Genomic DNA, 72089 nt, shown 5'->3' with positions numbered 1-72089 from the left:
GAGATGATTCTACTATCTCGAACGGAGATAACAGATATTGGAACGTCGAGTAGTCTAACTAATCTCTCGGAAACACACTCTAGTTAGCTTTTCTATCTTGCCTATTTCCTTCACTTTGCAGTAAGTGTGCGGACTTGGTTAATCTGTCGACAATCACCCAAAATGGTATCAAGTCCACATGTTGCCTTGGATACCTTGATTATGAAGCCCGTTGGAATCCGCTACCACTTTCACTCATGTATCTTTGGTTTTTGTAGTAAGCCTGCGGGCTTATTCTCTGAAGTTCACGATAAGACTCATACTTGGCTCATCCACCATCATCTCGTGTATGAAAGTCGTATATAATTTAGATTGACAAAACGTTCGGATGGGTGGCTTTGCCCCAAGTCCAAAACTAGACAAGGAACTGGAGATAGGGAGGAATCACACATCCTAAATCTTGTTGAGTCTAAATTATATACCACTCTTGAGTATACACTTAGCAGCAATAGATTAACCTCATGAGTTCTTAGTCTCTATTCTCGAACTCGACTTACGATATAAGTGGTCTTCCTATGGGATCTATTGGGTATTCTATGGGTGGTTACTGACTTCTGAGGCTTCTTTGGTGCTTTTCGCTTCGAGTTTCCTATTTACTAAGTAGGCTAGAAGGGCGTGGTACCCCTCGCATGGGTACTTCCGAAGTTTTGAAGTGAGAGATGATATAAGGGGTCGTATTACATTTGTTGTTATAGATTGAAAGAATTTCGTTTTGATTTAGGGAAAAGTTCTTTTATACATCATAAGAATTTTGCATGGTGAGGAACAAGCCAAACCATGTCGGATGACGATGTCGAAATTCCTCGACATAATACATATTAAGTCGATTTGGAAGAAAAAATTACTAGCATGATGAACTATCCTACATACATATGTTTTCGACACTTTTGGTTTCATTCAGTTATCATTAATGTGAACCCTTTTTGTACCGAAACTAACAAGTACTAATTATACGAGGGTCCTGATAAATTGAAATAATGAAATTTCATAATGTAATCCCTATTAGGCGTATCACCCTAAAATTTCAAGACGAATTTGAGCTTATAAAACACTTCAAACCATTAAAATCATTACAACTTTGTTTTCAAAATGTATATTATCAGAGTTTCCCCAGATACATAAACAAATCATGAGGAGCTGTACGATCATGCGTTCACTTTGCTGTGATCCCATGATGTACCTGAAATAATAAACTGAAACTGTAAGCAGGAAAGCTTAGTGAGTTCCCCCAAAATACCAACCTCATATAACCATAATCATATCACATCCACACATACAAATCAACATGCACAATGGGCCTTCAGCCTGACTGGGCCGCCTCGCAAGGCCTACTACATATCTGGACCTCTCCTGAGCGTTCGACATGATTGGACTACCTCCTAAGGCCTACAGGCTATCCGGACCACTCACTGTGTATGTTGGCCTTCAGCACAAAGTAGACCCACCTCAACCCAACCCCAATCAAACAAACATGTGCACATAAATATCATATGCTAGGTCATATCATATATCAGTCAAAGCAATCTAACAGATCACTAATCATAATAATATCCCAATAATCGGGATACAGACCTAATCGGTCACTAACATAGCATTATCCTATAATTAGGACACCGACCTAACCAGGCCGCTAGAGATAAGCATATCACCACCATAACTACTAGGATGAAATCAATAAACATATCATGCCATAACCGAATACAATATATAAAAGGGTCAGCCTTGGTGCCTTAGACCCTGTTGATATAGTGAGGATAACTCACCTAGCAACTAGTGCTAAAGTACTGCAAATCTGTAACAATGTGAATTTTTAAAACAATTTTTTTTCATTTCTTAAAACATGTTTTCAACCAAATCAAGCCATAAAAATCCAATGTATCATATCATAGTACAAAACATATCAAATCCCATGATCATAAAATAAATCCTCCGTCAGTGTGTACAGATCACGCTGGTGCCTTCCCACGGTCCTTGCTAGTACCTGAAACACATAACACAACAACTGTAAGCATAAATGCTTAGTGAGTTCCCCCAAAATACTACTTATGCACATACTCCTTTCCAGTCCATGACCTTCCGGTCCATGTGTCAGGGGACTTCCGTCCCGACCTGGTAAACCTTCCGGTCCTACCCGCATCGACCTTCCGGTCCACATCACAATGCCTTCCGGCTCATGACATAAATGCCTTCCGACCCATAACATAATGCCTTCTGGCCCATATCAAGCATAGCATACATATCACATACAAACGGTTAACTTAATTATATATAATGCATACAACTCATAACATATCCGACCTTCCAGTCACACACATATACCCTTCCGCGTACAGTATAGTGAGATGACTCACCTCGTAGGAAGTCTAGAATCTCACGTGCTCGCTATCTCCGAATCTCGAAACGAAGACCCAACCTCGCCTAATCATAACGAAATATCATTCTAATTAATATAGTCTTCCAAGACTAGGCTACACCCTTTTCATTATCCCACAAAGGGGTAAAAGACCATTTCACCCCTCCTTGACTCAAAGTCCACATGTTGACCAAAACCTTAAAAGTCAACAGACCACAGTACGCGGGGCGTACAAGCTTCTGTACGCGGGGCGTACATCGATGAACCACAATCAGGGGTCTCAACCCCTTACGCTGCGCGTACTGGAAGTTACGCCCAGCGTAAGTCCCAGATTCATCCATACCATATTTTCTTGTCTTAAATGGTTAAGACATTCCTTCAACTTCTAGATCTGGCTCTCTTTAAGTCTCCTAACCCATAAAGTCGGAACCTTTAAGCCTTGGCATGGCTGTAAAGGCTCCTACACCCTCTAATACCTTTCTTTTCACCTCCAAAGTTCTAGATCTCATGCATGGCTAAATATTTACGTCCAAGATTACATTTTTATGAACATACAACTCAAATAGACCTGGAATATGATAGATCTAAGCCAATGGAGACTCTACTTGGTCATAAAGTCCCCATCTTTAGGACCAAAACCCCCAGAAATTGGTCCAAGAAGCATACCATAAGAACTACTAGGAAAGATCTGAACTTTTTACCTCAGGAAGAAGCTCCAACCTTTGTTATCCACGGATCTACACTTGTCCACTCACTTCTAGCCTCCACAATGGACTCCTTTTCTCTTTTGCTAGATTGAAATAACACCTTGAATCTTAGAACACTCACACCCAAGCTATAAACGAAGGAACAACTCTCTTAGGGTTTCTTTCTGAAGGATGGTGGCTGAGGGACAAGGTCATCTCTTTCCTTTTATAGCCATCAAGCCAAATTAGGGTTTTGGGTCTGGACCGGTTACGCCCGACGTAACCTTAGGTACGCCCAACGTACCCGGGTGATAACGCGTTCAATTAGGCGTGCGAGTACGCGCAGCGTACTCTTTGTACGCCCAGCGTACTAGACCAACACAAAGGCCAAAAATGACAATTATTAAAAGATGTAGGGAAAAATGGTTGAACCTGAATTTTGGGAAGTTACAATTCTCCCCCACTTGAACCAGACTTCGCCCCCGAAGTCTTATACTGAAAACAATTCTGGATGCTGCTCCCGCATTTCCGACTCGGACTCCCATGTCAGCTCGGACCCCTTCTGATGCTGCCACTACACTTGCACCAAGGGCACTTCCTTGTTCCTCAGAACATTAATCTTTCGATCTCTAATAGCCACCAGTCTCTCAACATAGTTCAGGCCCACATCCACCTGAATATCCTCTAATGGTACCACTGCCGACTCGTCGGCAATATACTTCCTCAACTGCGACACATGAAAGGTGTCGTGAATCTGACCCAGCTCCGCAGGTAGATCTAAACGGTAAGCTACCCTGCCTACCCTCGCGATTACCCTGAAAGGTCCAATATATCGAGGCCCCAACTTGCCCCTTTTCCTGAATCAAATCACTCCTTTCCAAGGAGAGACCTTTAAGAGTACAAGGTCACCAACCTGAAACTCGAGCTCGGACCGATGCCTGTCCGCATAACTCTTATGGCGACTTTGAGCGGTCAACAATCTCTGCCTAACCTCTTGTATCTGCTCTGTCGTCTGAAGCACAATCTCTGTACTACCCATTACCCGTTTCCCTACCTCTCCCCAGCAGATGGGGGTCTGACACCTCCTCCCATACAACAGCTCAAAGGGTGGCATACCAATGCTCGAATGATGGCTGTTGTTCTACGAAAACTCTACTAAGGGTAAATAGGTGTCCCAACTCACTCGAAAATCCAAAACACACGCTCGGAGCATAGCCTCGAGCGCCTGAATCGTCCGCTCACTCTGTCCGTCCGTCTGTGGGTGGTATGCAGTACTGAAATGCAGCCTCGTACCCAACTCCTCATGAAACTTCTTCCAAAAGCTGGAAGTAAATCGTACGTGTTGATCTGAAATAATCGACATCAGAACCCCATGCCGAGATGCTGGTGCTCGGCCTTAACCTGGCGACAAGTTAGGCACCTCTCGACGAACCATGCAACATCCCTCTTCATACAGGGCTACCAATACTCCTTCTTTAGGTCCAAATACATCTTAGTAGCCCCGGGATGGATCGAGAACTTCGATCGATGTGCCTCTTCCATCAAAATGGTACGCGTCCTACCCACAAACGGTACCCAAATCCCACCCTGAAATGTCATAAGTCCCCGACTATCGGTAAAGAACTCCGATACCTGCTCGACAAACCGCTCATGTTTTCGGTTTTCTGGTCTCGCAGCCTCAGCCTGGGCCCCTCAGATGGTGTCCAATACCGGAGTCATCACCGTCAACCTCATACAAACGTCTCGGATCGCGGCGCTCTCCGTCCTACGGCTCAAAGCATCGGCTACGACATTAGCCTTGCCCGGGTGGTATAGGATCTCACAATCATCATCCTTCACCACATCCAACCATCTCCTCTGGCACATATTCAGGTTTGGATGATCCATCAAGTACTTCAGACTCTTGTGGTCCGTGTATATGGTACATCGAACCCCATATAGATAGTGCCACTAGATCTTGAGGGAAAACACCACAACCCCCAGCTCTAGATCGTGGGTGGGATATCTCGACTCGTGAGGCTTCAGCTGCCTCGATGCATACGCTATAACATGCCCCCTCTGCATAACCACTGCCCCTAACCCAGATATTGATGCATCACAATATACCATGAAATCCTCCATCCCTTCCAGGAGTGCGAGCACCGGGGCTTCACACAACTTCTGGCGAAGTGTCTCAAATGAGGACTGCTGCTCCGGACCCCATGAAAATGCAACACCCTTCTGGGTCATCGTGGTAAGTGGCACGACGATCTTGGAGAAATCCCTAATAAACCACCGATAATAGCTGGCCAATCCCAGAAAGCTCCTAATCTTAGTGGGTGATCTCGGCACCTCCCATCTCATCACCGCCTCAATCTTGGCCGGATCGACCAATATCCCTTTCTGCTTAACAAGATGCCCTAGGAATTGGACCTCTCGTAACCAGAAATCACACTTGGAGAATTTGGCATACAGCCTCTCCAATCTCAGAACTCCAAGGATCTCCCTCAAATGTTCCTGATGCTGCTCTCTAAACCTCGAATATACCAAAATATCATCAATGAATACGATCACCGACCAATCCATCATCGGCCTGCACACCCTGTTCATGATATACATGAACGCAGCTGGGGCATTGGTGAGCCCAAAAGGCATCACCAAAAACTCGTAATGTCCATAACGAGTTTTGAATGCAATCTTCTAGATATCTTCATCCCGAACCCTCATCTGATGATAACCCGACCTCAAGTCTATCTTGGAGAACCAAGATACCCCCTACAACTGATCGAACAGATCATTGATCCTAGGTAACAGATACCGGTTCTTGACCGTCAACTTGTTGAACTCCCAGTAATCAATACACATCCGGTGTGTACCATCCTTCTTGTTGACAAAAAGGATCGACACTCCCCAAGGTGAGCTACTCGGTCGAATAAACCCCTTTCCCAACAGCTCCTAAAGCTGCGAGGATAACTCCTACAGCTCTGGTGGAGCAAGGTGATAAGGCGCCATGGCGATAGGTGCTGCTCCCGGAAGCAAATCGATACGGAACTCTACTTGTCTTTCCGGAGGCACGCCCGGCAGTTCCTCGGGAAAAACATCCGGAAACTCGCACACTACCGGAACCTCTTCAACCGAACTTGGCCTCCCCGCAGCCACTCGTGTGTCCATCACATAGGCTATGAATCCACTACAGCCCTGTTGCAAACTCTGTCTCGCCCTGGCAGCCGAACAAAGCAATGACCCACAACGTGTCCCCTCTCCATACACATTAAGCACTTCCCCACTAGGGTCTCATATGGTCACCAGCTGTCTCTCGTAGTCAATGACCGCTCCAAACTTACTCAACCAGTCCATGCCCACGATGACACAGACATCTCCCATCGCGATAGGAACTAGATCTATACGGAACTTGATGCCAAAAATCTCGAGCACACATCCTCGAATCACGTCGGTGGCATATACCACTTTCTCATCAACTATGGAAAGCCTCAGGGGTCAACTCATCACCTCCCGATCAATACCGATGTGCTGACTAAAAGCCAAAGATACAAAATACCGACTCGCACCCGAGTCAAATAATACCAAGGCAGGTACAGAATGCACAAGAAAAGTACCTACGCATATCATAATATAAGCACAATATCTCAGCATAAAAGTAAATACACGAAAGAATACATACCAGCCACGACAACGGGCGCCGCGTGGACCTCCACCGCAGTCAACAGAAAAGCTCTCCCACAAGCCTTTGGAGACTGGCCTTCGCCGGTCGAGTCTCGGTAACCCTAGCAGCAGGCACAGATCCCTGTGATGATCCCTGGTGAAGCTGAGGACACTCGGCCTTCCGATGGCTGGTCTGGTTGCAATGGAAGAAAACCATAAATCCCTTGGGGCAATCCCTGGCGATGTGCCCCTCCTTGCCACATTTGTAGCAAGCACCTGATCGACAGGCCCACTCATGACCCTTGTCGTACTTTTCGCAAGTGCAGCCCTTCTGGCCTCCCATCCTCGAATCGGCGTACTTGGTCCGCTAGGCTTCCGGCTGAGACTGATCCAGCCACCGATCCATCCTTTGAGACCCGGGCTCCTCCCTGGCCTGAGTCTCCAACTCAATCTCCCTCTTCCGGGCATTTTCCTGGAGCTAAGCAAATGTCCGGTACATCGAGTTCGATACGAACTCCCGAATGTCCCTCCTCAGAATACCCAAATATCCACTCATCCGTGCCTGCTCAGAAGACACCTGCTCAGGGCAGAACATCGCCCTCTCTTGAAACTTCCGGGTGACCACAGCAACTGAATCACTACCCTGCATGAGGGTCAAGAACTCCTGAATCAACCGTTCCTTCTCCACCGGGGGAACATAATCGTCTTTGAACATGGTGGTAAATCTCTCCAAACACACTGCTGAAATCAGTGCAAGAGTGAAGTTCACCGTCACGAACTTCCACCAATCCTTCGCTCCTAGGCGGAGCTGGTTCAAAGCGAACCGTACCCTCAGATGCTCCGGACATGAACACGTATAGAAGCATCCCTCAATGTCAGCAATCCATCTCATCGCAGCGATCGGATCCTGAGTCCCATCAAACTCGGGTGGCTTCGTGTTGCTGAACTCCCGGAACAACAACGAGTCACCTGAGGTCTGGCAGTAGCCACAACTGCTGTAGCTGCAGCGGCTGCGGCCTCAGTCACCGCGACGTACCGCTCATCAAAAGTCTCCAACAGTGTGGTCTTGATGGACCCAAACATCTATGGAATCTCGGCCCGGATTGTCGCAGCCACCTCATCGTGGATCATCTGACGAAGCTCCTCGTCACTCACACCGCTCGTCCCAGGTCTGTGGCGTGTCCCAACCATAATGCCTCTGAAATACAACATAAAAATATCAGAGACTCGATCAATCATACTCACACTCGATAACACAACCCTACTTGGGCTCCGATACCCCAAGGATTCTTAATTGGGTTGCCCACTGATCCGGTGTCTTCAGTAGTACGGGCCCTATACTACTGATTACTACACATCAGTATTCACCCCAAGTCCTCCTCCTTGGACCCCGGAACACGAGTACCGTATTCTTGTTATGCATAGGCTACCTACTCGCTCTCAAAGCATCTCATAGCAGCATGATTCCCCTAGACTAAGGCATCACAAATCATGCCACTCTAGTCCTAATATGAATACGTAGTCTACTCTAGCATGCATAACATATCATAACCTATCTCATAACACATATTGTAAGGGTATTTTGGGGATTTTACCGTTCGGGCGCTGGCTGACCATACACACTGCTCCTTCTTTGGTTATCACAAAATCTCTTATAAAATTTTATGCTTTTATGATTGAAATTATTTTCTCAAATCCACGGTTTGAGTTCAGTTACGCCTGAAGGTGCATCCGAATCCCTCAAACCAAGGTTCTGATACCACCTTGTAACAACGTGAATTTTCAAAACAAATTTTTTTCATTTTTTAAAACATGTTTTCAACCAAATCAAGCCATAAAAATCCAACGTATCATATCATAATACAAAACATATCAAATCCCAAGATCATAAAATAAATCCTCCGTCAGTGTGTACAGATCACGCTGGCGCCTTCCCATGGTCCTCGCTAGTACCTGAAACACATAACACAACAACTGTAAGCATAAATGCTTAGTGAGATCCCCAAAATACTACTTACGCACATACGCCTTTCCAGACCATGACCTTCCGGTCCATGTGTCTCAGGGGACTTCCCTCCCGACCCGGTAAACCTTCTGGTCCTACCCGCGTCGACCTTCCGGTCCACATCACAATGCCTTCCGGCCCATGACATAAATGCCTTCCGGCCCATAAAATAATGCCTTCCGGCCCATATCAAGCATAGCATACATAGAACATACAAACGGTTAACTTAATTATATATAATGCCTACAACTCATAACATATTCGACCTTCTGGTCACACATAGATACCCTTCCGGGTACAGTATAGTGAGAAGACTCACCTCGTAGGAAGTCTAGAATCTCACGTGCTCGCTATCTCCGAATCCTGAAACGAAGACCCAACCCTGCCTAATCATAACGAAATATCATTCTAATTAATATAGGCTTCCAAGACTAGGCTACACCCTTTTCATTGTCCCACAGAGGCATAAAAGACCATTTCACCCCTCCTTGACTCAAAGTCCACATCTTGACCAAAACCCTAAAAGTCAACAGACCACAGTACGCGGGGCGTACCAGCTTCTGTACGCGGGGCGTACATCGATGAACCACAATCGGGGGTCTTAACCCCTTACGCTTCGTGTACTAGAAGTAACGCCCAACGTAAGTCCCAGATTCATCCTTACCATATTTTTTTATCTTAAATGGTTAATACACTCCTTCAACTTCTAGATCTGGCTCTCTTTAAGTCTCCTAACCCATAAAGTCGGAACCTTTAAGCCTTGGCATGGCTGTAAAGGCTCCTACACCCTCTAATACCTTTCTTTTCACCTTCAATGATCTAGATCTCATGCATGGCTAAATATTTACGTCCAAGATTACAGTTTTATGAATATACAACTCAAATAGACCTGGAATATGATAGATCTTAGCCAATGGAGACTACTTGCTCATAAAATCTCCATCTTTGGGACCAAAACCCCTAGAAATTGATCCAAGAAGCATACCATAAGAACTACAAGGCAAGATCTGAACTTTTTACCTCAGGAAGAAGCTCCAACCTTTGTTATCCACGGATCTACACTTGTCCACCAACTTCTAGCCTCCACAATGGACTCGTCTTTTCTTTTGCTACATTGAAATAACACCTTGAAGCTTAGAACACTCACACCCAAGCTATAAACGAAGGAACAACTCTCTTAGGGTTTCTTTCTGAAGGATGGTGGCTGAGGGACAAGGCCATCTCATTCCTTTTATAGCCATTAAGCCTAATTAGGGTTTTGGGTCTGGACCGGTTATGCCCGGCGTAACCTTAGGTACGCCTAGCGTACCCGGGTGATAACGCGTTCAATTAGGCGCGCAAGTACGCGCAGCGTACTCGCCCAACACAAAGGCCAAAAATGACAATTATTAAAAGATGGAGGGCTAAATGGTTGAACCTGAATTTCGGACTGTTTCAAAATCTCTGACTGATGTCTCCCCAGAATCCCACACTATGACACAATAAATGATAAGTTAACACCCATCATGACCTTCTTGACTAAATGTCCCTATCATGCTCATACTTTCCCAAAATACCCTAGAAGTCCAATAGTCAACCCTTGGTCAAAGTCAAAGTCAACTATCAAGGTCAACAGTCCAAGTTGACCTCAACTCGTTGAGTACCCTCTGCTACTCACTGAAATCCTAGCATGACTCGCCAACTCGCCGAGTCACTTGATAGACCCGTTGAGTTCCTAGTGTCAGTGGCCATAACTCCTTAGCCAACTCGCTGAGCTATCCCCTTACAACTCGTCATGTTCATACGTGTGTAAAGGTTAGGAAAACCCTAGTCGACTTGCCGAGTCACTCAACTGACTCCCTGAGTCCCTTCAGTCCTTCATCCATACAGAGGCTTTTTAAGCCATGCTAAGGCTCCAAATTGTAGATTCAGCTTCCCAAGGCTTGTTTATCACGTAAAGTTGCAAACTTTATGTGTATGCAAAGCTCTAAAGTGTTAAAATGACAACACCAAGTTTGTAAGGAAGTACCACACTTGAGGGAAGGCTCACACTTAACAAAGCTGATAACTTTATGGATCTAGTGGCCAAAGGGAGCCCATATCTAAGGTTGCAACTTCAGATCTTGGCTCAAACACAAGAAACCTTTTCTAAAACCCACCTAAAAGAGATTAAAGATGAAATGAGCCAAGGAAATAGCCTAATACCTTCAAGAGAGTGCCAACTGAAGTAGATCTTTGCTTCCCACGAGTTCCTTGCTTCAATTTACTTGTTTTCCCCAAGTGTTCCTGCACCAAGATCCCTCTTCCAAGCTTTAACACACCAAAGAACACGCACACGTGATTTAGGGTTTAAGAGTGTCAAGGAGCTGTAAACGGGAGGCTGGGGGAGGCCAATGATCCTGTATATAGGGTGCAATAACCCAGAATTTAGGGTTTCATCTGCCAGCTCCTACTCGTCGAGTCCCTTCTTCGACTTAGCGAGTAGGTCGCTAAAACATGTGGACCAACCTGCTGCTACTCGACGAGTAGACCTTGAAATCAAGAAAATTCTTATATAAAATCGATACCTGAGAATCGGGGCGTTACATTATGTCTCACTATAACCGCTTGGTTTATACAAGTCATATATAATTAAGATTGGAAAGACAGTTGACTGAGTGACCTTTCCCTAAGTCCACAACCAAACACGGAACATGAAATAAGGCAGGATCACTCACTCTATGTCTACTAATCTTAATTATAAATTACCATAATGTATGCACTAAGCCATTATAGCTTACCTGCTAGGGTTCTCATTTTTATATGAGTGTTGTGATTTGGTTCGAACGAGCGAATAGTTATTATTATGATTAATTATCGAGGTTTGAAAGCGTACCAAAATTATAGCAGTGTTCTTTGATGCTTCCCCATGTTGTGGGGTCAAACTCCTCCTGCTCCCCCATTATTCCTCTCAGTTGGACAGTCCCTCTTGAAATGTCCTATTTCACCAAATAGATGGCATATTGGACTAACCCCGATATTAGTGATTGAAGTGATGAACTCCATAAGATTCCTACATATGCGGGCAATGTGTCCCTTCATGTTGCATCTATTGCAATGCAACACTCGACAAACTCCATAATGATGGTAGTTATACTTGCTGCAGTGTGGGAGGTTTTCTAAGTACGGTGCAGTTGGTGTTGGGATAGCAAGGCTAATAGGGGTATTGGCAGCTCCAGTTCGTTGCCATTTGGTAGGTCCTTGAGTAGAACTACTTTCGTTCTCGTTCTCGAAATTTCATTTAAGGATATTAGGTTTTGTAACAATGTGAATTTTCAAAAAAAAAAAAAATCATTTCTCAAACAATATAAACCATCATATTATATTTTTAAGTCTCATGTTTAGCAAATGTCATCATGATAAAATACATCCCAAGATTTTAAAATAAATCTTCCGTCAGTGTGTACAGATCATGTCGGCACCTTCCCACGGTCCTCGCTCGTACCTGAAACACGTAACACAACAACTGTAAGCATAAATGCTTAGTGAGTTCCCCAAAATACCACCTACACACGTACGCCCTTCCGGACCGTGTGTCACAGGGGACTTTCGTCCCGACCCGGTAAACCTTCTGGTCCTACCTGCATCGACCTTCCGGTCCACATCCCAATGCCTTCCGGCCCATAACATAATGCCTTTCAGCCCATAAGATAATGCCTTCCGGCCTATATTTAAGCATAGCATACATAGCACATACAAAACGGGTAACTAATCACATACAATGCATATATCATTTAGCATATCCGACCTTCCGGTCACACATAGGTACCCTTCCAGGTACAGTATAGTGAGAAGACTCACCTCTAATATCTCGGTAAATCACTGACTCAGTAGAAATATGATCTAGCCTCCGCCTAAACACATAAAACACATACTCCCATAAATATAACTATACTCCCACCTTTCCTCAGAAGGGTAAAAGACCATTTTACCCCTTTTCTGGCTCAAAAGGCCTTACTACCAACCAAACCCTAAAAGTCAACCAAAGTCAACGGTCAAACTTTGACTCGACTCGGCGAGTGCACTTGGGCAACTCGGTGAGTCCACCTGTGTCCACTTAACTCCTTAGTCCCATTTAACACGTCGAGTCCCTCCCTTTACTCGACGAGTCCCCAGGCAAGAATCACGGGGCTACCCTGACTCAACTCGCCGAGTCCCAAGAACAACTCAGCGAGTACCTGCCATGCATAGTTTCTATTGACCTCCTGAGGTCAAATCCATTCCTCAAATCCATAGATCTGTCCTTCCCAAGCAATATAATCATGTAAAGCTCGAATCTTGAAGCTTATAAATATACATAATGGCATCAAATGGTGATTTACTCCCAAACAACCCACAAGGACTCATAAAAGCTTACTGGATTGAAGTCTCTGGACCTCTTTGAGTCCAAATCCAAAGCATAGACTCGATAAGGAACCAATTGCTCCACATAAACATCCTCACAAGAGGTTAGAAAACCCTAATCTCTAAGTTCAATACCAAAACTGAAGAAGGTCCGAATGAATACGTCAAGTTGAAGTCTCTGTACTTTGAAACCACTTGAATCACACCTCCTTCAGCCTCCTCTTGCTCTTGATCACCTTCTTTTTGCCAAACCAAGGATAGAAAGATCAATTATGGCTTCTCCTTCCTCCCAAACGATATAGATCACTAAGGGTGCTCTCAAGGGACCGGTAGCTGCAATGGGAGGCTAAGAGTACCCTTAAATAGGCTCCAACCCTGGAGGTTTAGGGTTTCATTAAACAGCGTGGACTCGCCAAGTCCAATGCAAACCCGGATGAACAACCACGACCCTACTCGGCGATTCTACGCATTAACTTGCCGAGTTCCTTCACATAATTCAAAAGAAATAAATAGTAAATAATATACCTGGTATTCCGGATGTTACAGGTTTGAGGTCCGGAGTGTCTTTACAAGAAGACACTCGTTGTTGTACTTGGTTATCACCATGATCAGGATTGCCGATGACATTTCCACTAACATTTGTGTTGTTAGCATTAATATGGGCCATGACAGCTACTACAGCTACTAAGAATACAGCTCAAAACGTAGTAGCATCTATCTAAAGGAGTGGTGTTTTGTTGGTTGGTTGGTTACATTTCTTCGGAGGCATGATTTTGTTACACGATGTGAAACGAGCTCGTGAGCAACGATGGTTGTCTCTTGAATCATTCTAATTATTATGTATACACATAAATTTGTTGTTTTGTTATTCGGTTCTCAATGTTTTGAACTACATCCCTAAGATGTATTCCTTGTAAAAGGCAGAGGTAAGTTTTTAGAAATGGTTATAAACCGAGTGTCATCCAAACTAATTTATCTTTAACTGGTGGATACCATGTTCCAACTTTCGAAAAGATTTGAAAACAATTCGTAATAGAGTCTACATATACTAGACTTATGAATTTGAGAAATAGTCACTCTTAATTGAGATTTCGTGATCCGATTTTTTTTATTAGTCGTGATAGGAAAAAGGGAATAAGCTTAACACCTAACGTCAGTAGTGTAATCACTAACTCACTAGGTTTCATCAATTTATTAGTTATTAATGTGACGCAAAAGGCACTCACTTCGCATATTACATGCGTGGCTTCCCTCTGATCTATGTTCTAATCTGGGCGGTAATGGTTTGTTCTCTCCTGGTATCTATATGGTGTACTTCTCCTCCGTAGGTATATTGAACTCCTACACTGTCTTACTTCTGATTCTGACACTGATCCTCATTACTTCATAATGGAAAGTTTTGAATCTCATAAGTTCATGCGAACATCTCATCGGTGTCCTTAATAGGTTAAAGGCACTTGGTGATTTCTATAATTTCTTTATTCCTCATCTGTTTCTTTCTCGAAATCATCCTAATGAAACTCTGTTGGATCCTTATTAACTCTTCTATTGATTGTTGGGTGGCTACATCTATCTAAGTGGTTTATACGAGGATGGGAATATCTAAAGAATTTATGAGATTAATAAAAATTAATTTTTTACGAAGGTGATCCTTTCGGGTCTTTCTATAATTACATAGTGTGTACAGATTATAAATAATCTAGATCAAATACCTTCGAATAAGTGATCCTACTCTAAAACCACAACCAAAAAAGGAACGGGAAGTAGAGTGAAAATCACATATTCTAAGTCTATAAAATCTTAACTATATATAACCTTAACCTATACATTTAGTAATTATAGACCTACCAGAAAAGGTATTTTAAAATTTTCCAAAAGTTTTTTATGGTACCTAAAATACTCCTATAGTATTTCAATTATATGATTGATTCTTGAACTTCTTGAACTTCTTCATATATGAAGTTGATAAGTTTTCAGTTTTGTTGCTATAACATCATAAAATACTCCTATAGTATTTTAAATTTTGTGTTTGGTTCTAGTATTCTTCTGGTACCTAGGTAAGTTATAGACTTGTTGCAACACTACAATCACTCCCAAACACATTTTGGTCATATCTCAAATAAATAGATGATCAGGCTATATTGATCTCAGATATGATTACATAACTGTCGAGGTTTAACTATAATGTCCAACATCCAAATACTTTTGTTTTGTTCTTCTTGTGATATTCGTTCTAGTATGCACACACACACACACACACACACACACATATATATATATATATATATATATATATATATATATATATATATATATTCTGCATGTACTTATACTTTTATAAAATATTGTTATATTTTAAAGTATAACTCTTGGTCAGTGTGTTTTTATCGCAATGTGTTTATAGTTTTATATGTTTGATGACTGACATATACTAAGTTCACTATAAACTATGCTCTGATACAATTCTGTCACACCCCAAACCGGAACAACGGAAATGTTCTGGGGCGGAGGACATCATGTCAAGTATCACAACATATGCATTATTGTAATCAAATTAAAACAACCATTGCATTAATAATGTATAAGTCTTTACATAAGTCATCAAATATTAGATATTTTACATCAATAGTAGATATAAAAAAGACAAAAGATATAGCACGACACTAGGTTGTCTTCTTAAAAGCTCCGGGAGTGTACCTGTCTACTGGATTCCCTGAGAATACAAGTTATTTTGAAAGAGAGAATCATCATTTAAGCTGGTGAGTTCATAAGTATTAGTTTCTTTTATGGTTGCATTAGCTTTAAGAAAGTGATTGAAAGCATTTCAGAAAGTCCTATACTTTCTTCTTTACAATAAAGTGGTTTTAATACCATAAAACAGTTTCGTATATGTGTTATTGTACTTAGAACATAGTATAAGACAATTTTAAGTTACCATAAAATTATAAGATGGATGTTTTGTATACTGTTATGTTTTAATTGTTTTAAACCGGTACTTTGTAGATGTACCCTTTTAATAAAACCCAGTACTTTGCAGATGTACCCCGGTACTTTGTAGATGTACCCCGATACTTTGTAGATGTACCCCACATATAACCCAATATTTTGTAGATGTACCCCATGTATATATAATCTATACTAAAAGTATTATTATATTTCTAGTTTAATTTTGTTTAGGTAAAGATTGAATTATCTCCTTATCTTGGCAAAAGTAGTTTAACCTTTTGCACATATCTATAAAAATAGATTTCCGGTATGGTCATAAATTATTCCTGTTATAATTTATACATTCTATCTGATTAGCATGATCTCTCATGAGTGTACCACTTTGCTCAGCGTGATATAAAGGTAATGATACCGATTGAAGTAACCTTTTATACTCTTATATGTAATATATATATATATATATATATATATATATATATATATATATATATATATATAATTAGGAAGGAAACGACCTTCTAACAAATAACACCACCTTAAGCACACATCCAAACAAGGAAAATGAAATAAGGAAATTCATTAGTCCTAAGCCCTTTAAATCTTATTTATATATCTATACATATAGAACATGATTTTGACAATTATAAGTTTAAAGAGTTATAAAAACATTTAAAAGAGTTTAACGGTATTCTAAAAAGAGTTTATGTGACCTTTAAAAGAGTTAAAATGACTTCAAGTAACTAAGGAAGTATTTGGTAAATCTTTATCGTAAAAATAATAATTAAAAACATAAGAAATTTTTTTATGTGATTGATATCGCATGTAATTATCAACTCAAGTACCTTGTGTTCAACTTGTATCCCCCCCCCTTTAAAAGCATTTAAAATCATTTAAAAGGTAGATTATATGGGTATGAACTCAGCTTATATTGGTGATTTGATCGAAGATATGATATAGGATGATAAGTTTCACAAGTGAAGTCCCGTAGCACAAATGGATCCTATTTAGCATATATTAACGTATATAGGTATATAATTAGTGTTTATAACAACTAAAGTGTAAAGAAAACAACCTTAAGAAGTAGGTAACACTTACAATGAAGTGTTAGAACCGAAAATGGGAGGGTGAAAGATGATCATGGCCAAACATGAAGGGTTCACAACCCTTGAGTTGATCACAACCTAAGAACACTTGATGTGTTCACAGTCCAATGATGAATATTTGAAAGGTTCACGACCAAGAAGGAGGGTTCGCGGCCAAGTGTTCTTGATGAATGAAGAACACTTGGAGATCCTAAGCAAGTTTCTAAGAAGATTCAAAGGTTTTTGCGCAGGTGTTCTTCGTGTTAACTAGTGAAATTAACGGGTTTCAGTCTAATGTAAGAAGATTAATGGATGTTTTTTGAAATAATAACATGATCAAGAAATGATACTTGTTAGAATCTATGAAGAACTAGTGATTATCGTGTGAATATGATGAGAAAGGATGAGTTTAACATGTTCTTGAGGAGGGAGGATGCTCTTGGCTGATGATACTTGAGAGAGAAATCCTTGGATTCACGGCCAGTAATGAAAGAAGGTGAAATAATCAGCCAATTATATATATATATATATATATATATATATATATATATATATATATATATATATATATATAGAGGGGTTCATGACCAAGGGGTTCACGACTTCGGTTCATGGCCAAAGGTGGTTTGCGAGGGTTCACGGTTGTGAAGGGTTCACGGTCTTGAACCGTTTGTGGTCCGAGGTTGTTTGCGGCCATAATGTTGTTCACGGTCCGAAGGTAAGAAACAATGGTCTTCGGACTTCATATTTCCACCTCTTAAACATATAACACCTTGAATACAAGGTGTAAACACTTATAAAACATTAATATACCCCATTTAAGATAGAATAAGATTTAAGTTGACTTTACTTGGCCCAATTTTAGCTTTACAAGTAGAAAATAACGGGATGTTACAGGGTGTGATTTGTTATCAAGACTGAGGTAAGTTTCTTTCACTGTACTCATGGTTAGAAGGTACCAATATCGGCCCACTAGATTATGTATAGATGATGATAATCATCTTGGTGACAATGTCCTGCTATGCTTGTATGTGCTTGTTGTCTTTGTAACTCTTGTTGTTATGATTGTATGATAACTGTAGGAGTGAATTAGACCCGATACTGGTTGAAAGAGACCGAAAGGGATGAAATATATTGTGACATCCATCAAATTTTGGTCAATAAAAGTCAACAAGGGTCTACAAAAGTCAATTGTGCATATATTAGGTCAAAAAGGTGAAATGTGATTTTTGTGACATCCTTAATGTATTATTCAGTATTATAATGCTACGTACGCTATTATGAAATCCATTATCGAGTAAACGATTTCATTGCGATCAATAAACTACAGTAATGTAGTAATTTGATAAAGCAAACAAATATTACTAAGAATTAGGTAATGCTCATAACACGAGGTTTACATGTTCACAAATCCATAAACACAATTCAAACATCATATGACCTAGTATTTAGTTGATACTCTGGTGGTTGCTCTGGAAAAATATCATACATCAACAAAACAGAAGTTATCACGTTTGACGCTCACATTTTATACAACGAATTTGAGAAAAACAATTTAATCATAAGGTTTACTATTATTGTTAATAATATTAAATAACAATATTTTTGTTAGTTATTAGACCTTACCAATTTCTGAAATCCCACCTCACTTTTATAAAATGCCAAACTTTTATAATAAAAAAGGCTAGACTTTTATAAAAACCATATAAGACAAATTATGTCTCTCCTTTACCAACATATCTCCAAATATCCAACACCATCATACTACCTTTATGTTCTATAATAATAAAAACATACTTTATATATAATAACATAAATTAAACTCTACATTATAATTATATATTCAAATGACCATAATCCTAAATAAACAAATCAAAAGAACTCTCCATGCTACTTCCCCATGCAAGCCACCCCATCCCTCCTCCCTTCCTTATAAATTTTGGCCGAAAGGCCCTTCTCCCCACCCTTTCTTCATCTTCAAACTTCTTACACTCTCTCTAGAGATTCCAAGATTTCCATGTTGTTTCCAAGTTTCTTGCAAGTCTTTTGGTAAGTGTTTCTTCTAAATTTGCTATTTCTATCACCCATCCATCATATTCTTTTGGTTATTTTACTTATAATATTGAATCAAAAACCCTAGGCAAGAATCTTGAAGTTCAAGGAGTTGATGTCTTCCAAAGCTCGAATTCTACCTCATCTTTCTCACCATTTCTTGCGATCTTCTAGGGAAAGCACAAAAGGTGAGTTCATACCCAATTTTCTACTAGTTTTTACTCATTTTATACTCTCGGTGGAGGTTACATGCCATGAAAACAAAATACATTTTGGACAATGACTTTACACAATGGTCCTAAATCTAATATATGTTGGATACAACTTTTAAACTTTGGGTAATACTCTTACATGCATGTTTATGTTATATTTATGAAATATATACATATATCATGTTTTCAAAGAAAACACACAAATCTCATTCTTTCATGTGCACAAGCTTCAAATATTGAGTCTATTGTATGATGGATAATATCTTTATCCATTGGATAAAATTGTTACACATTGGATAAACACAAACTAACATTTTTACCAAAAGACTAGTTTGAAAGATTAAAACTTTGTGTTTACACATTAGATAAAACCATTACCCCTTGGATAATACCATTATCCATTCGGTAATACTATTACACACTGGGTAATCAAAATAAATTTAGAACAACATTTTGAACATGGAAAAGCTTCAATTTCATATACAACCTAGAACAACATACTTTTGATGGGTTATGTTAGACATTTCTTCAACCATTACGCTACGTCCTGTACCTTATAATCGTTAAATCTTAAGTGAGCGGGACAATTGTGTATAGATCTATATGGGATTGAAAACCCCCATCTATGGTTGCTAGCTACAACCATGATCGATGGGTCAAGGGTGACAATTGTCTTAACATTTCACGGCGTCCGAAGAAGCATCGTTGCGGGTAGCATTACAGTCGATAGCTCAATTATAAGGACTCACTATAACATCGAATAGTGAAATTCTAGTGCAAAACATGTTTATAAGTACGATTATTATAGGGATGTGTATTCTTGCTTGGATTTTGAGCAGTAGTGGAAAGGATTTCGGAGGATCATCAGTGTGTTCTGAAGAGTTAGTGCCTTCTTTGTATTCCAATTGAGTGTTTGGATGCACTGAAGTTGCGCATTGAGTGAAATAGGAAATTATTATGGGATTCAGAGGAAATGTATTGATGTATGTGTATGGTGCTGGGAGTAAGGGAATTAGTGGTAGAGGCAGGACATTGTGATGCTCTGTTATGGTGTTCCGTGGTTTCCGCGTATAGCGTCCCGATTTCGGAATTATTTAGAGTCTTGGGTTTAAGACGACTAGTGATGTATCATGTATCTACGGTTCCAGTGGGATCCCTTCGTGTATTGTCATCAAGAGGGATTATTTAAGGAAGTGGATCTCCGCAGAGGTAGGTTCTGTGTTATGGCGGTTGCTGCCAGAGTCTGTAATGCATATCGGGACAAGTGTGTGTGTAACTATCTATGATAGTCTTCGGTGCATGAGTTAGTGAACATAGTGTGGCGTTGTAATGAGAATGAGAGTATAGGGTGAAGCTACGGGGAGCCGTAGTATTCACCAGTCAGAGGGTGTTGTGATGCTACAAGGAGCCGTAGTACTCACAAGTCAGAGAGAGAGAGAGAGAGAGAGAGTCATGACGCTACGAGGAGCCATAGTATTCACCAGTCATAGGGTGTTGTGATGCTACACGGAACCGTAGTACTCACAAGTCATAGGGAGGGAGTCGTGGTAGTACGGGGAGCCATAGTACTCACTAGTTAGTTGCGGTTGTCATACTTACGGGAAGCCGTATTATCACTAGTCAGAGGTTGTCGTAATGTTGCGGGAAGCCATAGTACCCACTAGACGGCAAGAGAGTATGATGATGGAGTGTTCTCCGATAAGTGCATGATGCAGAAGAGTTTTAGGCTTCAGTAGCCCTAGTGTTGAGTTTATGGAGCCTAGTGGTGAAACCGGGGCGAGACTGGGGTCTCCGTCTCTGTCGGGAGGGTCAGCGAGCCGCACGGGAGAATATGCACAGCAGACGGCAGAGGTTAGATGTAACAACGCAAATTTTCAAATAAAATTTTCATTTAAAATAAAGTGATTTCATTCAACCAAATATATTTATTTCATGTTTCATATCAAATACAATTATAAAATCCCCAAGATCTCAAATAACAGCAGTGTGTATACATCACGCCGGCGCCTTCCCACGGTCCTCGCTAGTACCTGAAATACATACATAACAACTTGTAAGCATAAATGCTTAGTGAGTTCCCCAGTATACGACTTACACATATACGCCTTTCTAGGCCCTGACCTTCCGGTCCACAACACATTGCCTTCCGGCCCGTAACATAATCGCCTTCCGGCCCTTAACGTATTGCCTTCCGGCCCGTAACATATTGCCTTCCGGCCCATAACATATTGCCTTCCGGCCCATAAACATATACGGCACATAATACATTTACTCTAACACATATAGCACATATATCATATATCATACCTGACCTTCCTGTCACATAACATTATGCCTTCCGGACCATATAGACATACATAGCACGCATAACAAATACCTCTCTATTTAAAACATATATAACACATTTCATATAGGACCTTCCGGTCTCACAGTCAAACCCTTCCGGGTACAGTATAGTGAGAAGACTCACCTCGTGGTAATGAAACTATCAACTCTTGAAATCACTCGCACTCGATCCGCCGATCTGCAGACTCCCTATAATACCATATACCCTTATTAATACTCTTATCATTCAAGACAACTGAACCTAAGAAATTACATGCAGGTCAACTCTGGTCAACGGTCAGCGGTCAACTTGACCGGACTCGACGAGTGCAAAGGCGACTCGGCGAGTCATGACGTCCTCCCCAACTTTCCCTGATGTCCCCTTTCTACTCGTCGAGTATCCCTCTTGCCTCGACGAGGTCCTCGTGGAAGAATCGCGGGCCAACCCCGACTCCACTCGTCGAGTCTGAAGAACGACTCAACGAGTCCCAGTCAATCTTCAAGCTACTCGCCGAGTCTGTTCATTGGACTCGGCGAGTCCATGCCATGCAGTCGATCAAACTGCTTCCTGAAATACGTATGGTCCCGAAATACACAAGCATGGGACCTTCTGGACCTCTAAACATCCTAATACTGGGTTATAATCATTCGGGTAACAAGATAATAATCAATCTAATCACCAAATGGGTTTCATAAACCCTAAATTCGTGCACACATCAATATAGCAGAAGTGATCCGAAATATTACCTGAAAAACACCCTCTCTGTGTCCCCAAACCTCAGGACTCGATCCCCTTGATAATCCTTTGACCAAAACTCTTCTTCTTCTTGCCTAACAAATTCTTCAAGGTTCCAATAGCCTCCACTCCTGCTCTAGATGTCCACAGATTCTTAGGGTTCTTCTCAATCGGCTAAAAGATGGACAATGACGGCATATGGGGCGTTATATACGATCCAGAACCAAACGGCTAGGGTTTCTGCTGAACAGCGTAGACTCGCCGAGTCCATAACTGGACTCGTCGAGTCCAGTCGCGTACCCACGACCAAGTCTGTGGTCTTACTCGGCGAGTCTGGCTCCAACTCGCTGAGTCCCTTCCTAAAGTGCCCCAAAAATAATATTAAAGCAATACCTGGAATTCCGGGTTGTTACAACTCTCCCCCACTAGAACTAGACTTCGCCCTCGAAGTCTCACTCTGCGAATAACTCCGGATGTTGCTCCCGCATCTCACGCTCAGGCTCCCAAGTCATCTCCGATCCTTTCCGGTGTTCCCACTGAACCAACACCAGTGGTACTTCCTTGTTCCTCAGAACCTTGATCTTCCGATCCCTGATAGCTACTGGTCTCTCGGCGTAATTCAGGCTCGCATCCACCTGAATATCCTCTAACGGAACCACTGCCGATTCATCGGCTATACACTTCCTTAACTGTGATACGTGAAAGGTATTGTGAATCTGTCCCAACTCTGCTGGCAACTCCAACCGATAAGCTACCCGACCTACCCTTGCAATCACACGAAATGGACCTATAAACCGGGGCCCCAACTTGCCCCTCTTTCTGAACCGGATCACTCCTTTCCAAGGAGAAACCTTCAGGAGAACGAAATCGCCAACCTGGAATTCCAGCTCGGACCGGCATCTGTCCGCATAACTCTTCTGTCGGCTCTGGGCAGTCAATAACCGTTGCCTAACCTGCTGAATCTGCTCTGTCGTCTGGAGTACGATCTCTGTACTGCCCATCACTCTCTGTTCCACCTCTCCCCAGCAAATGGGAGTCCGACACCTCCTACCATACAAAGTAGCACGTGTCCCGCCCACGAATGGTACCCAAATCCGACCCTGAAACGTCAGAAGTCCTCGTCCATCCTTAACGAACTCTGAAATTAACCCAACGACCCGCTCTTTCTTCTACATCTCGGATCTCACAACCTCGGCCTGTGCCCCACGAATAGCATCCAATACCGGATTCATCACCGTCAATCTCAGACATACATCTCGCAATGGAGTGCTTTCCGCCCTACGGCTCAATGCATCGGCTACCACATTAGCCTTGCCTGGGTGGTATAGGATTTCACAGTCATAATCCTTGACCACGTCCAACCATCTCCTCTAACGCATATTTAGGTTGGGTTGATCCATCAAATACTTCAAATTCTTATGGTCCATATATATAGTACATCGAACCCCATACAGGTAGTGACGCCAAATCTTGAGAGCGAACACTACTGCCCCCAACTCTAAGTCATGCGTGGGATATCTCGCCTCGTGAGGCTTTAGCTGCCTCGATGCATAAGCTATCACATGGCCTCTCTGCATCAACACTGCACCCAGTCCCGAAATCGATGCGTCGCAATATACGACAAAATCTTCCATCCCCTCCAGGAGAGCTAATACCAAGGCTTCGCACAGTCTTTGACGAAGTATCTCGAAGGAAGTCTGTTGCTCGGGTCCCCATGAGAATGCAACACCCTTCCGGGTCAATCTGGTGAGCGGTACTGCGATATTGGAGAAGTCCCTAATAAACCTCCGATAGTACCCCGCCAACCCAAGGAAACTCCTGATCTCAGAAGGTGACTTCGGTGCCTCCCAACTCATCACTGCTTCCACCTTGGCCGGATCGACCAATATCCCTGCCTGATTAACAACATGTCCAAGAAATTGGACCTCCCGCAACCAGAAGTCACATTTGGAGAATTTTGCATATAGCTTCTCCGACCTCAGTACCTCAAGGACCTCCCTCAAATGTCCCTCATGCTGCTCTCTAGTTCGCGAATACACCAGGATGTCGTCGATAAATACAATCACAGACCGATCCAGCATCGACCTGCATACCCTGTTCATGAGGTCCATGAACACTGCCGGGGCATTGGTGAGCCCGAAAGGCATCACCACGAACTCGTAATGCCCATACCGCGTCCTAAATGCTGTCTTCTGGACGTCCTCATCCCACACTCTTACCTGATGGTACCCTGATCTCAGATCGATCTTGGAAAACCAAGATGCCCCTTGCAACTGATCGAATAAATCATCGATCCTCGGTAACGGATAGCGGTTCTTGACCGTCACCTTGTTCAACTCCCGGTAATCAATGCACATCCGGTGTGAACCATCCTTCTTCTTGACGAACAGAATCGGTGCTCCCCACGGCGAGCTACTCGGCCGAATAAATCCCTTCCCCAGCAACTCCTGGAGTTGTGAGGACAACTCTTGCATCTCTAGAGGTGCAAGACGATAAGGCACCTTCGCAATAGGCGCAGCCCCCGGAATCAGATCGATACCAAACTCTACTTGCCTCGCAGGAGGTACTCCCGGCAACTCCTCTGGAAAAACATCTGGAAACTCGCGCACCACTGGAACCTCCTCCACTGTCCTCGGTCTCTCGGAAGCCTCCCGCGTATCCATCACATACGCCACAAAACCTTTGCATCCCTGTTGTAGGCATTACCTCGCCCTAGCGGCTGAACAAAAAGCTGATCCCGAACGGGTACCCTCGCCGTATACCGTAAGAACTCCCCCACTAGGGTCTCGTATAGTCACCAGCTGGCGCTCACAGTCGATGACAGCGCTGAATCGGCTCAACCAGTCCATGCCCACGATGACACAGACATCCCCCATCGCAATAGGAATTAGGTCAATCAGAAACGCAACCACGAAAATCTCTAGTACGCATCCCCGAAGAACCTCTGTGGCACACACCACCCTCTCGGCTGCTATAGAAACGCTCAGAGGCTGACTTAACGGCTCACGACTAATGCTGATATGCTGACTAAAAGCTAAGGATACAAAGGATCAACTCGCACCCGAATCAAATAACACTAGAGCAGGCATAGAGTTCTCAAGAAAAGTACCTACACATACATTAATATAAGCATAACATTTCGACTTTAAAGTAAATATGTGAATTACAACATACCTGCCACAACATCGGGCGCAGCGCGGACCTCCTCCGCAGTCAGCTGAAAGGCTCTCCCGCGAGCCCTCGGGGCCTCGACCTTCGCCGGTCGGGTCTCAGTAGTCCTGGTAGTAGGTGTAGATCCCTGACGAAGCTGTGGGCACTCGGCCTTCCGATGGCCTGTCTGGTTGCAGTGAAAGCAAACCATAAACCCCTTAGGACAATCCCTGGCAATATGTCCTTCCTTGCCACACTTGTAGCAACCACCAGCTCGACACGCCCCCTCATGACCCTGGCCGCACTTTCCGCAAGTGCGGCCCTTCGGACCTCCCATCCTCGAATCAGTGGACTTGATCCGCTTGGCTGCCGGCTGAGACTGAGCCGGCCGCCGGTCCACCTGCCGAGACTCGGCCTCCTCCCTGGCCTGGGTCTCCAACTCGATCTCGCGCTTCCTGGCGTTCGCCTGAAGCTCAGTGAAAGTACGATAGGTGGAGTTTGACACAAACTCCCGGATATCCCTCCTCAAAACGCCCAAATATCGGCTCATCCGTGACTGCTCTGTAGACACCAGCTCGGGGTAGAACATCGCCCTCTCATGAAACTTCCGTGTGACCACCGCAACGGAATCGGTACCCTGCTTAAGGGTCAAGAACTCCTGAATCAATCGTTCCCTCTCCACCGGGGGAACGTACTCGTCCCTGAACATCTCAGTAAACCTCTCCCATGTCACCGTTGTAATCTCCGCCAGAGTGAAGTTCGCCGTCACGAACTTCCACCAATCCTTCGCTCCCAGACGGAGCTGGTTCAAGGCGAACCGTACCCTCAAGTGCTCCGGGCATGAGCAAGTGTAGTAGCACCCCTCAATGTCGGCGATCCACCTCATCGCAGCAATCGGATCCTGTGTCCCATCGAACTCAGGGGGTTTCGTGTTGCTGAATTCCTGGAACAGCAACGAATCGCCCCCTTGCGGCCTGGCAGCGGCCACAGCTGCGGTAGCGGCAGTGGCTGCAGCCTCAGTCAGTGCGGCGTACCGCTCCTCGAACGTCTCCATCAGTGTGGTCTTAATATACCCAAACATCTCCGGGATCTCAACCCGGATCGCTGCAGCTACCTCCTCCTGAATCATCTGATGGATATCCTCGTCGCTCACACTGCTCGAACTCGCCCCATGACGTGTGGTAACCATGATGTCTCTGAAATACAACATAAAATTATAAGAGACTCCATCAAGTACAATTGTACTCGATAACGCAACCCTACTCAGTCTCCGATATCTAGGGATTCTTACTTGGGTCTACCACCGACCCGGTGTCTTCGGTAGTACGGGCCCAATACTACCGACCACACCGTATCAGTATTCGTCCCAAATCTTCCTCCCCAAACCCCGAATAGTGAGTACTCTACTTCTAGTATGCACTATCTACCTGCACGCTACCGAATATCTCATATAAGCAAACTCCCTAGACTAAGGCATCACAAAACAGGCCATTCTAGTCCTATCATGAATACCTAGTCTTCTAGCATGCATAACAATTCATAATTCAGTGCATAACATAACATTGTAACGTATTCTGGGGATCTTTACCGTTCGGGCGCTGGCTGATCGTACACACTGCTCCGTTCTTGTTTACCACTTTACCATTTATAAAATTTTATGTCTTTATTATTTTTAAAAGATTTTTCCTCAAATCCTCGGTTTGAGTTCAGTTACACCCGAAGGTACATCCGAATCCCTCAAACCAAGGCTCTGATACCAATTGTAACAACGCAAATTTTCAAATAAAATTTTCATTTAAAATAAAGTGATTTCATTCAACCAAATATATTTATTTCATGTTTCATATCAAATACAATTATAAAATCCCCAAGATCTCAAATAACAGCAGTGTGTATACATCACGTCGGCGCCTTCCCACGGTCCTCGCTAGTACCTGAAATACGACTTACACATATACGCCTTTCCAGGCCCTAACCTTCCGATCCACAACACATTGCCTTCCGGCCCGTAACATAATCGCCTTCCGGCCCTTAACGTATTGCCTTCCGGCCCGTAACATATTGCCTTCCGGCCCATAACATATTGCCTTCCGGCCCATAAACATATACAACACATAATACATTTACTCTAACACATATAGCACATATATCATATATCATACCTGACCTTCCTGTCACATAACATTATGCCTTCCGGCCCATATAGACATACATAGCACGCATAACAAATACCTCTCTATTTAAAACATATATAACACATTTCATATACGACCTTCCGGTCTCACAGTCAAACCCTTCCGGGTACAGTATAGTGAGAAGACTTACCTCGTGGTAATGAAACTATCAACTCTTGAAATCACTCGCACTCGATCCGCCGATCTGCAGACTCCCTATAATACCATATACCCTTATTAATACTCTGATCATTCAAGACAACTGACCCTAAGAAATTACATGCAAATAAACTCTGGTCAACGGTCAACGGTCAACGGTCAGCGGTCAACTTGACCGGACTCGGCGAGTGCAAAGGCGACTCGGCGAGTCAAGACGTCCTCCCCAACTTTCCCTGATGTCCCTTTTCTACTCGTCGAGTATCCCTCTTGCCTCGATGAGATCCTCGTGGAAGAATCGCGGGGCCACCCCGACTCCACTCGCTGAGTCTGAAGAACGACTCGACGAGTCCTAGTCAATCTTCAAGCTACTCGCCGAGTCTGTTCATTGGACTCGGCGAGTCCATGCCATGCAGTCGATCAAACTGCTTCCTGAAATACGTATGGTCCCGAAATACACAAGCATGGGACCTTCTGGACCTCTAAACATCCTAATACTGGGTTATAATCATTCGGGTAACAAGATAATAATCCATCTAATCACCAAATGGGTTTCATAAACCCTAAATTCGTGCACACATCAATATAGCAGAAGTGATCCGAAATATTACCTGAAAAACACCCTCTCTGTGTCCCCGAACCTCAGGACTCGATCCCCTTGATAATCCTTTGACCAAAACTCTTCTTCTTCTTGCCTAACAAATTCTTCAAGGTTCCAATAGCCTCCAAACCTGCTCTAGATGTCCACAGACGCTTAGGGTTCTTCTCAATCGGCTAAAACACGGACAATGACGGCATATGGGGTGTTATATACGATCCATAACCAAACGGCTAGGTTTTCTGCTGAACAGCGTAGACTCGCCGAGTCCATAACTGGACTCGTCAAGTCCAGTCGCGTACCTGCGACCAAGTCTGTGGTCTTACTCGTCGAGTCTGGCTCCAACTCGTCGAGTCCCTTCCTAAAGTGCCCCAAAAATAATATTAAAGCAATACCTGGAATTCCGGGCTGTTACATTATAGCTGAGTCGATCTTCGATTGGATTGTATTTTTTTATGAGGGAAAGGGAATTTCGTGACTTGCATGTCACTGGGCCGTGACAGTGGTCACCGGGAGGAAGTTAGTGAGATATTTTGGATCATGTTATGTGTGACCTTTGGGGGTTCAGCTGGGGGCCCAAAAGCTGACTTGGTGCTCGGCATCGAAGATGAATATGAGAAATGAGCTAGAGTTTGCCATGGTGATGTCTGTGGACACTTCGGAGTGAGCGAACGATTCAGACGCTCGAGGATATGCTTCGAGCATGTGTATTAGATTTCGAGGGGGGGGGGGATTGTAGCCCGTATTTGCCCTTGGCAGAGTTTTCCTACAACAACAGCCATCATTAGTGCATCAATATGCCACCCTTTGAGTTGTTGTAGGGAAGGAGTTGTCGGACCCCATTTGCTGGAGAGTGGTAGGGCAACGTGTGATGGGAAGTACAGAGATCGTGCTTCAGACGTTAGAGCAGATACAACAGGTCAGGGAGAGATTGTTGACCACTCAGAGTTGCTAGAAGGGTTATGCGGACACGCATCAGTCCGAGTTTGAATTTTTGGTCGATGACTTTGTACTCCTGAAGGTCTCTCCTTGGAAAGGAGTGATCGGATTTAGGAAAAGGGGCAAGTTGGGACCCCGATATATCAGTCCTTTTCGGGTGATCGTGAAGGTAGGAAGGGTAGCCTACCAGTTGGAGCTACCTGTATTGCTAGGTCAGATCCATGACACTTTCCATGTGTCGCAGCTACAAAAGTGTATAGCCGATGAGTCGGTAGTAGTGCCATTAGAGGATATTCAGGTGGATGTGGGCCTGAACTACGTTGAGAGACTGGTGGCCATTCGGGATCGAAAGATCAAGGTTCTAAGAAACAAAGAGGTGCCTCTGGGGCAGGTCCAGTGGCAACACCGGAAGGGGTCAGAGCTTACTTGGGAGCTAGAGCGCGAGATGCGTGAGCAACATCCGGAGTTGTTTCTAGAGTGAAAATTCGAGGGTGAAGTCTGATTCTAGTGGGGGAGAATTGTAACATCCTGATTTCCCAGGTATATTATTTTATTTAATTATTTTGGAGTTTGAGGAGGAACTCGGTGAGTTAGAGCCAAGACTCGCCGAGTAGGGTCGCGGATGTTCATCCGGGTTCATGTCAGAACTCAACGAGTCCATTAGTGGACTCGGTGAGTCCACACTATTTAATGAAACCCTAATCCCCTAGGTTTGGAGCCTATTTAAGGGCACTTATAGCCTCCTATTGCGGCTACCAGTCCCTTGAGAGAACCTTATGTGAGCCAAATCGTTGTGAGGGAGAAGAAGTCACTTTTTGATCCTTGAACCCTTGGTTTAACAAGAAGAAGGTGACAAGAGCAAAGAGGAGGTGCGATTTAAGCAGTTCCAGAGTTCAGAGACATCATTTTGAGGTAATGGTTCGAACCTCCTTTAGTTTTGGTGTTGATCATTAGATTTAGGGTTTTCTAACTCCTTTGGAGAGTGATTATGTGGAGCAAATGGTCCCTCTTCGAGTTTGTGCCTTGGATCTAGAATCAAAGAGGTCCACAGATCTTGACCCTTGGAGCTTTATGGACCAGTTTGGGATTGTTGGCCTTAGGTTGCCATCTTTTGGACTAAATATCCTTTTGACGCCTTGTTGTGGTTATACAAGCATCAAGTTTCGAACTTTACGTGACATTCATGCTTGGGGAGGCCATATCTATGACTTGGGGAAACAGATCTAACCTCAGGAGGTCAGTAGAGTTTGTGCATGGGATGAACTCGCCGAGTGGTTCTTGAGACTCGGCGAGTAGGGTTAGGGTTTCACGTAAATTGCTCAGTGAATAGACTTGTCGAGTTGGGGGATGACTCAGTGAGTCAGGATGGGGGTTACAGGACTGGAGTTCAAGGTGGTACTCGCCGAGTTGTTCTTGAGACTCGGTGAGTTGAGTTGGGGTGGCCCAGCGATTCCTGTCTAGTACGACTTGTCGAGCATAGGGAGGGACTCTACGTATCAAGTTGGACAAAGAGTTAGTGGACATGTGTGTACTCGCCGAGTCACCGGAGTGCACTCAGCGAGTTGGGTTAAAGTTTGACCGTTGACTTTTGTTGACCTTTAGGGTTTGGTCAACAATGTGGCCTTTGGGCCAAGAAGGGGGTAAAATGGTCTTTTACCCTTAAGAGGGTGCCAAGAGAGGATTGAGTCTAGTCTCGAGAGTTATGTTCAAGAGAGCATTTGCCTTATGTGATAGATGGTGGCGAGTTCGAGATGCAAGCGTGAGGATATATGCTTCGTGCTTGCCAGGTGAGTCTTCTCACTATACTTTACCTTAAGTAGGTAACCAGAGTTATGTGATAGAGTATTTGTATGCTATGTATCTTATGTGTTGTACTTCATTATTTCTCTGTGATTTATGTTGTACATGTTTACAGAGTTAGAACCGGAAGGTTCCCATAGTTAGAACTAGCGGGTTCACAGAGTTAGAACCGGAAGGTTCACAGAGTAGGGTCCACGGACCCACAGAGTTATAGCCTCGAGTGGCTAATATGTGTTATGTGTGGTATTTTGGGGAACTCACTAAGCTTCATGCTTACATTGATTTGTGTTATGTGTTTCAGGTTTCTCTTAGGATCACGGGACGGCGCCGGCTTGATTGTACACACCAGAGAAAGAGTCATGCTTTGAGGATCCTGGTTTATTATGCAAGCGAAAATGGAGTTATGTTTTGTAATTCGATTATGAATGAAATTTTAAGAAAAGTGTTTTTAAGAATTAAACCATTATATTTAAATGAAATTGTTTTTTGAATATTGCGGTGTTACAACGAGTTAAAGTGAAAACTCATCCTACTCATCGAGTAGGTTCTTGCACTCGACGAGTAGGAGGCCCTATTTGCATAATTTCGAGTTTTGTTGCTGGAATTAGACTAGGATCATTACCCTAAGCTTTTTTTTAGATTGTTAAAGTTGTTTTTGATGTGGTAATGATTGTGCTTATCCAATTTCAATGATAATTATCAAAGTTTCAAGTTTTATATATGTTTATATGATTCTTGAAATTTGTTGGTATGAATGTTCATGCTTATGAGTTTTAGTAGATCATAGGAATTATTTGCAAATTGTTTGTTAGTGTAATTCTTGATCAAAATGCCAATTAATGGACTCCATAACTTGTCCTCAAGTTATGGAATTCCAAAATTCTTTTCTTTAAAACCATTAAAACTTAGAAGTTATAAAAATGAAAAGTTTTGAATAGTTTCAAAACTTGACCTCAAGTTTTGGAATTTGTATAGTCTCACACACACTTTAAATCCAATCCCTGGAATTTTAAAAGTTTAAAATTCAACCCTTAAACTTTATAATATTATAAGTTTATATATATATATATATATATATATATATATATATATATATAAACTTATAATATTATAAAGTTTAAGGGTTGAATTTTAAACTTCTAAAATTCTAGGGATTGGAATTAGAGTGTGTGTGAGACTTTACAAATTCAAATATATATATATATATATATATATGTGTGTGTGTGTGTGTGTGTGTGTGTATATATATATATATATATATATATAAGATCAAGTCAGTAATATCGTTAGTACGCCTCATTCACGAAGCCGGTCTACTAGGGGGGTATAAGGTTGTTGCCTATAAAAGGGCAGCTTAATGTGTGTCCACTCTCACCCACCGCTTCCTTGATTGGTGGAGGGTCGTTAGCCGAACGGGTAGGACAAGGACTATAATTCTCATTAAAAGTATAATGATAAATATAAAGTAACTAAACCTTTTATAAATTCCTAATCTTAGTTACTTTAGGAAAATGTGAATTTGGCACTAACCCATGAAATTACACTTTATACCTTACAAAGTCGTTATTGGACTGTGTGTGGTTAACTGACACACTAACATGGACTAGTAAGAGTGGCAAAGGGTAACTTAATGTTTATCATAGATTGGTGGATCGCATGTGATTAACCGGTACATCAATTAGGTGATAAATTTAAGGGTACCAAATTAATTTGCATGGTTGTTCACACCTTGCTTGTGATCCTCGGTATCCCAGTCACAAACTTGAGAGGGCACAATCAAGATTTAAACATGCCATTGAAAAGTTCAATGAATCCCAAAGGAATGTAGGAGTTTCAATCCAATTAAAACCTAATAATTTAGGTGGAAACTGGTGAATCGTCATTCACCTACCTTCAAATATTTGATACCTTGGATTACAACTTCCCTCTTCCAAGTTATAGAGTATTGTGTTGGATCCTAGCCTTAATATTACATTTGTGTGTCTTATTAAGGACTCTTTATCTAATCTAAACTTATATTTCTTTTTTTCATATGTGTTATAACAATGCTTCTAGCCCAAACCTTACCGGCTTCTTCTCTTTCATGAATCTTTGTGGGAGAGTCATACTTGTTGGTTCCAACTTTAATGAATTGATCAGGAACATCATGATGGTCACAAGTTACGAGGACAATGAATATGTCCTCGATAAGGAGATGAAGGAGAATGATGAGTCTACTGCTACCCCACTACAGGTTGTTGGCTTTAGGACTCATGAGAGAGATGCCACCAAGGTAGCATGTATTATGTTGGCCACAATGACAGCTGAACTCCAAAAGTCCTATGAGGACTTTTACCCTTTTGAGATGCACATGGACCTGATGGACAGATACCATCAGAGTGCTCGTGAAGAGAGGTATGAAATCATTTCTTCAATGATAAAAACTTGAATGAAGGGTGGTGAACCCATCACGGGCCACATGCAGAAAATGAAAAGGTTTGTGGACCATTTGCTTAAGTTGAATGTGAACTTCCTTGAGGAGTTGGCTATTGACATCATATTGCACTCCTTACCTACGTGTTATGATAAGTTCCTAATGACCTATCATATGAACAAGGAGGAGGTCACACTCAGCAAGCTGCAATGACTTTTGAAGACCGCCGAAAGTGGTCTCAAAAGTAAATCGGTTGTTACTACTCCTTCTCCTAACACCTCCCCTATTCTGGCAATCGGGCAAGGTAAAGGGAAAAAGAGGAAGACCCCTTCGAAGGGTACGAATGGAAAGTCTCTTGATGGCTCCTCTTCGAGTGGAACGAAATTTGGTTCTGTCAATCCCTCTTCCAACCCAAAAGAAGCTGAATGCTTCTTTTGTCATGATAAGGGGCACTAGAAACGAAACTGCTTCAAGTAGCTGCAAGATGTTAAGGATGGGAAGGTTAAACCTACCCATGCAGGTATTTACACTATATTGTCATATAACTCACTACATGCTAATCCTTGGGTACTTGATATAGGTTGTGGTATTCATATATGTTCTGATTTGTAGGGCCTAAGAAGAAGTGAAGATGTCGAGCACGGGAAGATAAACTTGATCATGGGGAATAGGAAAGCTTCACATGTCACCAATATGGGAGTTTATTCTTTATTGCTGAGTAGTGGGTTAATATATATTTGAATAAATGTTGTTACTCGTCTGAAATGACGAGAAATATTATTTCTTTTCATGGTTTGTACAAACAAGATTTACCTTTTCATTTGATAATGAATGTGGTGGTATTAATGCTTTTTATAATAATGTTCTTTATTTTAAAGCATCACCTTGTGACGGTGTATATGAAACTGTCTCATTTGTATACAACTTATGAAATAATGTATGGCATATTGATTCTTCCACTTGTTTGGACAAGGCATCCTTGTGGTATTGTCATCTTGGACATGTTAACATGAAGCGCGTAGGCCAACTCCAAAAGGTTGGAGTCTTGGAATCATTTGACATAAAGTTAGATGATACTTGCGAGTCTTGTTTATTTGGAAGAATGATACACACAAATGTGTGTGGACCCTTCAGAACCGCCACAAGGGACTCTAGCTTCTTCTATGTGACTTTTACTGATGATTATAGTAGATATGGTTATGTCTACTTAGTCAAGCATAAGTCAAAAACCATTGAAAGTTCAAAGAGTTTAAACAGGAAGTGGAGAATCAACTGGGCAGGAACATTAAGATGCTTTGATCCGATCGAGGTGGAGAGTATCTTAGTATAGATTTCCTTGAGTATCTTAAGGAATGTGGAATTGTTTCACAATTGACACCTCCTAGAACACCACAGCTTAACGGTGTGGCTAGGAGGTGCAATCAAACCTTGTTGGAAATGGTTCGTCCCATGATGATTCAAGCTTCGTTACTAATCTCATTTTAGGGGTATGCCTTAGAGACTGCCGCTCAAATCCTTCATTTAGTCCCTACCAAGAAGGTTGCCAAAACACCTCACGAGATGTGGACTGGGAAAGTTCCCACTCTAGACCACATCAAGATTGGGGTTTGTGAGGCTTTCATGACATGTGAGATTCACAACAAGCTCAAACCACATAGTGAGTAGTGGATTTTCATCGGCTACCCACATAAATCTTTTGGTTACCTCTTCTACAGACCCAGTGAGAATGTGGTCTTTGTGGCAAGTAGATGGGTCTTTCGTGACAGAGAATTTGTAAGCCAAGGAAACAATGGGAGGAAAATAGGCATTGAAGAGCTTCAAGAGTCAAGTGGTGAAGGAACCTCGAACCCTAGCAATCAACCTATAGAGGAAACTCCTGTTGAACCAACTAACGAGTCTGTACCTCTGAGTCTATAGTTATATGGTTTCCATATTACTACAAAAAGTGATACATTTATTAGTGATAGTGCACTGGTAAATTTAGATGAACCTAAAAATTTTAAGGAAGCCATGGCAGGCCTTGAGTCTGCTAAATGGAAAGAGGCTTTGGACAGCGAGATTCAGTCAATGTGTGACAATCAAGTTTGGACCTTGGATGACAATCTACCGGGTCGTAAGACGGTCGGGTGCAAATGGATCTTTAAGAAGAAGACTGACATGGATGGGAAAGTGCACACTTATAAGGTACGATTGGTTGCGAAGGGATTCACTCAAACTTAGGGAGTTGACTATGATGAAACCTTCTCACCAGTAGCGAAATTTAAGTCTGTTAGGTTATGCTAGTCATTGCTGCATTTCATGATTATGAAATATGGTAAATAGATGTCAAAACCACTTTCCTTAATGGAAAGTTGGCTGAAGATGTTTACATGAGTCATCCAGAGGGTTTTGTCAGTGCAAAGTACCACGATAGAGTGTGCAAGCTTGAGAAATCCATTTATGGATTGAAACAAGCATCTCGCCGCTGGAATCTTTGTTTTTATGAAAAAGTCAAAGAGTTAGGTTTTTCAAGAAGCGAGGATGATTCCTGTGTATATGTCAGAACTAGTGGGAGTATAGTTAGCTTTTTTGGTATTTTATGTGGATGACATACTAGTCATAATAAATGACATCCCAACTTTGCAAGAGATTAAATCCTGACTTGGGAAGTGTTTCACTATGAAGGACCTTGGAGAAGCTTCCTATATCCTAGGGATAAGGATATTGAGAGATAAGAGTATAATACTAATTGTAATTAGTCAGAGCACCTACTTGGACAAGGTGTTGAAGAGGATCAACATCCAGAATTCCATGAAAGGTGATTTACTGATCCAAAGCAATGCCAAACTGAGTAAGGCTCAGAGCCCGAGTACAGAGGATGAGATAGCGAAGATGTGTCGATTACCATATGCTTCTGCTGTTGGCTCGATCATGTGTGCTATGACTAGTACCAACCCTGATGTGGCCTTTTCTTTGAGCATGGTCGGCAAATATCAGGGGAACCCTGGCAAGGCTCACTGGACTGCGGTAAAGAACATTCTCAAGTACCAGCGAAGGACTCAGGATTAGATTCTTACCCTTGGTGGGAGTGATGACTTGAGAGTAGTAGGGTATAGCGACAACAACTTTCAGACCGACATGGATAACTTTCGCTCGCATTTAGGATCGGTGTTTACCCTGAATGGAGGAGCGATTACATGGAAAAGTTCCAAGTAGGAGACGGTAGCTAATTCGACGTGTGAATCAGAGTACTTAGCAACGAGTGAAGCGGAGAACGAGGCAATATGGATGGAGAACTTCATCGAAGACCTTGGAGTTGTACCAGCTATAAAGGAGCCTATGTAGATTTTCTGTGATAGCAATAGTGCGGTTGCCTTAGCTAAGGAACCAAAAGATCATGGCAACTCCAAACACACTGACAGAAAATATCACTTCATATGACACAAGATAGAAGAAGGAATCCTAATGGAAAAGAGAGTATCTTCATAATTGAACCCAGTAGATCCCCTCACAAAGGGACTGACTAGGGTTACGTATTTGCAGCATGCGAGGCACATCAGGATGAAGGACGATATTAGTTTTACAAATTAGATAGTTATCTCTGAAACTTGTACAATGTAATTGACATTTGATGATTAAATAAAAGTTGTTGTTTATTTATAAGTAAGGTGTCGCTATCTTGTGTCAATCATTTACTAATGTTTCCACTTTACATGTTTTCACTTCTAGAATAATTACTTTCTCAAACTCTCCACAATCAATCATACTTTGGAAGTAGGTATGAATCAAGAATGTCATGAATTGGGCTTGTAAATGTCTAAGGTGTTAGACATAGCAAAATTTGGTATAACATTCATGAGTGCTCATAAGTTCTGAGTATTGGATTAAACCCACACTCACTTGTATCACTTCATGGAATTTATCTCGAGTGATCGTGAGAAGGTAATATCATATAAATGTTCAAACCTAGAGATATGAGTTGTTGACTATGAGTTGGTTGTGCATTGATTGTACGAAAACGCATCAGTAACTTGATGTTATAAAACACGCCTTTGTGTATGATTCAACAAGTAGTAGTACAAGCATATGAGTCGAAGTTGATCTATTCGTTTTAATCCTTGGAGGAATAGAACAGATATCTGGGCACCTCGATGACTTTATTTTGACCTATGTGCTAGGACCGTTCAGAAACAAATTGATGTGTTCAGTTTAGTTCTATGTCAAAAAAATCAGAAATCGGGAAACAAACTGTTGGACAATAAGTACGATGTTGTTCCATGTATTTGTCTGACTGATATCTTGAGAACAGAGGATTATATGATCACTTATCTAAAATGGCACTTTAGAGTACAACAGATTTTAAGAGCTACAATTGTTGGTCGGTTCCTGAAGTCGTACTTACAATTATAGTTATCAGACTTATCCAAGCGAGAGACTATTGGATAAGGTATCTAAGTCCGTAACTATATTTAGTATGTACTTGACCCGACCCGACATGGTCCATTTGGGTTGCACTTCACCGAAACAATTTGTCTGGATAATCTTTTGAGAATAATATATTTATGATTTATTAATATATTATAAGTTATAATATATAAATATGAAATCGTATTATTTAATTAGTATTGATCAAGAATTAATTTATTGATCAAAAGAAACTAATTAAATATGGACTCTTAAATATATATATATATACATATATATATATATATATATATATATATATATATATATATATATATATATATATATATATATATATATATATATAGAATGGGCCAAAGTTCATTTAGGATGGGCTAAACTTGCATGGATAGTCCATGGAGATTTTAACCCATGGATCCTATGGAAATGAAAGGTTATGGGTTTACATGGATGTAACCCTAATCCACCATACTATATAAAGAGGTCTTTGGCACATGAAATGGCACCAGTGTGTGTGATAGAGAAGGTGGGCCGATTTCTAGTGTGCATTACTATTCTCTCAAGTTTTCCAAGTTGTGTGGTGATTTGCGATTCCACTTGAGTCATTCACATCATTGGTGCTAGGCTCTCAAAACTCCAAGCAATTTGTCACACCCCAAAACCACGAACGGCGGAAACGTTCAGGGGTGGAGGACGTCATGTATAGTATCACAACAGTGTAATATAATAAACAAGCAACAACATCATCCATTGCATTATAAGTAAAGTTTTAATACATGTGTGTTCTTTCATTGTAGTAAGACACCAAAAATATACAATGAAAATAAAAGACGATACTTTTCAGCTCCGTCTTCTCAAAACCTGGCCTCCGTACATGTCTACTGATGACCTGAGAATACAAGTTATTTTGAAAGCGAGTATCAGCTTTAAAGCTGGTGAATTCATAAGTATTTAAGTGTCATTGTCTTGTTTGTGAAAATCTGTTATGAAGGCCATGTAAATCGTTAAATGAAAATGTTGATGTAAGTATGAAAAAACCCTAGAAAATCCCTTATTTTCTATCAGTTTGAGGTGTAGTCTTCTACCAAGACCTGAATGTTTTGTAAGTAAAATGATAGTTTTTCCTTCTATTGAATAGTACTAAAGTACTTAGTCTACTCATCGTTTATGTGAAAGTATCACAAAATAAAGTAAATAGGAAATGTATACTAAAGTAAATATTATCCCGAGGTACTAGGGCTAACACGACGTATGTAACTATTGACCTGAGGTACTAGGGCTAACACGACATTTATAACCTAATGAACATCCGAAAATTGTCCAATTGTCCTCTGTAGCAGCAGCATGGCAGAGGAAGTGTTAGTCCCGTAAAGGCACTCCTAGTATAAGTAATAATCGTAGGCATCCGTAGATGTTCATCACCTACTGTTGCTAACAGATGGGTTCCGGAATGGTTAGTCCCATCCGTATATCCCGAGGTACTAGGGATAGGGGCCCATCTAGGTATACCGAGGTACTAGAGATAGGGTCCTGTCTAGATATCCTGAGGTACTAGGGATATGCAGGAAGATTTACACAGAAGGTACTAATAAATCATCCTCGCAATTCGAGATACAAGTATTCATGTTAATGTACATAGTTAAGTGTATCTACGTAACGGTACTCATGTAATGCGTTCATGTAAGCGTGTTCATGTATCATGTAAGTATATGTAAACGTACTCATGTATCATGTAATCAAATGTAAATGTACTCATGTATCAGCTAATGTACTGGTATAGACTCATGAATGAACTGACTCTTGTGTGATTCCTTGTAATAGGAATTATGTTTGATATCCCCAAATTATCCCTATGATAAATTGCTGGAAGGTAATTGGTTGTTCAAGTAAGTTTATACACTCTTACTACTCAAGGGTGTGAGAAACTAAATGAAAGTTGTAAACTATAACATCAATACATATATAAGAATAAAAGTGTACATGCATAGTTTAGTTCAAGAATGTAAAATTGTTTTGTAAGACATCTTATAGGTTTTGAACAATAATTAACAATGATGTCATTTTTAATATACATTTCAAAGGTAAAACATTTGATAACAATGTGTTTTTAAGATTTAAAACCATTTCATGCATCACATTTTGTAGTATGTGAAATCTGTTAAATGACAAACACAGTTATAAAATACATATCATTGATTTAATAACATGTTTGTTTCTACTTGTATCCCCCCCCCCCCCTTAAAGCATTTAAAATCATTTAAAACATTGATTAGGGGTATAAACTCACCTGTAGTTGGTGATTGGGATGAACTGAACGGTATAGGATTGCTAGGTGTTAAGCGAGGACTTGTACACACACTACGATCCTAATGAACATATAATCACACATATATGCATTCAATTAGACTTAAATCACTAATTGATAATGTTAAGACATCCTAGACACAATTAAGCACTTTATATAAGTGTTTTAGGCCCTAAGGATTGCATCTAATCTAATGTGGGACAAGGCACTTGTGTTTTAGGGTTCCAAAGGACACTATATATGAGTTTACTCCCCATATATCATCACACATGGAGTTTACAGTTGTAAACTCTTGAGTTTACGGCCGTAAACTCCCAACCAAGGGTGTATGGTGTGTTTTGAAGTCCCAAATGATTCCTAGAATTATTCCAACTTGGTGGTTAAGTTCTTGGAAGGGTTTAAGGTCTAGAAATGCTCCAATTAGGAGTTTACGGCCGTAAACTCTAAGTATTGTGTGTTTTTGATGTTTTCAAGTCTCTTGCACATGTGGTATAGGTCCTAGGCTTTTGTTCCAAGTATATGAAGACATTAGGCACACTTTGGTGCCATTCTTTCATGTTTACGGCCCAAGAGCAAAGCCTTGGCAGTAAACTCACTTTGATAAGTGATTTTGATGTACTTTGGTCCTTAGATTAAGTGGGAACAATTCCGTGTAAAGGTCTAGGGCTGTAGGTGTCTTAAAAACACCCTTTTGTCCATTACAATGGATTTTGCGGCCTAAGATTGCTCTTGGGCCGTGAACTCCCATGTGTTTGTGTTTCTTGATTGTTTTCTTGTCCTAAATACATATACCAAGGAGTCTAGGGCAGTAGCATAACACAAGGAACAAGCTAGACTCGGTTTCGGCTTTGTTTCGGGAGTTTACCGCCTAAGAACACCTTGGGGAGTAAACTCCTAGATCTAATGATTTAGCCATCTAAATCATGTTATAAGCACATATAAATCTTTCTAACATTACTATAAAGAGTTACTCACGTTTTGGTATAAAAACCCGAAGATCCGTGAGAGAGAAAATGGCTTTTCTCTAGTTGGAAATGTGAATAATGAATGAATTTGGTTCAAAATTCTATTTATAGTCCTGAGATATTTTTGGCAGAAAATATTTTTATTCCTGAAATGATCTCTAATAAAATAGAGTGTTGGAATAACAATGTTGCACAAAACCCTAGTGCACCCAGTCTCCTGATATTTCCTGAAGTGTAAACCCTGAATTACTCAAACGTACGCGAAAAGTCTGAAAATTAACTGTGACTGCAATAACTTCTATTGAAGTGATATAGTTTGTACAAAATGGAAATTTCGGGTTGTCACACAATCAACCACAAGTAAAAGTTATGTCATTCTACTAGATTTTTATGTTACAAGTTGTTGAATCATAAAAGTAACCCTCTTAAACTGGACCTACCGCATCCCCTTGAAGATCCGCAGTCAAGTGAGTTCAGCAACCGCATCCGAAGTCATCATCATCAGCAGTTCACTATCTAGTTTTCTTAGTTTAGCTCCGCTTTTCTTAGAATACTCTATTTTATCCAGTATGCCTTGCATGGCTACATATAGATAGATGAACAAGTGTAACCTTTGAGTCTCTATATATAGAACTCAATCTTTCTCAACTCAATACACTTCTGATAACACTTCGCATCCTAAATCTCATATCTTGTGTTATTACTCTCATCTCTTTCTTACTCTTCAAACTCACCATATCATAACTGAACATCATTTCTCTTCAGAGCAAGTCACTCTTGACTTAATCACTAAGCTTGATCTCATTTACTAACTTGGTTTGAATGCATTCCTTGTAAAGAATCAACTTACGTGTATACTTGATATAATACCTGATGTCATTATCTAACTCTCTAAATATCTAACTCTCTAATTATCTAACTCTAACTTATTATTATTATTGTTGTGCTTTTAGATCCTTTGAGATAAACTATTCCATAACTATACTTGTTCTAACGTTTGTTCAAGTGTGTCAAGTTTTTCTCTCAACACAAGTACCCCATAACATGCTAGTTAGGATGAGATCCTTGGAAAATCAAATTTGCATGTATATTAGAGAAAACATAGATCCATGGTTTATAGAGTTGCATGTACACCATAGGAGTGTTAGAATGCTCAAAACCCTTCATTTATAAGTACGGTTATTTACTTATACACTACATTTATAAGTATGGTTACTTACTTTTACAATACATTTATAAGTATGATATTTACTTATACAATACATTAATAAGTATGATTATTTACTTATACACTACATTTGTAAGTGTAACATCCCGACTTCCAGGTATGATATTTATTCTTTAAAAGGAAAATTCCCCTTGGAAATTGTCGAGTTGATGGCCTTAACTTGTCACACCCCACTAAAGCGGAAACGCAAGGTATAACAGCAATAACGGTTTCATTGCAAAAGATAAAGATACATCACCATAGCAGTATTTAAAGTTTACAACCCATAGCTTCAAAAGAAACAAAATACAAGTTTTTCAAAATAACATTGTTCAAAATATAACTTCATAATAGCTTCAACACGATGCAGCATGCTCTATGATGATGAATTTGTACATCCACTTACTAATTATTTCCTGAATAAGCATGTAAAATGAGCATCAACTATGAAAATAGTTGGTGAGTTCACAAGTTTATAAAATCGAGCATACAACAAGGCTTTTCGTAAATACAAGTACATTGCTTTAATGATAAACAAGTGATTTCTATTAAGGAATAAAAGTTTATTACTATAACGAGAAACGAGTTTGTATGTGTATGAGCAAACAATGAGTCTCAACCAAACCTATGATTGAAGCCCTATCGAGATCTATGCTTATCGTTCCATAGATGAATATGGTATCATGCACTCCAGTGATTCGGGCGAGTGAGGAGTTGTCAATTCCTAATAGCTATCCATAATGACCATTGGCTCAAAGAGTTAATGGTTAGAGATAAGGGAAGGGCCTTAGTACGATAAGTTCTCATGTTCCGTGTTGCATAAACATACATAAAGATACATAGCAATACAATAGCAATCAAGTTTGATAATAAACAAATTAAATACATCATGCAAACAATAGTTTTTCTGGACATGCTTTTCCACCCCAAAACATAAAAACCGAAAATAGGGGAGTGCGTGAATACTCACGATGTTTCGTGTAGGCACAAGCGGTACTTTGGGATGCACCAACGTCTTACTACCGGGATCCTACGACATCAAACACACACTAGTGAGTTTCCATGTCAAAATCTAATGCTAATATGCTAAACTCTACATATAGGGATGCCAATTTATGTTTTAATATTGGATTTTATATCAATTGGTTACACTTTTTCTGAAATATTGAATTTTACAAGTCGTGTGATTAATTACAACTTTGGAATATTAATTTTCCAAATTTTTAAGTCTCTATAACAACATAAATTCACGAAAAAGAGCATTCGAGGGATAAAAATTCTCAAACTTTTTATTTAACTGATATTACACAATACAAGGCTGGGAAAAATATAAAAATAGATTTTCAAGCTGTTTAATTATATTTTATGATTTATGGGCATTTATTCCAATAAAAATTGAAATAAATAGAAAACAGTTTCCAAAATTACCCAAACTTTTTATTTAATTGTTATTATACATAACTAGGGTGCGGAAAATATAAAAGATATTTTTCAGTGGGTATTTCTATTTTTCCTTGTTTTATTCCTTTAAATAGTCATTAATTAAAAAAATAATTTTAACCAGTTAAAATAAACCACCATAAATTTTTGTAACATCATTTACAGTATCAATAACCTGGGAAAAATATCAAAAGTGGTCTTCATAATATATAAACTGGTTTTGGGTATTTATGTGTATTTAAGTGTATTTTTGTGCAATTAACCTGAGAAAATAAGAGAAAAATAGTTTACTGTAGAGCAAAATCCTCAAAATTTTTATGTAACCTTCTACTGTATAATATGATATCCTGGTAAATTTTCATGAATTTTGGATAATCAGAACTATTTTTCCATTTTTAGACCATTATAATTACCAAAAATTAGGAAAAATAGCTAGGCATGATGAAAAATCTTGAAATTATTTTATGGAGTCACCCATCATAGGTAATGTATGTGAATATTGTTAGATACAATTTTCACATCCTCTAAAGTGGTTTTGTATTTATCATACCCTAAACAAAATAAAATTAGGAATCATATGAAACAGTAACAAAAATTGCTAAAATTTGGTGAGGGGTCATTATTCCCCATAGGGATCATCCATGAATTTCTTTAGGATTTATTGACCTCTGGAAGTATTTTATATGATTTATGCCCTTGGTTTTAGCAATAATTCTAATAAATCAAAGAAATAACAAAAGCTCTTGAAATACTCCAGATTATCTCATGCATTCAAGGGCTTTCAAAAGGAAAAATTTTAAGAATGTATTCAAAGAGTAATGAGGGTAATGATCCCAAACAATTTAAGAAAAGTTGCATGCAATAATGCATGAAGTGTAGATGTGGCTGAAGTTCATGAATTTGTGTAGCCCATTCAGTGAGATTTTAAGCCATGAAATTTCAACCATCATTCACTAGATATGTTAAGTTTCTAAGGTATTTTTCCTCAGATTTATGGTTGGGTTTAAGGCCATTTTTTAAGCAAGATAAAAATAGTGATCACAGAAAAAGAGCTGTATGTGCAGCCTTTTTGTAAAATCTGCCAAAAATCGGATATTTAATATTTTACAGTAAGACCAGTTGGGTTTGAAAGTTAGCTCGTGAAACTAACCAATACAAAAAGAATATCATGATTTGGTTAAGAAATGACTGAGTTATGTCCGTTCAAAGTAGAACAAAGTAATCTGGCAGATTGCATGTTTGTTTGTGTGCATTATTAGGGTATTTCAACAAGAACATCATGCATACCTTTGGTAAGATCCGATTTCTAACACATGCATGGAATGAATTAGCATCCAAGATGTACTAGAAATGGTTTAAATGCTTTTGGTCATGCATGAACATAAAAGAAATGGAGAAGAACATGAAATATTAGATTTTGATGTCACATGATCATATGTGCATCTTTTTCACTCCTTGCATGGGTTTGATCCCGGATTTTCACCATCTCAAACACATGCATTGTGTTATGGTGAGAATCTACAAATCACAAGGGGAGAATAAATATTTCTAGCCATGGAAAGGCATAGAATCCTAAAAGTAGAGAAGAATAAGAAGAAAAAGAGGTTTAACCATGAAACTATGGAAGAAGATGTTGTTGTTTACCTTGGTTTTGACCTTGAGAGAAGTAAGAACACTTCAATGGCTTAAAAATCTGCAAATTTTGCAGAGGATTGAGAGGATTTTCGTGAGTTTAGAGAGAGGGAAGAAGAGAGTGAAGTGTGTGAAGAGAGTGAAGTGAGAAGAGTGAAGAGAGAAGAGGTTGAGTGTGGGTTTGAGTTTAATCATGAGTTTTGGGAAGAGAGTGCATGGGGAGAGGGGATGGCTGGCTCTTTCATGAATTTAGGCCTCCTCTCTCCTAAATTTTAAACTTTATAAACTTCCCTCCTATATTTTATATAAAAACATTCATTTTTATAAAATGTTTATTAAGCAATTTGATTTATTTAAAAATCTTCTTTTTAACTAATAAATTATGATTAATGCATGATAATTTATATTTCTATTTCATTGGTATAATCCATAATTTGATTAATAAAATTTGATATTAGGAAGTTTATAGCCAAATTTTATAAAGTTTTTAAGCTTTAAGATTTATAAATTTGGATTTTTGGCTCTTTAGGGTTTTTGGAATATTGTTTGATATTCAACATGTTAGCCATTCTATATATATATATATATATATTTGGAATGTGATAATCAGATGGATCTTGTTATGTGTACGTTTTCAAAATTGTATACGGTTAGGATCTTATAGCCTTAGAATAATTGATTTGGCCTTATTTCTTGTTCCTTGTCTGTTTGTGGTCCTAGGGTAGAGTCTGATATTTGATAGTCTATTTGATCATGTTTTGTGTATAATTTGCATGCATAAGGCAACCTGTTATGATTCATTTCAGTTGTAGCCTGATGGGAAGGGAGCAAATGTCACACCCCGAAAACCGAAGGCGCAAACATTTTCGGGGTTGACTCCACGTTGAGTATCAAATCCAATGCACATAGTAAGTAAAGTAAAACAACCAATACATTACATAAGAAAAGTTTTGCAGTTGTTTCAAAAGTAAAGTTTGTACAGTTGTGATACATAGTATATATAAACAAAATGAAACGGGACTTCATGTATTACGTCTTCTGACCAAAAGATATCTTCGTGTACCTGTTCTAACGCTGACCTGAGAATATAAGCGGTTTGAAAATCAGCATAAAGCTGGTGAGTTCATAAGCGGTTTTTGTTTGTGAAAATGTTTCATGTTTCCTTTCTATTTCTGAAATATTATGTATACCAAGAAAATCCCGTATTTTCTTAAAATTTGGTTATTGTTTCACAAATGTAAAGTATAGTAAGTTTGTACACTGAAAACATGTCTGCTCATGTGAAAATATATAGTTGGTTATCCAACTTGTTAAACTATTCTGTTTACATATCATGTATTACCAGGAAAGTCCTATACTTTCCTTATTGTATGTTACCAATTGTAAAAGATGTAATGTTATCCAGTTTGCTACTCTTTCTAGTTATGTAAGTGTTACCCAGGAAAGCCCTATGCTTTCCTGCATGTTGGTTTCTAATGTGAACGATGTTAAATATGTAAAACATGTAAACGTGATTAGGTTCCATGTTTTCCCCAGGAAAGTCCCGTACTTTCCTGATTGTTAGTTACAGTATGTTAAAGATATAAAAGATGTAAAAGATGTAAAAGATGTAAAAGATGTAAAAGATGTATAAAGTGGTTCATTATTACTATAAGTAAATCTCTATTATCCTAATTGCGAGTTCCATAACCATACGATAGACTAAAACCTGTGGCAATAAGTAGTCCACATGTGGCAGTAAGTAGTCCACATGTGGCAATAAGTAGTCCACATACTTATGACTTTCATCACCCTTGAACCATTTCCGTTCGGCTGTAGCTAGCAGCCAGGTGTGGGGTAGTCAACCCCGTATAGATCTATACACTCAAGTCATGCTCTCTAAATACCAGAGATTCTGGTTATGGGTGTAGTCCTCCACTCGCGTATCTCGGTGGAGTGTTCGCCGAGGACGTGTCTCCAATCATACAGGATTAACAAATTTACTAGTAATAATATGATAGTCCTCCACTCGCGTATATATGTGGAGTGTTACCGAGGAAAAACTATGTACAGGCATTATATTCAAATGTCTAATGTCATGCATTTAACTGATAAAATGTGGAAAACCATTTGTGAAATGTACGTAAAACATAACAGTTTAAAGACCTATTTCACAAATATATGTTACGTGATCTACATGTTCAAATGGTTATCAGTTGTGGTAATCAGTAATAAAAGCATATGAAATGTGAAACACACATTTGAAAACATGTTTTGAGTACAAGAATTCCCTTGTACTTGGCTTGTGTTCCCCCCTGAAAATAGTGAAAACAGTGAAAATGGTAGGGGTATGAACTCACCGGACTCGGAAATGTGTTGGTTTTGGATACTAGACGTTGGTTCGGGGTTTGATTACTCGCGATGTCCCTATATAAAATGAAATAATGTCCATATATATTTAATTAGGGATACATTCACTAATTATATGGAACATTACACTCTAACGAGGTTAAACACCTCAAAACAAGCGTTTGGAGTGACCCCGGTGACATCTTCGGACGTGTAATGGAACTAGGGACTTGGGACTTGAGTTTACTCTCCAAGAGTAAACATCTTAAAGAGTTTACAGCCACATAACACACTCACACATTAGTTTACGGCCGTAAACTCATGTTAGTGTGGTTTTGAGTGTTTAAATGGCTTAAATGGACATGGGGATTGTTGGAATGGATTTCTAAAATGCCTTGGAATGGAATAAATGTAATGATACCATAAAGAAGGGAGTTTACGGCCACCAACTTGGAGTTTACGGTCGTAAACTACCCATGGTCAAGAGAAATTGTTTTAAGGCCTAAGGAGCAATCACATGTGATTCTAACTAATTTTCTAAGGTTTGCTATCAGTTTTAGGCTTCAAATAACACATTTATATGAGTTTACGGCCCAGATACATACTCTCTGGCCGTAAACTCCAATATGAGTAAGAAAAATTAGTTTTTGATGTTAAGAACAATCACATGTGATTCTTGGAATTTATTCAAGCCTTTGGGGTGGTTTAAGGCATCATTTAACAAAGTTTTATGAGTTTACGGACAAGGGTATGTTCCTAGGCCGTAAACACCTATAAATGACGTTTTTGATGTGTTTCAAACCCTTAAACTATTTTTAGATGCATCTAGATTTTACCACAAGGCCATTGGTTGAGTTTCAAGGCATTTGGACATGTTTAAAGGCACTAAATCCCCAATTTAATGGAGTTTACGGCCCAAGAAGGAGACTTGGCCATAAACTCTCTTTTTTCCCCCAAAATTCATGTTTAAAGTGTTCAAATTCCAGATTAGCAAGCCTTAAGGTCATATCTAAGTCCCAACTATGATTTGGAAGGGTAATTTGGCTCAAAAACCCCATTATGAGGAGTTTACGGCCCAAGCATGATCCTTGGCCGTAAACTCATGTTCTTGGTCCCAAAACATAATTTAAACATCAATTTGAAGGCTAAAGAGGTTGAATAACAAGTTAGGGGTGTTACCTCTTTGATTGGAAGCCTTAAATCTTTGTTTTGGACCTTTGATTTTTGGATGAGGAGAGAGGTTGGGAGTGTTCTATAAGAAAATGGCCAAATGCTTCAAATGGAGGCTTAAGACACATTATATAGTGTTTAAGTTTTGGACACGGTGGAATTCTACCCGATACCGGCGTTAGACGAGGCTTTTGGTCGTACCCGATTGAGTTGTCGTAACCCGATACGGTAAATTCTAGAAATATTCCGATCACTAAAGTTGGGTGTTAAAATGATTTCTAATGTATTAAGACACCCATTAAGTCATTTTAAATACATACTAGTTAATGACTTAAATAAACGGAAGATCGGAAATCGAATTTTGGAAACGACGATTGGTTGTGTGAATTGTACTACAAAAGAGTAACAAGAAATGATACGGAAATTTCGGGTTGTTACAGCAAATCTAAGGACAACCTAGGATTTGAGTTATGTGGTAGATTGAGAGATATGTTTTGTTCTGGGAAAAATTAGAGTTAACAGGTAGAGTGTTGGGGAAGGTACATGTAGGTGTGGAAGGTAGTATTAGGCCCGTACTACTAAAAGCACAATACCTATACCCGAACTAATGTTAGATCTGGAAGATCTAAGGAGACCGGTATGGAAGGATCCCCTTTTTGAATATCTTGATCATTCTTTATATGGTATTTCAGATCAGGATGGTAGTGACGCGTCATGGAGCAAGGGGATCAGGATCCGGATCCAGATCTGGGTCGGGCTATGCTACAGAGCCCATTGACGAAAGGTTGTGCGAGCTTATCGCAGTCGAGGTTACTAGGGGCATTCTTGAAACTACCCTAGTGATTTCACGACCGAAAATGAAGGGATGATGGAGATCATGGAGGAGCGGCTCAGGTCTTTCTAGACAATATTGATACGGGCCAGGTCGGGGCCCGAACTCCCTCGTTCTAGGAGTTCAACGCGTGTGGGGTGCCTGATTTCTTTGGGGTCATGGACCCTATAGTTAGTTGATGCTGGGTGCCAGACATTGAGAATGCCCAATGCATGAGCTCTTGCCCCGAGGCGGCAAAAGTGGGGTTTTCTTCGTGCATGTTGAGGTACCGAGCCAGGGATTGGTGGGAGGAGGTGTACCACCAGGTGAGATCAGCTGGAGTGGCTAACATGTCATGGGAGGAGTTTGTCATGCATTTTAACTTGGATTTTGCACCATCCATTGAGGTGCAAGGTTTAGTGAGAGAGTTTCAGGAGCTACGACAGAACACCGAGACTATGGCGGAGATCACCACCAAGTTTCTGGAACGAGCACTATTAATTCCACAGTATGTTGCGGATAAGGATATAAGGAGGAAGAGGTATCATTCCATGCTGAGGGATGATATATGTGAGTTTGTGATCTTTTCAGGGTGCAAAACCCTGAATGAGATGGTGGAAAAGGCCCGGGAGCAGGAGATGGAGTTGGAGTTCCACACCAAGAGGATGCCAGAGCAGGCTTAGAAAGTTGTAGGTTTGGCTAAAAAGCCTAAGACCTCGGATTCTTCTGGTAGGGCCAGCAGGACCGTACCCAGTGTGCCAAATGTTGGAGGTCACACAGTGGAGTTTGTCGGGTGATGGGCCCAGTATGTTATACATGTGGTCATCCAGGGCACGTGAGCTGGGGCTGCCCAAATAAGGGCTTGATTTGTTTCCACTGCAACCAGACTGGCCATAAAAATGTTGATTTCCTGAGGTTGCAGGGAGGGAAAGGAGCGGTGGCGGTTCCTGCGCCTGAAACATTGAGGATCATTGATAGTCTTAGTGCTAAGGCGGATGCTCCTGCGGTGAAGAGTCATGCATTTCAGTGGACCACATAGGAGGCTTGAGTAGCGCCAGATGTCATGGATGGTATGTAATTTACTTTTCCCACTTGATATTAATTTATTATGCTTATGTTTATATGCGCTCCTATATAGGGACCTTTTTGGTCAATGGTATGTCAGCTCATTTTCTTTGTGATTCGGGAGCTACACAATCGTTTGTATCTCGTGCTTTTATCAAGAAATTTTGGAATGCTTCGGGGACTCTGGATTCCCCGCTTGAGGTTGAGATTGCGGATGACCGTACTATGAGTGCTGCGAGGGTATATTGGAATTGTGTCCTGAATGTGTATAGGGAGAGGTTCTGTGTTGATCTGGTTCCAATACCGTTGTGAGGGCTGGAAGCGATCGTCAGAATGGGCTGGTTGGGGGCCAACGGTGCCATGATAGACTACGAGCACCAGCTGGTGAGAGTTCAAACCCCAAGCGATTATTCAGGATAAAAACCTAGATGTTAAGGGCGACGAAGTTCATTACCTTATGAATCGAATTTGGACACCGAAGTTCGACATCTTTTTCTATAAGGTTTAGAGAGGAAGTGATGATAAGTCCTCTATAATGGTCATGATTTAGGTGATATTGAACAAGATATATCTTAATTCTAAACGCATCATAACCTAACTATCTCTTTAGTGTGCATCTGTCACACCCCGAAAACCGAAGGCGGAATACATTTCCGGGGTCGACTACCATGTTGAGTATCAAATCCAATGTACACAGTAAGTAAAGTAAAACAAGCATTACATTGCATAATAACAGTTTTACAGATATTTCAAAAGTTAAGTTTGATCTGTTGTGATACATAGTATATATAGACAAAATGTAACGGGTCTTCATGTACACCGTCTTCAAGCAAAAGGGGGTCTTCGGTTACCTGTTCTAACGCTGACCTGAGAACACAAGTGGTTTGAAAATCAGCATAAAGCTGGTGAGTTCATAAGCGGTTTTTGTTTGTGAAAATGTTTCGGTTTCCTTTCTGTTTCTGAAATGTTTTGGTACACCAAGAAAATCCCGTATTTTCTTAAAAGTTGGTTATTGTTTTACAAATGTAAAGTATAGTAGGTTTGTACACTGAAAACATGTTTACTCATGTGAAAATGTACAGTTGGTTATCTGACTGGTTAAACTGTTCTGTTTACTTATTGTGTGTAACCAGGAAAGTCCCGTACTTTCCTTAATGTATGTTACAAGTTGTAAAAGATGTAATGTCATTCTTTCTGTGATTCTTTCTAGTTATGTAAGTGTTACCCAGGAAAGCCCCGTTCTTTCCTGTATGTATGTATCTCATGTAAAGATGTAAAAGATGTAAAAGATGTAATCGTGGTTAGGTTCCATGTTTTTCCCCAGGAAGGTTCCGTACCTTCCTGAATGTTAGTTACAGTAAGTAAAAGATGTAAAAGATGTAAACGATGTATAAAGTAATCCATTATTACTGTATGTAAATCTCTGTTATCCTAATTGCGAGTGCCATAACCATACGATAGACTAAAACCTGTGGCAATAAGTAGACCACATGTGGCAATAAGTCGTCCACATACTTATGACTTTCGTCACCCTTGAACCATTTCGGTTCGGCTGTAGCTAGCAGCCAGGTGTGGGGTAGTCAGCCCCGTATAGATCTATACACTCAAGTCACGCTCTCTAAATACCAGAGATTCTGGTTATGGGTGTAGTCCTCCACTCGCGTAATCCAGGTGGAGTGTTCTCCGAGGACGTGTCTCCAATCATACTGGAATAACAAATTTACTAGTAATAATATGAAAATCCTCCATTTGTATAAGTGTAAAGAGTGTTACCGAGGATAAAACAATGTACAGGTATTATATTCAAATGCTTTAATGTTATGCTTTTAACTGATAAAATATGGAAAACCATTTGTGAAATACATGTAAAACATACTAGTTTAAAGACTTATTCCACAAATATATGTTACGTGATTTGTATGTTGTATCTGTTATCAGTTGTAGTTATCAGTTATAAAAGCATAAGAATATGAAATATATATTTGAAAACATGTTTTTGGGTACAAGAATTCCCGTGTACTTTGCTTGTGTTCCCCCCCTGAAAACAGTGAAAACAGTGAAAAAGGGTAGGGGTATGAACTCACCGGACTCGGAAACTTGTCGGTTATGAATGCTAGACGTCGGTTCAGGGTATGATTACTCGCGAGGACCCTATGTAACATGATATAATGTCCACATATATACAATTAGAGATACATTTACTAATAATATGGAACATTGCACTACAATGAGGTTAAACACCTCAAAATGAGTGTTCGGAGTGACCCGGGTGACATCTATTGATTTGTAATGGCACTAGGGACTTGGGACTTGAGTTTACTCTCCATAAGTAAACATTTAATTGAGTTTACAATATTGAAACACCCACATACATGAGTTTACGGCCGTAAACTCATGTGGGTGAGGTTTTGGTGCTTTAAGGGCTTAAATGGACTTAGGGATTGTTAGGATTAATTATCTAAACACCTTGGAACACTTGGAATGGATTTAAAACACTTAACACATGAGTTTACGGCCATACTCTTTGAGTTTACGGCCGTAAACTCTCAATGATCTTGAAAAATTGATTTAAGCTACTTAGGGTAATCACATGTGATTCAAACCAATTTTCTAAGCATTTGTATGATTTTAAGACATCAATTAAGACCTTTGTTGGAGTTTACGGCCTAGAGGAATGTTCTAGGGCTGTAAACTCTCTTTTACCTTAGGAAAAGATAGTTTTTGGTGCTAAAGACAATTACATGTGATTCTAGATTTTTGTACAAACCATTTGAGTGTGTTTAATGCATCTTTGACTTGGATTTATGAGTTTACGGTCAAGGATATGTTCTATGGCCGTAAACTCTTCTATGTTAGTCAAAATTCAAGTTTCAAGTGTTCCAAGCTTAGATTATCAAGTCCAAGGTTCATATCAAAGCCCTAACTAGGTATTGGAAGGGTTTTAGGGCATGAAAACCCCCTATTGAGGAGTTTACGGCCCAAGAATGTTCCTTGGCCATAAACTCTTCTTTGTCACACAAAAGTTGAGTTTTAAATGTTCCAAGTCCATATCTTGAAGTCCCATATCCATATCTAAAGTCCAAAGGAGTCAAGGAGGGAGTTTAAGGGCTTAAAACCCCGCTTAATGGAGTTTACGGCTCAAGATAGTTCCTTGGCCGTAAACTCATGTTCTTGGACCTAAAACTCACTAAATTCATCAATTTGAATGCTAAAGGTGTTGAATAACATGCTAGGGAAATTACCTTAAAGATTTGAAGCCTTAAACTTGAGTTTTGATCTCTTAAATTTGGATTAGGAGAGAGGTGGGTAATGTTTAGTGATAATTTGACCAAAGGCTTCAAATGAAGTCCTAAACACGTTTATATAGTGTTTAAGTTTTGGACACGGTGGAATTCTACCCGATACCGACGTTAGACGGGGTATTTGGTCGTACCCGATTGAGTTACCGTAACCCGATACGGTAAATACTAGAAATATTCCGATTACTAAAGTTGGGTGTTGAAATGATTTCTGAATGTATCAAGACACCCATTATGTCATTTTAAATGTGTATTAGGTAATGACTTAATTAAACGAAAGATCGGAAATCGAAATCGGAACGACGGTCGGTTGTGCGAAAGAGTTACATTGAAATGATGCAGAAATTTCGGGTTGTTACATTATCCCCCCGTTAAAGGGAATTTCATCCCGAAATTCAAGTTTAGAACATAAGACAAGATACAAATCATGGATAAGAAAGGAGTTGTGGATACTTCTGTTTCATTGAGTCTTCCCGTTCCCAAGTGAATTCCGGTCCCCGCTTGGCATTCCAGCGAACCTTCACTAATGGGATGCGACTTTGTTTTGTACGTTTGACTTCTCGATCCATGATTTCAATCGGTTCCTCCACAAAGTTGAGGTTTTCATTGATCTCGATCTCGTCCAAGGGAATTGTTAGAGTTTCATCGGATAGGCACTTTTTGAGATTTGAGACATGAAAGACGGGATGGATGTTACTGAGTTCGTGAGGTAAATGAAGTTTATAGGCAACTGGACCAATCCTGGAGAGGATCTCAAAGGGTCCAATATACCTTGGATTAAGTTTCCCACGCTTGCCAAAGCGTACAGTGCCTTTCCAGGGCGAGACTTTTAACAGGACTCGGTCTCCAACCTGGAATTCTAATGGTTTCCGACGATTATCGGCGTAACTCTTTTGACGATCACGTGAGGCTTTCAGTCGGTTACGGATTTGAATGATCTTTTCGGTGGTTTCACGGATGATTTCAGGACCAGTGAGAGCACTGTCGGGGACTCGATTCCTGGCTAACTGTGTATCCCCTACCTCGGCCCAGCACAGAGGAGATCTGCACTTACGACCGTATAGGGCTTCGAACGGAGCAGCCCTAATACTAGTGTGGTAACTGTTGTTGTACGAGAACTCGATCAAGGATAGATGTGTATCCCACGACTTTCCAAAGTCAATGACACATGCCCGAAGCATGTCCTCCAGGGTTTGGATTGTTCTCTCACTCTGTCCATCGGTCTGAGGATGATACGCTGTGCTCATATCTAGTTTGGTTCCAAGGGCTTTCTGAAGAGATTGCCAGAATCTGGAGGTAAACCTACTATCTCGATCAGAGATAATGGAAACAGGTACATCGTGAAGACGTACTACCTCCTGGATGTAGATTCGCGCGAGTCTCTCCATCTTGTATGATTCTTTGATCGGGATGAAGTGAGCGGATTTTGTCAGACGATCGACAATTACCCAAATGGTATCGTACCCACTAGAACACTTGGGTAGTTTGGTGATGAAGTCCATAGTAATCATCTCCGATTTCCACTCGGGAATCTCGGGTTGTTGGAGCAGACCTGAAGGTTTTTGAAGTTCGACTTTGACTTTGGCGCAAGTCAGACACTTGCCCACAAATGTAGCTATCTCCGCTTTCATGTTCGGCCACCAGTATTGTTTCTTGAGATCCAGATACATCTTGTCTGAACCTGGGTGAACAGAGTATTTGGTTCTATGTGCTTCCTCCATGACTATTTCCCTGAATCTACCGGATTTGGGAATCCAGATTCGATTCATGAAACAGTGAACTCCGTCACCTCTGATCTCAAGTTTCTTTTCCATCCCTCTCAAGGTTTCATCTGACACGTTTTCAGGTTTGAGGGCTGTATACTGAGCTTCTCGGATTTGCATAGGTAAGTTGGAATGGATGGTCATCGTCTGGTTCTTCACTTTGTGGCTTGTACTGTCCTTTCGGCTAAGGGCATCTGCTACCACATTGGCCTTGCCGGGGTGGTAACGGATTTCACACTCATAGTCACTGAGTAATTCTACCCATCGCCGTTGCCTCATGTTTAAGTCTTTTTGATTAAAGATGTGCTGCAGACTCATAGTCAGTGAAGATTGTGCACTTGGTTCCGTAGAGATAATGTCTCCAAATCTTCAATGCGAAGACTACTGCTCCTAACTCCAAGTCGTGTGTGGTATAGTTGACTTCGTGTGTTTTCAGCTGTCTAGAGGCATAGGCAATCACCTTTCCTCTTTGCATAAGTACACAGCCTAAGCCTTGATTAGACGCATCGCAGTAAACAACGAAATCCTCTGTCCCTTCAGGCAGAGACAGAACAGGCGCGCTGCATAAGGCTCTCTTTAATGTTTGGAATGCAGTCTCTTGTTTATCACTCCAACAAAAGGGTACACCTTTCTGTGTTAGAGTGGTTAAAGGTTTGGCGATTTTGGAAAAGTTCTGAATAAATCGTCGATAGTAGCCGGCGAGACCTAAGAATTGTCGAATTTCCGTGGGCGTTTTCGGTGCCGACCAACTCTCTATCGCTTTAATCTTGGAAGGATCTACATGAATACCCTCCTCGCTTACTACATGACCGAGGAAAGTCACCTTTCGTAACCAGAATTCACATTTCGAAAATTTTGCGTAAAGCTTTTCGGATCTAAGAGTTTCCAACACTAGTCTCAAGTGTTGCTTGTGGTCTTCTTCACTTCGGGAGTAGACGAGGATGTCATCAATGAATACGATAACGAATTTGTCTAAGAAAGGACGGCACACCCGGTTCATCAGATCCATGAACACAGCCGGTGCATTGGTTAGACCGAAGGGCATTACTACAAACTCGTAGTGTCCATACAAAGTCCTAAAAGCCGTCTTGGGAACATCATTCTCCTGGACTCGTAACTGATGGTACCCTGATCGAAGGTCTATCTTAGAAAAGTAGCTGGCTCCCTGAAGTTGATCGAAGAGGTCGTCTATTCTTGGAAGAGGATATCGGTTCTTAACGGTTAACTTGTTCAGCTCACGATAGTCGATACACATCCGAAAGGATCCATCTTTCTTTTTGACAAACAGAATCGGAGCTCCCCAAGGTGAGGAACTCGGTCTAATGAATCCTTTACTGAGTAATTCATTGAGTTGACTGGATAACTCCTGCATTTCTGAGGGAGCTAAGCGATATGGGGATTTTGCTACAGGAGTAGCTCCAGGAATTAGGTCAATACGGAACTCGACCTGACGCTCGGAAGGAATTCCTGGAAGTTCTTCGAGAAACACATCAGGAAAGTTACAGACTTCGGGAATGCTCGCGAGGTCTCTAACTTCTTGTTTCTCGTTGATCACATGAGCTAAGAATGCAACACACTCCTTTCGAAGGAGTTTTCGAGCTTTGATGCAAGAAATGATATGAAGGTTGGAACTGGGTTTATCGCCATAGATTATGAGAGTTTGATTCGAAGGAAGATTGAGACGGATAGCTTTTTCGTAACAAAGAATGTCAGCATGATTGGGACTCAACCAATCCATGCCAACGATAACATCAAAGCTCTTAATGGAAACGGGCATGAGATCTATAGGAAATAAGTGATTGTTCAGAGTAAGTGTACAGCCTATGAATATATTGTTAGCACTTTCTTTCTCACCGTTAGCCATCTCGACGGTAAACGTTTCGGTTAGTGGTTGAGGATTTGGTTTTAGATTATGTTTAAATGAATGACTAACAAAACTCCTTTCAGCACCCGAATCGAAAAGAATACTAGCATATGAGTTGTCGAGAAGGAACGTACCTGAAACAACAGTGGGATCAGCAACTGCTTCCTCCCGTCCCATGGTTAGAACTCTCCCAGTGTTACCAGCAGTTGACTTCTTGGTACAATCCCTTTTAAAGTGCCCAACTTCACCACAGTTGTAGCAGGCTTGACTAATACCTGCTCCCGATAATTGGTTAGCTGATTGGGTAGGGGTTCTGCAGTACCGAACTGTGTGCCCTTTCTTACCGCAGTTGGTACAAGACAATTCTCGACAGGGACCGGGATGATGATGGTATTTACACTTGTCACACTGAGGAAGGTTACCAGCATATTTACTGATAGGAGTTGAGGCTGTGGATCCCATAGCAGAAACAGCAACAACAGGAGTAGCAGTAGTAGCATGGACTGCTACCATCTGTTGTTTCTTAGATGATCCTTGAGAAGATTGACCTTTCTTCTTTTTCCAGAATTTCCTCATTTCACCACTCCTTTGAGTCGGCTCAGAAGTGGTAGTGATTTCCTTGACATCGTCGTTGTGATCAATCAGAATTTGTGCTAAGGTCTTGGCACTATCATAGGTATCCGGACGAGCAGCCAAAACATGACTCTTTATTGGTTGAGATAGTCCCCAAACGAACCTTTCGATCTTTTTGTTTTCAGGAGTGACTAACCCCGGGCAGAGAAGTGCGAGATCATCAAATCGGGAAGTATATGCAGCAATGTCGGAACCTTTCATCTTCAGGTTCCAGAGCTCGTGCTCTAATTTCTGCATTTCACCACGGGGGCAATACTCAGCAATGAGAAGTTCCTTCATGGCTTCCCAGCCCATGGCATTGGCTACAGGTAAGGTCAGAGATTTGACTCGGCTATTCCACCAAGTCAAAGCTTTATCCGCGAAGGTACAGGCTGCAAACTTGACTTTATCGGATTCCGCACAAGCGCAGATTTCAAAGATGGACTCAATTTTCTCGAACCATCGAGATAAAGAAATGACACCTCCAGTGCCATTAAAGGATGTTGGTTTCGCATTCATGAAATCCTTATAGGAACCCCCTCTTTCGTGTCCCTGGCTACCCTCAGGGTTTTGAGATTGAGTACCACCACCTGAACCACTAGGGTTCATTTGTGACATAGCTGCTACCATTGCAGCTGTCATCATTGTCTGAACTGATGCTAGGTCAAACTGAGGAGGAGGTGGCGGCGAAGAAGGATTGTCGTTGTTCTTTGAGCTAGGTTTCTTTCGGGGAGGCATCTTGATCTAATAAGATCAAGGAAAAGAGGATGGTAAGTCCTCTACATTGAATCGATAGATATGACAGTTATATGATTCGAGTAAGCGATAAAGCAGGAAAGAGTTATCGAACAGATAATTTATCGCTAAGAGTGATCACAGAAAGTCACTCGAATAAGGATTACTACAGAGGATTGAGGTCGAGAAATACTCCCATAGTATTTCATGAATTGTTTAAGACAATGATTCGATGTTCGGGATATTAGGGTAAGTTTTAGGCATGCCACATACCACAGTCACTCCCAAGCACATGTTGGTCGTGTCTCGAATGAATATAGTTGGCCAGGCCATATTGACCCTAGACACGACTACATAACTGCCCAGGTTTAACCATAGTACACAACACCCATTTACTTATGTTCTGTTCTACTGGTGGTTACGGATGACAACGGTTCGGTATACTTGTATACTTTTGAAAATACTTATAGTTTAAAGATACTTTTAATTCAGAGCACTTAGGCCCTTTAGTGTTTATAGTTTTTATACCATGTAAGGTTTGGTATACTTTATTCACTATAAACAAGGGCTCTGATACCAATCTGTCACACCCCGAAAACCGAAGGCGGAATACATTTCCGGGGTCGACTACCATGTTGAGTATCAAATCCAATGTACACAGTAAGTAAAGTAAAACAAGCATTACATTGCATAATAACAGTTTTACAGATATTTCAAAAGTAAAGTTTGATCTGTTGTGATACATAGTATATATAGACAAAATGTAACGGGTCTTCATGTACACCGTCTTCAAGCAAAAGGGGGTCTTCGGTTACGTGTTCTAACGCTGACCTGAGAACACAAGCGGTTTGAAAATCAGCATAAAGCTGGTGAGTTCATAAGCGGTTTTTGTTTGTGAAAATGTTTCGGTTTCCTTTCTGTTTCTGAAATGTTTTGGTACACCAAGAAAATCCCGTATTTTCTTAAAAGTTGGTTATTGTTTTACAAATGTAAAGTATAGTAGGTTTGTACACTGAAAACATGTTTACTCATGTGAAAATGTACAGTTGGTTATCTGACTGGTTAAACTGTTCTGTTTACTTATTGTGTGTAACCAGGAAAGTCCCGTACTTTCCTTAATGTATGTTACAAGTTGTAAAAGATGTAATGTCATTCTTTCTGTGATTCTTTCTAGTTATGTAAGTGTTACCCAGGAAAGCCCCGTGCTTTCCTGTATGTATGTATCTCATGTAAAGATGTAAAAGATGTAAAAGATGTAATCGTGGTTAGGTTCCATGTTTTTCCCCAGGAAGGTTCCGTACCTTCCTGAATGTTAGTTACAGTAAGTAAAAGATGTAAAAGATGTAAACGATGTATAAAGTAATCCATTATTACTGTATGTAAATCTCTGTTATCCTAATTGCGAGTGCCATAACCATATGATAGACTAAAACCTGTGGCAATAAGTCGTCCACATACTTATGACTTTCGTCACCCTTGAACCATTTCGGTTCGGCTGTAGCTAGCAGCCAGGTGTGGGGTAGTCAGCCCCGTATAGATCTATACACTCAAGTCATGCTCTCTAAATACCAGAGATTCTGGTTATGGGTGTAGTCCTCCACTCGCGTAATCCAGGTGGAGTGTTCTCCGAGGACGTGTCTCCAATCATACAGGAATAACAAATTTACTAGTAATAATATGAAAATCCTCCATTTGTATAAGTGTAAAGAGTGTTACCGAGGATAAAACAATGTACAGGTATTATATTCAAATGCTTTAATGTTATGCTTTTAACTGATAAAATATGGAAAACCATTTGTGAAATACATGTAAAACATACTAGTTTAAAGACTTATTCCACAAATATATGTTACGTGATTTGTATGTTGTATCTGTTATCAGTTGTAGTTATCAGTTATAAAAGCATAAGAATATGAAATATATATTTGAAAACATGTTTTTGAGTACAAGAATTCCCTTATACTTTGCTTGTGTTCCCCCCCTGAAAACAGTGAAAACAGTGAAAAAGGGTAGGGGTATGAACTCACCGGACTCGGAAACTTGTCGGTTATGAATGCTAGACGTCGGTTCAGGGTATGATTACTCGCGAGGACCCTATGTAACATGATATAATGTCCACATATATACAATTAGAGATACATTTACTAATAATATGGAACATTGCACTACAATGAGGTTAAACACCTCAAAATGAGTGTTCGGAGTGACCCGGGTGACATCTATTGATTTGTAATGGCACTAGGGACTTGGGACTTGAGTTTACTCTCCATAAGTAAACATTTAATTGAGTTTACAATATTGAAACACCCACATACATGAGTTTACGGCCGTAAACTCATGTGGGTGAGGTTTTGGTGCTTTAAGGGCTTAAATGGACTTAGGGATTGTTAGGATTAATTATCTAAACACCTTGGAACACTTGGAATGGATTTAAAACACTTAACACATGAGTTTACGGCCATAAACTCTCAATGATCTTGAAAATTTGATTTAAGCTACTTAGGGTAATCACATGTGATTCAAACCAATTTTCTAAGCATTTGTATGATTTTAAGACATCAATTAAGACCTTTGTTGGAGTTTACGGCCTAGAGGAATGTTCTAGGGCCGTAAAATCTCTTTTACCTTAGGAAAAGATAGTTTTTGGTGCTAAAGACAATTACATGTGATTCTAGATTTTTGTACAAACCATTTGAGTGTGTTTAATGCATCTTTGACTTGGATTTATGAGTTTACGGTCAAGGATATGTTCTATGGCCGTAAACTCTTCTATGTTAGTCAAAATTCAAGTTTCAAGTGTTCCAATCTTAGATTATCAAGTCCAAGGTTCATATCAAAGCCCTAACTAGGTATTGGAAGGGTTTTAGGGCATGAAAACCCCCTTTTGAGGAGTTTACGGCCCAAGAATGTTCCTTGGCCGTAAACTCTTCTTTGTCACACAAAAGTTGAGTTTTAAATGTTCCAAGTCCATATCTTGAAGTCCCATATCCATATCTAAAGTCCAAAGGAGTCAAGGAGGGAGTTTAAGGGCTTAAAACCCCACTTAATGGAGTTTACGGCCCAAGATAGTTCCTTGGCCGTAAACTCATGTTCTTGGACCTAAAACTCACTAAATTCATCAATTTGAATGCTAAAGGTGTTGAATAACATGCTAGGGAAATTACCTTAAAGATTTGAAGCCTTAAACTTGAGTTTTGATCTCTTAAATTTGGATTAGGAGAGAGGTGGGTAATGTTTAGTGATAATTTGACCAAAGGCTTCAAATGAAGTCCTAAACACGTTTATATAGTGTTTAAGTTTTGGACACGGTGGAATTCTACCCGATACCGACGTTAGACGGGGTATTTGGTCGTACCCGATTGAGTTACCGTAACCCGATACGGTAAATACTAGAAATATTCCGATTACTAAAGTTGGGTGTTGAAATGATTTCTGAATGTATCAAGACACCCATTAAGTCATTTTAAATGCGTATTAGGTAATGACTTAATTAAACGAAAGATCGGAAATCGAAATCGGAACAACGGTCGGTTGTGCGAAAGAGTTACATTGAAATGATGCAGAAATTTCGGGTTGTTACAGCATCCTTGTTAACTTTTCCATCTTGTCAGTTTCTTTTATAGGCAGGAAGTGTGCGAATATGGTTAATCCGTCGACCATTACCCAAATGGTGTCCTGACCACCTGTTGTCCTAGGTATTTTGGTTATGAAAGCCATAATTATCCGCTTCCACCTATGGTCACTATGAATTCGTAGTGATGCCCTTTAGTTTCTTTTATTAGCACTATTGAACAAAATATATCTTAATTCTAAACGCATCATAACCTGACTATCTCTTTAATGTACGTCCTTGTTAACTTTTCCATCTTGTCAATTTCTTTTATTGGAAGGAAGTGTATGGATTTGGTTAATATGTCGACGATTACCCAAATGGTGTCATCACCACCTGTTGTCCTATAACTTTTCCCATAATACTCTTTTCTTTGAAACACAATTCGCGGGATTTAAAAATTTAACCAAACATTGTTATCATCTGATAGGGTCTCGGATCTATTATATTGAAGTACAAGACCTTTACTCATTCCATTTATGACCTACTATCCTAATAAAAGAAACATCCACAATTAGGTGTTACATATGCTTCATTATTTTGTGTGATTTAGGGTTGTGCTGGGTCATTGTGGTTCAACTTATCTTGTTTTGTGTTTTCTTTTATTCATAAGAACGTTGAATTTGAAGATACAGAAACAAGTTTAGTAAGATTAACGACATCACTATTAGGGTAAGATTCGTCGACCTTTCTTCCGATTTTCATTTGTGTTCGCGTAAGACATGTTAAATTAACTTATTTCCACCGAAGGCCTTGCAACTTATATGATTAGTATCAACATTTTTTCTCTTATTGTTTCATATTATTTTAAATTTTGATAACAATCAATTTGTGACATTGATACATATATGTTTTCACTTCCGGGACCATCAGATGGACAACCCGTTTCGTCTTATCCACATGGTTATCGATAATTCCTCATATCTAATTTGCAATCATCTCGTATCGTATTGTCACACCCCCGAACCAGACGGCAGAAACGTCTGAGGACTGTCATGACTTAATTGAATACCATAACATTGAATATATATGGAACATAACAACATTCGTCACCATGCATTAATATAGTACAACCAATAAAGTTTACATGAAGTACATTGTCTAAACATTACATTCCCAAAAATAAACTGTTCAACTCGTTATTAAGTAAACTGCAAGCCATCACAAGGTACATTTTTCCTTTGAATCAATGGTTACCTGAGAATACAAGTATTTTGAAAAACGTCAACATGTGAAATGTTGGTGAGTTCATAAGCGGTATTTGAAAAGAAATGTTTTGTATCATTTTGAAAACCACCAGAAAATCCGATATTTTCTGAAAAGAGCTTTTGAAAACGTTTGTGAAGATCCATAGGTATGCTTGTTTGTTTCTATAGTTGTAAGAAAAATGTTCATCAAAATTGTGTGCATTTTGAAAAACGTGTGTATTGAAAAACCCTAGGAAAACCCGATGTTTTCCTAATTCTTTGAATTCCATGAAGTTAAAGATAAAACCGTTGCAGCACGGGAAGTCACTAATCCCAGGCAACATCGGATTATTTTTGCACATGATTAATTGCTATAAACACGCGTTACACAAATGACCCGTTTATAACTATACTAACGATCCCGTAGGCGTCGTCCGTACTAATCACGTTATCCGACTGCCCTGACTTCGAGTAATCCCACATCCGAAGAGAAAGAGGACACGAAGACCCCGATGACTCCATTAACCGGTTGGGGATAAAAAAATGTACGAGGGGCCCTTGACCCGCCTCGCATAAAATACCGACTTTACTAGCAATACCATAGGACCCTTGGGGACCAATAGTATAAATGCCATTGAAAGTCCTTTTACGCTGTGTTAGATCATGTAAGACCCAACAACTCGTAAGGTAGAAGTCTTCGGGCCTTAAGATCAGGTCATTGGGCTAGCCAGGCCCAACAAACAACATTTTACACTTTGGGGCCCAAAGATGGTGCGTAGACGTCTGTGCACTCTCACGTGTGTATTGAATTACCAAATGTTTTCGTGTATGAGTCGAGTTATCGTTGTGTTAGTAGTTTCGGATTATTATTGATTCGAGACCGAATCAATTCGTTTAACAACGATTTTTGGTATTGTTGTGTATTGTGTCGGTAGTCGCGGTGCCAATATTTGATCAAGTTGCATGTATTGAATTAGCCTTGAACGTTTTCTGTTTTCAGCCCCTCATAGTTTGTAAAATTTACTTTTTCCACCCTCTAATTAAATAACTTTCCGGTTTGGTCCTTCAATCATTTTTCTTGACATTTTAACACCAAAAATTATTGAAATTAATATTTTTCAGCATATTTTTCATTGAAAACAGTTTAAGTCACTGAAATTGCAGTTTTCTCGATTATAACCCTTCTTTTTCGCAGTTTTTACAATTTTGGCCCCAATTGGAAATTTTTTGCAACTTTGGTCCTTTTTAGATTTGAAAAGCATTTTAAACCTTTGAAAAGTACTTGTAACACTAGTAGTCCACTGTTTTACAGAAAAACACAGTTTTGGCCCTCCAAAACAGAAAACTTCGCATAATGGGCCCTATTGGGCCGAAATTGTCATTTTTAGCCCATTAAGCTTGAAATTTATGTTTTTAATCCTCCAAAAGAGTATATTTTCAGAAAATACATTATGGAAACTGTCTTGACTCATCTCACCCATCAGATTTCGAAATATTTCATTTTGGGCCCTTCAACTTTGTATTTTTAACATTTATCTCTAAAAAAAATGAGTTTTTAGCCCAAAGTATGTATTATTAAGCCACTTAGCTATTTTTCCTGGTATACTTTGTATGTAGTAGTATGTTTTATGTTAGTATCATTTAACATAAAGTATATCTCAGTTTTTAGTGATTTATGACTAGATCCAACATTATAATCATACCAAACACACATATAAGCATAGAAATCATACAAGGCATACAAAACACATATAGATCTACACTTTCACTTGTATCCCCCCCCCCCCCCACACAAAACTCATAAAAACAGAAAATAGGGGGTATGAAGCTCACCTTAGGGTTTGGTTTCGGTTTTGGAGGAGAAATGGAAGAAAATTTGGTGATTTTCGGCCTAAGCAACCTTTTCTTGATGATCTCGAGTTTGAGAGGTTCTAAGACACAAGATTATGCTTTCATATGAGTTAAGGAGAGATTTTTGGATATAACAAGAAGTCTAAAGTATGGATCCAAGTTTCAACTTACCTAGATGATGATTTTTGTGAAGGATTCTCCTTGGAATGCTCTTGAATCTTCGAAATTTAGTGAAGAGAGTGGAGGGTGTTCTTGAGAGTGTTTGATAAGCAAAAATGATGGAAGTGTGTGTGTGTGTGGGTGCTTTTGGCCGAAGGAAAAAGAGGGAGTGAGAAGAGAAGTGAGTGAGGTGATGTGTGCATGGAGACATGAGTTAGTGCATGGAGATCCAAGGGGTAATAATGAGGTGGCAATCCATAAGTCAACTTCTTCCTCTTGGGCTTGTCTTGGGCTGAAATTTGGAAAGAAAAGAGAGTATTGGGCTTTAATGCCCCTAAGCCCAATATTAGAGTTAGGTTTGATGATTGTAAGATATGAGTGTGATTTTTATACTTTGTTGGGCTAGTTTAAGTTAATTATGGTTCATAACTTTTAATTCATTTCATTTTAGGCCCAACATAGCCCAAAATATTGAAATAAATAAATGTGGGTCCAATTAGAGCCCAATTAGGGTTCTAAGCCCATGATAGTCAAATTGGAAGCTTATTGGTCCATTTGGGCCCAATAAGGAAGTCCATGTCCAAAATGGACTTAAACGAGGACTTCTAGGGTTTCCAATTTCTTGATGACTATTTGTAGTACTTGTATGATGTATTTGATTGAAGTTTTTGATGTCATAATAATAGGTATCACACATGCTCTTAAGTTTTTGATTCAACCTTTACTTGAATGTAGTGATTACAAGACACAAAATTTCTAGTTGTGACATCATCCCCCCGTTAGAGGGAATTTCGTCCCGAAATTCTGTTTGAAAGCTAGATTTGAGAATGCTAGAATAGGTGAGGGTACTTTTGCTTCATTTGATCTTCGCGTTCCCACGTGAATTCTGGCCCACGCTTTGCGTTCCACCGTACTTTCACGATCGGGATGCGACTTTGCTTAGTACGCTTCACCTCCCTGTCCATGATTTCGATTGGTTCCTCAACGAACAGAAGATTCTCATTGATTTCGATTTCGTCAAGAGGAATGACAAGGGTTTCATCTGATAGGCACTTCTTCAGATTAGAGACATGAAACACGGGGTGTATACTGTTTAGCTCTGCGGGTAGTTGCAGTCTGTATGCTACCGGACCTATTCGGGCGACGATTTCGAAAGGTCCAATGTATCGTGGGTTCAGTTTTCCCCACTTTCCAAAACGGATAACTCCATTCCAGGGTGAGACTTTCAACAATACTCGATCACCGACCTGAAATTCTAAGGGCTTTCGCCGTTTATCAGCGTAGCTCTTTTGTCGGTCACACGATGCGTGCAATCGAGCTCTGATTTGAACGATCTTTTCCGTGGTTTCACGAATGATCTCTGGTCCCGTTAGTGCTTTGTCCGATGTATGTGTTTTTTCTAGCTGGGTGTTACCTACCTCAGCCCAACATAACGGTGATCTACACTTACACCCGTACAGTGCTTCGAAAGGAGCCACCTTGATGCTCGAATGATAACTATTGTTATATGAGAACTCGACTAAAGGTAGGTGGGTATCCTAAGACTTCCCAAAGTCTATTACGCATGCACGGAGCATGTCTTCGAGCGTCTGGATGGTTCGCTCGCTTTGACAATCCGTTTGTGGATGATAAGCGGTGCTCATGTCGAGGTGAGTTCCTAGTGCCTTATGGAGTAATTGCCAAAATCGTGAAGTGAACCTACTGTCCCTATCCGAGATGATAGATACTAGCACTCCGTGGAGTCTCACGATTTATCGAATGTATAAACGCGTCAGTCTCTCCATCTTATAAGATTCTTTAATTGGCAGGAAATGGGCAGATTTCGTCAGTCGGTCGATTATTACCCATATGGTGTCTAATCCATCCGACGTTTTGGGTAGCTTGGTAACGAAATCCATAGAAATCCCCTCCCATTTCCACTCAGGGATTCTTGGTTGCTGTAACAATCCTGAGGGTTTCTAGTATTCCACCTTTACTTTGGCGCACGTAAGGAACTTACTAACGTAGGTCGCAATTTCCGCCTTCATGTTAGGCCACCAATAGTGTTGTTTGATATCCAAGTACATCTTGTCTGAACCGGGATGAATGGAGTATCGTGTCTTGTGGGCTTCCTTCATAACAGCCTCCCTAAAACCTCTGATTTTTGGGACCCAAATACGGTTCATGAAGTAGTATACCCCATTCTCCCTTGTTTCTAGGTTCTTCTCCATCCCGCGTAATGCCTCGCTAGCTCTATTTTCCGTTTTCATAGCTTCCGACTGGACTGACGCAATTTGAGTGGCTAGATGAGATTGAATGGTTATCGAGAGAGTTTTCGTACGGCGATTTGAGTACTCCTTCCAACTTAATGCATCAGCTACCACGTTGGCCTTGCCTGGGTGGTACTTGATCTCACATTCGTAGTCGTTTAGCAATTCAACCCATCTTCGTTGTCTCATGTTCAGCTCCTTCTGGTTCAAGATGTGCTAGAGACTCTTGTGGTCCGTGGAGATGGTGCACTTTGTACCGTACAGGTAGTGCCTCCAAATTTTCAAGGCGAAGACCACGGCTCCCAATTCCAGGTCATGGGTCGTATAATTTACTTCGTGTGTCTTTAGTTGGCGAGATGCGTAAGCTATCACCCTTCCACACTGCATGAGTACACAACCTAAGCCTTGATTTGACGCGTTGCAGTAGACTACAAAATCTTCCGTTCCTTCTGGTAGAGATAGTACAGGGGCGCTACAGAGAGCTTGCTTTAATGACCGAAACGCAATCTCTTGTTTGTCTGTCCATTTGAATGGTACGCCCTTTTGAGTAAGGGAAGTAAGTGGCTTGGCGATCTTAGAAAAGTTTTGAATGAATATCCTGTAGTAGCCTGCTAGACCCAAGAACTGACGGATTTCCGTAGGTGTTGTCGGGATTGCCCATTCTTCAACAGCCTTGACTTTAGAGGGATCCACATGGATTCCATCTTGGCTGACTACATGACCTAGGAAGTTCACACCCTGGAGCCAGAACTCACACTTGGAGAGTTTGGCGTAAAGATTTTCTGATCGCAGAGTTGCTAGGACTTGTCGGAGATGTTGGCCATGCTCTTCTTTGCTTCGAGAATAGACGAGGATGTCATCGATAAACACAATGAAAAAGTTGTCAAGGAACGGTCAGCAGATTCGATTCATTAGGTCCATAAATGCGGCAGGTGCATTTGTTAGACCGAAGGGTATTACAATGAATTCATAATGTCCGTAGCGGGTTCGGAAAGCGGTTTTGGGAATATCCTCTTCCCGGACTTTGAGTTGGTGGTATCCGGACTGTAGATCTATTTTAGAAAAATAACTAGCTCCTTGGAGCTGGTCGAATAGATCATCGATTCCTGGAAGTGGGTAGCGGTTTTTAACAGTGAGTTTATTTAACTCTCTGTAATTGATGCACATTCTAAAAGGTCCGTCCTTCTTTTTGAAAAAGAGCACTGGAGCTCCCCATGGCGAGTAGCTAGGTCGGATAAATCCCTTGTCCAGAAGCTCACTGAGTTGGCTGGACAATTCCTGCATTTCAGCAGGAGCCAACCGATAGGGTGATTTAGCGAGAGGAGTTGCTCCTAGAACGAGATCGATTCTGAACTCAACCTGTCTCTCTGGGGGTACTCCCGGAAGATCTTCAGGAAATACGTCTGGAAATTCACACGCTATCGGAATATCTTGGATGTTAGTCTCTTCCTTGGTCTTATCCACTATGTGAGCCAAGAACGCCAAGTTGTTCTTTCGTAAATGTTTTGTGCCTTTATGCACGAGATGAGGCGAAGATTCATGCTGGGTTTGTCTCCGTAAATTACCAGGGTTTCGTGATTTGGGAGACGAAGGCGAACGGCCTTCTCGTGGCACATAATCTCAGCATGGTGGGGGCTTAACTAATCCATGCCGATAATCACATCGAAACTCCTAATTGACATTGGCATTAGGTCAATTCGAAAGACGTGTTGGTTAAGGGTTAGGGTAAATCCGATGTAGATTTCCCCAGTGGATTCGATTTTCCCATTGGCCATTTCCACCATATAGGTTTCATTTAGCTTTTGGGGCAACTGTTTTAATAAATGCTTAAACTTATTGCTTACGAAACTTCGCTCCGCTCCGGTGTCAAATAAGATGCATGCATAAGCGTGGTTTAAGGGAAACGTACCGGTAACAACAGAGGGGTCCTGAACTTCCTCGCCCTGACCCATAGTCAGCATCCTTCCTGCTCCTCTGTTTCCTGAATTGTTGTTGTTAGGGCAGTCTCGGCAGATGTCTCCAGTCCTCCCACACCCGAAGCAGGTGTGGCTAGGCCCTGCGTTATTGCCGCTGGCATTGATGTTGTTGTTATTGCGGTGGTTGTTGTTGTTGTTGTTGTTGTGGTTGTTTCCCTGATTTTGATTCTGGGGAGGATAAGTCCTGCAGTATCTTGCAGTGTGTCCCCTTCGGTTGCAACTGGTGCAATGGAGTTCCCTGCATTCTCCGTGATGATGGAGACCGCACTTATTACATTTGGGAAGATTACCGGAATAGGGTCTTGAAGCATTTGAAGCAGCTGAGGCTGGAGCATGTGGTGTGGCTGGAACCGGTGCGGTGACAGCGTTAACTGCTACTATCTGCTGCTTTTTAGAGGTCTCGGGGCCCTGACGTCCCTTCCTCTTGTTGTTCTTCCCTTTCTTGCCATCACCCTCTTTTTTCTTCTCAGCCTCCACTGGCTTCTCGCCCTTCTTTTTGTTATGATCATACAGCTTCTTTTCCAATCTTTTCGCACTGTCAAATGTTTCGGGGTTTGCAGCTATCACATTCCCTTGAATTGGTGATGTTAGTCCCCAGATGAATCGCTCAATCTTCTTTCCTTCCGAGGTGATCATACTCGGGCACAGCAGGGATAGTTCACTAAATCTCGATATGTAAGCAGCGATATTCGCATTCTGCACAGTGAGGTTCCATAGCTCTTGCTCTATCTTCTGTATTTCGCCTCGTGGGCAATACTCAGCCATTAACATTTCTTTCATCTCTGACCACGGCATAGAGTTGGCTACAGGGAGCGTCATGGATTCCACATGTCCGTTCCACCAGGTGAGCGCTTGATCCACAAAAGTGCAGACTGCAAACTTCACCTTCATCTGTTCCGGGCAATCGCATATCTCGAATATCGATTCCACCTTTTTAATCCATCGCTTCAGAGTGATCACCCCTCCAGTGCCGTTAAAAGTTCGTGGTTTGGCATTTGTGAAGTCCTTGTAGGTACATGTCTTGGTGGGTCCTTGATTCATTCCGTTGTTCGAACTTCCAGCTCCTTGCCCATTGACTCCTCCATTGTTCCCTTGATGAATTTGCGCAATCGCTGCAGTGACGGCTGCAGATACCGCTGCCTGGAACGCGGCTGAGTCAACTTCAGGTGGGGTTGGTCCTGGGTTTCCGCGAGTAGGTCGGAGAGGCATCTTTCTGTCACAAAACGGAAAGATGTTGAGGGTATGTGGTTTCTGTGAGGTCATGATCCTACTGACTAGGTGCATGGTACGAACTTAAACACTACTACCATTGACCATTCAATCATAATTTCTCAAGACATAGCAATTTCTAATATCGTAACAAAACACGTAAAATTGTATTAATATTATCCGCATTTGATACATGAAAATTTTGCTCGTAAGAGCATACATGAGTGACACTAATTCGACAGCATAACGGCTCTATGAGTAGTGTAGTCACTTAAACATAGAGTCGGAGTACATAGCATAATTCCTAATGACCTACTATGATAAGTCTATCCCTAACCGTGACGAGCTGCATCCGGAGGTGGTGCCAAGGATGTGGATGCTCCCTGAAGACGAGCCACCAAGCGTTCTGCGTCCTAAGGTCGAGACTCCCACCTTACCTGCCTCATGTGAAACTCCCGAAGGATGTCACGCGTCTCTTGTTCCGCACGCTCGACCCTAGTCCACAGCTGGCGTACCTGATCACCAGTGCCCTGAGCAAGGTCGCCGGTGTCCCATAATCGTCTCACCATGACCGGTAA

This window comes from Lactuca saligna, chromosome 9, assembly GCF_052625555.1.
Source record: "Lactuca saligna cultivar CGN05327 chromosome 9, ASM5262555v1, whole genome shotgun sequence".
Classification (NCBI taxonomy): Eukaryota; Viridiplantae; Streptophyta; class Magnoliopsida; order Asterales; family Asteraceae; genus Lactuca; species Lactuca saligna.
The sequence above is the reverse complement of the archived record's forward strand: the minus strand, read 5'-3'. Positions refer to the sequence as shown.